Source organism: Ochotona princeps, chromosome Y (genome assembly GCF_030435755.1).
Source record: "Ochotona princeps isolate mOchPri1 chromosome Y, mOchPri1.hap1, whole genome shotgun sequence".
Taxonomy (NCBI): Eukaryota; Metazoa; Chordata; class Mammalia; order Lagomorpha; family Ochotonidae; genus Ochotona; species Ochotona princeps.
In genome coordinates this window covers 16999595-17071683 of record NC_080866.1, presented here as the reverse complement: position 1 = coordinate 17071683, position 72089 = coordinate 16999595, and the positions used below count along the sequence as shown (strand labels likewise).

At 40.7% G+C, this 72089-nt stretch overlaps 1 protein-coding gene across 1 annotated transcript; it reads left to right on the top strand.

Moving 5' to 3' along the window:
• The first annotated feature begins 31214 nt into the window (after positions 1–31214).
• Positions 31215–34098, top strand: LOC131478736 (proline and serine-rich protein 1-like). The gene is made up of 2 exons (XM_058659309.1): positions 31215–31271; positions 31835–34098. The coding sequence occupies exons 1-2, from the start codon at positions 31215–31217 to the stop codon at positions 33707–33709; spliced, it is 1932 nt and encodes a 643-aa protein (XP_058515292.1). The 3' UTR covers positions 33710–34098.
• Positions 34099–72089: the final 37991 nt, after the last annotated feature.

Sequence of the window (72089 nt, the reverse complement as noted above, 5' to 3'; positions counted from 1 at the left end):
GTCAGATGCCTGATTCTTTTTTAGAAGTAGGCAAATTGCATATAATGCCACAGAAAAGACTTTCATGCTCTCATTTTTCACACAACAATTCAAACGCCTCATGAGCAGGCTTCTGACATATATGTGGCATGCAAAGCTTTTCTGTTTAAAGATGGAATGTTTTCCATCAGCTTGGATGAATTTTCCATTCTTTCTCTGATGTTTATTCTTTCTAGATTATATATACATACACATATAATTTTTGAATATTAAATATGCATCATATTTGAAATTACAAAGACAGACACCTTGATAGATATAGTGAGGTTTGAGAGGGTACATGATATGATTCCTATCTTTTTGAAGTTATTTAGGTTTGATTTGTGTCCTATCATGTGGTTGATCCTGGAGAAGGTGCCATGTACTGCTGAAAAAAACGTATAATCTGTGGCCTTGGGAAAAAGGTTCTATAAATGTCTACCAAGTTCAGTTGTTCTATCGTTTGTAAGAGCTCTGTTGTTTCTTTGTTGAGTTTTCGTTTTGTTAATCTGTCTCTCAGACCACCATGGAATGAAATTGGAAATCAGCAATTCAAAATGCCCCAGGAAATACAGAAACTCTTGGAGGCTGAACAATATGCAATTAAACAAACAATGGATCAGAGAAGAAATTAAAGATGAGATAAAAAATTTATGGAAACAAATGAAAACTCTGACACAACATTCCAAAACTTATGGGACATGGCCAAAGCAGTGCTGCGGGGTAAATTCATTACAATTGGATGTCCGCTTTCTCCGCTGCTGTTCAACATAGTCCTAGAGGTACTCGCTGAGGCCAAAAGACAAGAAAAAGAAATCAAAGGAATCCAAATGGGAATCGAAGAAGTCAAGCTTTCACTATATGCAGATGACATGATTCGCTACATAGAAGACCCAAGAGACTCAATACAGAGATTGCTAGAACTCACACGAGAATTTGGAAGAGTGGCAGGATACAAAATTAATGAACAAAGATCAACAGCCATACAGTATGTAAATAGCCCAAAGATGGAAAAAGACCTAACTAGCAAGATACCATTCAAAATAACTGAGAAAAGTATGAAGTATCTGGGAATGAACCTAACCAAAAATGTAGGAGACCTATTAGAAGAAAACTACAAACTGCTTAAAATAGAAATTGAAGAAGACCTTGAAAGATAGAATAACATCCCATGCTCCTGAATAGGTAAAATCAATATCATTAAAATGTCTATACTGTGAAAAGCAATATATACATTCAACGCAATCCCAATCAAATTACCCACAGCGTTCTTCACAAATCTGGAAACAATGATTCAAAGGTTCATCTGGAAACACAAAAAACCTCAAATAGCCAGAACCATTCCCAAGAACAGAAAATTAGCAGGGGGAATCACAGTCCCGGACCTCTGGACATACTAAAGGGCAGTGGTTATCAAAACAGCCTGGTACTGGCAAAAAAAAAAAAAAAAAAAAAAAAAAATAGAAAAGAAGATCAATGGAGCAGAATAGAAACACCAGATGGGAACCGACACAGATACAGCCAAATAATCTTTGACAAAAAGACAAGCAATAATCCTAGCAAATGGGAAGGTCTATTCAATAAATGCTCTTGGGTCAACTGGTTGATAGCCTGTAGAAACAAAAAGATTGACCCACATCTCTCACCATACACCAAGATCAGATCTAAATGGATAAAAGTTCTAAACCTACATCCAGAAACCTTCAAAATTTTGGAAGAAAATGTCAAAAATACTCTACAAGATCTAGGGGTAGGTCCTGACTTCCTAAAAAGGACTCAAATACCAATAGCAATCAAAACCAGAATAAACAAATGGGACTTCATCAAACTAAGAAGCTTCTGAACAGCAAAGGAAACAATCAACAAAGTAAAAAAGCAACCCAGAGAATGGGAGAAGATCTTCACGCACGACATAAGTGACAGAGGGCTAATCTCCAGAATATACAAAGAGCTACAAAACAACCAAAATGTCAAAACAAACAAGCTACTCAAGAAATGGGCATGGGAAATGGGCAAACACTTCACAAAAGAGCAAACCCAAATAGCAAATAAACATATGAAAAAATGCTCAAGCTCCCTGGCAATAAGGGAAATCCAAATTAAAATATCAATGAGGTACCACCTAACGCCATTAAGAGTGGCCCACGTTAATAAAAGTACCAACAACACTTGTTGGCGAGGTTGTGGGGAAAAGGGAACCCTACTCCACTGCTGGTGGGGATGCAGGCTGGTAAAGCCTCTATGGAAATCAGTATGGAGAACATTCAAACATCTCAAATTCAACATACCTTATGATCCAGCAATAGCACTCCTAGAAAAATACTGAAAACACCTGTATTAAGAGAAGCCAACATGCACCCCTATGCTCATAGCAGCACAATCAATAATTGCAAAAACATGGAAGCAACCAAAATGCCCATCAACAGAAGACTGGATAAAAAAGCTATGGTTCATCTACTCCATGGAATACTACTCAACTATTAAAAAAGCAAAATGCAGTTCTTTGTGGCTAAATGGGCCAAACTGGAAGCCAGAATGCTAAGGGAAATGACCCAATCCCAAAAGGTTAAATATCACATGTTTGCGTTAATTTAAGGTAATATGATGTTATGTAAAACATGTTATTTTATGTATATTATGTTGTATGTTGTGTATAAACTAAAACTGAATTGACAATGAGGTGATCACAGAAGATGGTTAAGAAATCGCAATTGTTTTTAACATATTGATTACTCAATACTATAATTATTAGTTACACAGCCAAGTTAATTGTTGCTGAGGGTATGTTGGAGCCTTTAATTGATTGGGTTGATAATCTGATGGTTCTGCCCTCGGACCAGTCAGGGTCTCCCCAGGAAGCTGAGGAAGTACATTGGACCATAAGATGTTGGACTCTATGTTTAGTTTATGCTTGCAAAGAGGGAATCTCAACTGTACTTCATCAGTGGATATGCAACAATGTGGAATATTCCACAAGGGGGGAGGGCAAGGAGAGTGGTGGGGTGATTCCCAGTTCTAATGAAACTGTATCACGTAATACAATGTAATCAATGAATAAAAAAATAAGAATGAATAAAAATAAATAAATAAATAAAATAAAATAAAATAAAGATATAGTGAGGTTTGCCATTTACTGGCTGAATCTGTGATTATCATTAATGCTTGCTCTGTCCCTGCCTAAAACCAATCACATAGAGTTTCTAAAACACCTTTTATCTGGAAATAGAAGCACCAATATTTATAGCACACACTCAATGTTTTCCCATCTGCATTAGTGGTAGTGATGAGTTGTACCAGAGTGGAGCAGGGAGAAATCGAGGCATACATCACATACAAAGAGCTCCACTACTGGTGTTAGCATAACCTACTGTACAATAGCAACGGCCTCTTCAAAAAAATCATTGAAAATCATTCAGTGATGCACAAACAGCCTCATCTTTGAAACAGTGCCTCTGAATAAAACAAACATTTATTATGAAATACTTTTGTAACTTGTTGAATTTTTTTGGTTAATTTTCCCTGTATTTTGCTTTTAACACTGTAAGCACTCTTCTAGATATAATAATTATATCATGGATCTTTAATTAAATCTTTTAAAAAATGATTTGGGGACTTATTCCTCTATTGCTATTGGAAAGAAAGATCACATTTATAGAGAAGGAAAAAGCAGTCAATCATTCTCTTGTTGACTGCACAAATGCCACACCAGCTGATGAGCCATTTTGAGGTTTGAAGCCTCCACTGCTCATCTATGTGATCAAATCTTTGGGCAAACCTTGTCTCTGTTCGAGGACAGCTAAAGGAAGCTCTATAGAAAATGGTGGAGCTGGGACATTAAGCAGTGCCCATATTAATCCCAGCAAAAACAGAAACAGCATTTAGCCATTGAGTTATCATGCTAGCTTCTGACTTTCCTGACGTCTTTCAATTTTATTTTGATATGGCATTCAAAGAGAAATACAATAAAAACAAATCTTTGGGCTTGGCAGCGTGGCCTAGTGGCTAAGGTCCTCGCCTTGATCCCATATGGCCGCTGGTTCTAATCCCGGCAGCTCCACTTCCTCTCTATCTCTCCTCCTCTCAGTATATCTGACTTTGTAATAAAAATAAAATAAATCTTAAAAAAAAAAAAAATCTTTGTGAGAAATTTGGTGTCCAAGAGAGTAGAATTATAAATAGCCGTCACACAATAAATTATGGAAATGGCTGTTTGGTTGTCAGCATAGCAAAAAAAAAAAAAAAAATGCAGTCAGTCCCACTCCTTCGAAAATATTGATATACAAGGTTTTATTGTCAGATATCTCTTACCATCAAGAAGACAATGCACAGGCAATGCCTAGTACATGCATGTCATTCTGCTTTTAAAATAAATAAACAAACAAATAAATAAATAAATAAATAAATAAATAAAAGAAATCCTACCATTCCCACTATAGTGCTCAAGATACAGACCATTATGATGAGTGAAGTAGTCCAATCTTGAAGGACAGATATTGTCTCTGATATAAGTCAACATTTGTACAAAATAAGATAATTAAGAATCATATAGATATATACATTCTCATAAATGAAGTTCATAATGAGGCTTGCCATACTGGGAACAGAATTTCATTTCAGCATGAATAACTAGAGCAGAAAAAAAAAAAGCAGGATTTACAATTCAACTTTCAAACATACATGACATTTAAATACTAAATTATCTTCTAATATGTACTCATATAATGCTTTGATATGCTTGAATAACAGAATATGGAACTTATGACTGTTGCTGTAAGAGTTTAACATTATGAAAAAAATTAAGAAAATCAAATATAAAATATGTGGATGAAGGTAGTGTCTATGGAAACACATCCAAAAAATGATAATTCAAAAGTATTACTTTGAACATTCTACCCAATAGAGAATGGTCTTTGTGTGCTAAAATATACTAAGAAACAAAACAAAACAAACATTACCTCTCAAAATTTCAGAATTTGTAAGAAAATAACCACAGTTTTAAGATAAATCTGTGTTGAACTATAATATGGTTACAGTGCATAAGCCAGGCATTTGAGTTTTTGTGATTGTATTCACGAAGTCATGAATAAACTAACCCCTTGTAAGTGTCAAAAAGCATGACTACTAACCTGTATCTTAAATAGTCATTCAGTTTAAGGAAAAGAATTCCTGATAAAATGCTAACAACATGGCTTATAGCCCTTGTATATATTCATACTATCAGGAACATTTTTCACATTGAACTAATTATGTAGCAGACCATTAAGTCTATAACTTTATAGTCTCACAAAAAGAAAAAGAAATAATTGAATAGGAAATGAGAGGAAAACCTCTTTACATATGTGAGCAGCATGAACTGTGTTTTCCATATATTATTTTAAATGCTAAAATTATAAATCTATATAAAAAGCAACACATAAACTGTTTTTTTTATAATCTCAAATGCTGAAAATATGCCTGTTGCTATCCATGTGTGTACTCTGTTTTTTCCTATTATGTAATGTGAATTAGAATGTATATTCTAAATATAGATTTAGTAAAATGTGGAGGCAAGAGATTTCTTCTAACTCCTCTGTCAGAAACCCTGCTTGTCAGGAAGAATACACCATATATGGGAGCTTTGCATTTTTTTCTTTTTAATTATTTTTTCACAGAAAGGCAGATTTAGAGAAGGAAACACAGAGATAAAGATCCCCTGTGTGCTTGTCTTTTCCACAACTGGTTGCAATGGCCAGATCCAAGCGAATTTAATTTGAAACCAGGTTCCAGGTACTACTTCTGGGTCTCTCTCATGTGAATGCAAATTCCCAAGGCTTTGGACCAACCTTTACCCCAATCCCAGGCATCATGTAGTAAGCATGAAGGGAAGTGATGTAGTTAGGATTGAACTGGTGCCAACATGGCAACCCAGCAGTTGCATGGTAAGGTTTTAGTGAATATGCCACTGCCACAAGCACAGTAACTTTGTATTGTCATGCCTAACAAACTATCTGTCAAGGAGTGTTTAAATCAGTCACATGAAGGAATCAAAATAGCTTGTTTGGAGACCATTATAAATTTAATGTTATTCATGTTACCTGGATCACTTCACATTTATTAAAAAAATGTATCAAATACAATGAAAGATTAGACTCTGGGAGTATCTGCCTTCTCCAGGAGTGAATGAAATGTAACGATTGAAACATTTTTGCCTCTCGTGGAGTGAATCAATGGACATAAGATCTTCCTTTCAGTTTCTCCTACACGCTGTATATATTACCAGATAAAAGTGATTTTCACAAATGTTTCACAATTCTGTGGTGGCATGGATTTTCAGAAATGAAGTGTGCGTTAGGTTTTTGTATATTCCTCCACCATGTTTAAGATGACTAGGTAGTTGGGGATAGCAGTGTTTGTCATTAATGTAGAAGGAATAGGAACAGATTTCAACAAGAATGACAAAATATTTCTTAATGAGAAACAGAGTAACTGCATGCTCTGAAGAAAACAGAAAACATTGTTCAGCAATCATTCTTGTGTTACAGGGTGGAACATGTATTTAATGTCTAATGAGGCCTTGTGCAGTAGCCAAGCAGATATAATTCTCGTATTGCTTCTAGCGTCAAGTTGCTGCTGTCTTTCCAGTTTCTGGAGGTGTATATTTAATTCCTTTATGTGGTGTCTTTCTCAGGCCTAGTCTTAAGCAGCAATTGTAATGACGTTGATGCCTAGCACGTCTTTGTCTGTATCCCACAAGTTTTGGATGTTGTAATTGAGTTCTCAGTGGTTTCCATAAATCTCATGCTTAATTTCTTCCCTGACCCATTGTCTTTACATGTTCCTGAAGCATTTTGATTTATTTACTTCCAGTTTCATTCCTTGGTTTTCTCTGAAGGCATATAGTTTTGAAGTTAGTGAGACTTACTTTGTGCTTTACCATGTAGTTGATTTGGGAGAAGGTGCAATGTACCACAAACACAAATGTATATTCTGTGACCATGGGATGGGAGGTTCTGCCAATATTTGCTACGTTCATTTTTTCTATTGTCTGTTTGAGTCTGTTGTTTCTCTGTTGAGTTTCTGTTTTGTTGATCTGTCTATTACTGCTAATGGGGTGTTGAGTTCTCCTAGGTTGATTGTATTTGCATCTATGTCTCCACTTGAGTGTCAAAAATTGCTTCACATAGCAGGGTTTACTTTTATTTGACATGTGGAAGTTTACATGGTAATGTGTTCCTCGTGGATGGCTCCTTTTATCATTATGAAGTCAATGTTTCTGTGTTTTTTATATAAAATCAGACATACAGAGAGGAGGAGAGACAGAGAGGAAAACTTTCTGATTATTTACTCACAATGTGAGTGCAAAGGCAAAGACCTGGACAAAACTGAATCTAGGAGCCATGAACTTCCATCTTGTCTCCCATTGTTTTGCAGTGTCCCAATGAATTTGGACATGCTTGACTGATTTCTCAGGGTTCAAAAAGGGAGCTGGATGCGAAGTGGAGCTGTCAGGATAAAAACCAGAATTGGGATCCAGAATATACAACGTGAAGACGTTAGCTGCTAGACCACCAAAATCCATCCACTGTCCCTTTTGATATTTGTCATATTGAGGTCTACATCATCTAAGATCAGTACAGCTACACCAGCTCTTTTTTTTTTTTTTCTAGTCCATTGACATGAAATGTTGTTTCAGTTTCTGAGCATCTTTTTAGTTAGATGTGTTCTTGAAGATAATGGTCAATTGGGTTCTGTTTGTTGATACATTCTGTTAATCTATGACTATTGATTCATGTATTTGTGTTTAGAGTTAATATTGAGATGTTGTGATATTGGCCTGCCGTGTGTGCGTGTGTATGTGTGTGTGTGTGCTATCTATATTTATTTGTCTTTCCTGGTGCACTTTAATGAGGAAATCTTCCCATTTGACATCTTTTATTATGATTAGTATCCCATCTTTCTAGGTTAGGAACATTTCAAAAATGATTTTCAAGAATTAGTTTCATGCCGGCATATTCTTCTAGTTCCTTTTTGGTAAGGAAGCATTTAATTTCTTTGTTGAATACAAATGAGACGCTTAATGTGTACATTATTCTATCTTGATATATTTTTCTTTCAGGGTTAGAAAGATTTTACTCCATTCACTCCTTACTTGGAGGGTTTCTTCTGAAAGTCAGCAGTGATTCTGATTTGTTTCCCTCTAACTGTAATTTTGTCTTTGTACTTGTCTCAGAATTCTTTCCTTGTATTCCTTGGAGGGGAGCTTGAAAATAGTATGTTTGGATGAAGTTCTCTTTAAGTTAATTTCAGTTAAATACACCACAAAAGGCACACAGGATTCCACAACCCCAATCAGAAGCAGAGACTACCCCAGAAAAGAGATGAAAATCTCTCAGAATAGAAAGAGTTAAATTAACTGAAGTGTTCACTCCCAGCCAGGTCCTGCTGCCTAGAACCCATGCCTTGGCCAACCCGCAACACTCAGAAGTAGTAGGAGCCTTTCCAGGCATTAAAGTCAAGCTTAAAATATAAACACGGTTACAAGACAAGGACACATAACACACACCCACTTTAGGCCCACAAATACACAAAATGTCACAGCCAGCCAACTTTCACTCAGACCGGTCCACCTTATGCACTTCTTCACACACCTATCACTCCATATCCGGATCTTAACTAGAAGTGCCCTGAGCAGCATCTACATGGACTGCTAATGATCAACGAACTCGATAACTTCAAGTAGGATATAACCCTGCTCCTTCTCTGAAGACTGTTTCTTACCTTTCTTACTCAGCATGGCCAAGTCCTGCTGTGGTCACTGGAGCCTCACTCGCTGTCTTGAAGCCTCGTCACTCTAGCCTTGTTCACTCCCCAGAAGCTTCGCTGGAGCTTTCCTCATTCCTCTCAAGGGCGTCCAAGTCCTGCTGCAGTTGCTGGAGCTTACTTGCTCCCCCTCTGGGATGATCAAGTTCCACTGCAGTGCCTGTGGTCTCACTTGTCACCCTGAAGCTTCTAGCTCCCACTCGGGTCTAACCTAAACCCTTAAGGAATGCTTAACTCTGGTACCAGTCGACTGGTCACTGTAAAATGGGGTCAAAAATGTTAGAGTCCAGGCTAAAGTCTCCAAATGGAGCCCCTTCTCACTGGGGGCCTCCAAATGTTTGAGTCCAGGTTAAAGCCCCCAGATGTCAAGGTGTGAGCTAGCAAACCCCAGAGAATGACAAAGAGTCTCACTGGTAATGCAAACAGCAAGCAGAGTTTATTGCACCAGCATGCTGGGGTCAGACTACAGTTGGGGCACACAGGCCAGCCAAGCGGGGCAATCAGACCTTGAACTAGCCCAAGACAAGCTTATATAGGTCCTTTACAGCTGGGAAATACATCAAAAGTAACTATCTTAGACATGTTAATGTTTATGGCCTTCAGGCACAGACAGCTTGTTCTGTTTCCATACCTGTTATCTGTATGGTTCATTCCATTTTCACACCCTTATCTTGCTCCTGTTCCTGGGACCAGAGAAGAATGTGCCTTTGCCCCCCTGCACCTGAGTTCACATAGTTGCAGGACAGTGAAGAACAGATTTATCGCTAAAGCAGAATCCTCCCGAAGTCCAGGCACCTCCTGGCCTAGCAAAGCAGCTGTTTTCTCCACACAAAAGAACCTCACATTGCCCAAAAATAACATTTTTCCCATATTCTAACACTATTACAAGCAACTATATGTGAACAAATCAGAAAACCTAGAGGAGATGGATAGATTTTTGCACCAATACAATCCACCAAAATTGAATCAAGAAGCAATTAACAATCTAAACAGCCCAATAACATGCATTTAGATTGAGTCAGTAATTGAGCGCTCCCAACCAAGAAAAGTTTTGGACCATTTGGCTTCACTGCTGAATTCTACCAATCGTTTCAACAGAAACTTATGCTAATCCTGCTCAAGCTTTTTCAAACAATTGAAAGAGAGGGAATTTTTTCAAGCTCTTTCTATGAGGCTAATATCACCTTAATATCAAATCCAGAAAGAGAAACAACAGAAAAAGTGAACTACAGATCGATATCACTGAGGAACATAGATGCAAAATCCTCGATAAACTGTTAGTCAACAGGATCTAACAGCACATCAGGCAAATCATTCACTTGCACCAGGTGGGATTTATCACAGGCATGCAGGGACATTTCAACATCTGCAAAACAATAAATGTGACACATCACAACAGGAAATTGAAAAGTAAAAATCCTCTCAATAAATGCAGAGAAGGCACTTAATAAAATCCAACACCACTTCAACCAAAAATCCTATACAAGATAAGTATAGAAGGAACATTCTACAATGCAATTAAAGCAAATTATGAAAAACCTAATGCCAGCATCATACTAAATGAAGAAAGATTGAAAGCCTGCATTAAGAGTTATGTAGGGCAGAGTTGATGCTTACTAAATGCACAAAATGGATTGATGAGATTAGCCAGTTAAATCTTTTCACCAGTAAGGCATTCAACAGCCCATGAGATATTTATTAAAAATGTCAAGTAAATCCTCTTATTTTTGTATCATAGTTTCAAATAGCAGTAAAATAAACATGTTAAGATCCTTAATCTACTGCTATGTTTCACTGTAAAATTTACCTTTGTTAAAATTTGCTTCTGTTCAAATTTGTTGAGACCGCACGTAAAAGTATCCTAATATTACTTTGGCTGGTATTTTCTAATTACTGCATAATATTTTGGGAATGCAAATTTTATTTGAATGTCAGCTACAGTTAAGCATGTGCCATTTGTTTTTCTTACTCAGGTTTTGTAATTTGATGCAATGTTTTTATCACAATTTAATAAATGTTTGCTTTATTTAATAAAAAAAAGAAAGATTGGAAGCCTTCCCGCTAAAAAAATGGAACTAGATAGGGATGTCCACTCTCACTACTATTCTTCGATATAGTTTAGGTAGTTCTGACCAGATAATTAGGCAAGAAAAAACAGTTAAAGGAATCCATATTGGAAATGAAGCATTGAAATTATCCTATTTGCACATTACATGACTCACTACATAGGAAAACCAAAAGACTCAGTCAAGAGACTATTGGAACTTCTAAGGGACCTTGGCAGAGCAGCAGGATACAAAATTAATGAACACAAATTGAAGGCACTAGTGTATACAAATAATTCCATAGCAATGAAAAAAATTGTAAGTACAGTCCCTTTTAAATTAGAGGAGAGGAATCTTAAATACCTAGGCATAAAACTAACAAAATATGTGAAAGAGCTGTATGATCAAAACTATAAGTCATTTAAAAAGAAAATAGAAGTAGGCCTTGATAAATACAGAACCTTACAATGTTCCTGGATAGGCAGGATCAGCATCATTTAAACAACCATGTTATCAAAAGCAACATACAGATTCGCCGCATTCCCAAACAAAATTCCAGCAAAATTCTTCTCAGAAATAGAAAAAAATGATACAAAAGTTCATCAGGAATCACAAAAGACCACGAATAGCTAAAGCTATCCTGAAAAATGGAAATCAAGCTGGGGGAATCACAATTCCATAGTCAAGACACACTACAGAGCAGTGGCTATCAAACAGTTTTACTGGTGAAGAAACAGAGAAGTTCAGTGGAACAGAATAGAAACATTAAAAGTGAATTCACACAAGTACAGTCAACTAATCTTTGACAAGAAAACTGAAAACAACCCAGGTAAATAGCCAGGTTTATTCAATAAATGCTGCTGGGACTCAAATCTACACCCAGAAACCATCAAATTACTAAGGAAAACATAAAAAGCTGTCAGGCCCAGCTGAGCCAGTAACGTAGACAAGGAGAAGGTCCTTGGATGAGGCACCAACAAGGAGACCAGTGATGGTGGAAGTCTCTCTCAAGCCTCCCTTTATTACTCCTTATATACTCTTTCCCCCAAGCCCGTTAACAGAACAATAGGATGCCAATGAGTCTGATTAGACCCAGTACTTTTAGCCGCAAGCCCATTTGCTGTAGAGCTCAGCTTAATGAGTGCTAATCAACTCCTTAGCCCTCAACAGGTCCCCCTTTTTTGTTTTATAGCAGACTTGAATGCACCTGTCTTAGGTTTTGGACTCTCAGGTTATCAGTCTTATCCATCATTGGGAATCTCCATAGCATGAAGGTGCCCCTGTCTTAGGTTAGTCAGTACCCGGTCCATCTTACCCATCACTGGCTGCCATTCAGTGCGCTGTCTACTGCGGCTGCACAAACCATACTTGGGGAGGCTGGTAACCCTGTACCATGGCTAGGAGTGTTTCTGGCTCAGTAGCAATGAGCAGACACAGTTACTGGGCTTGGGAAAACACAGAACTACACAGGTGAAACATACATAAAGACACAATGGGAGACAAGAGGCCCTGATTATAGGAGTAACTTTAGCTCAGTAGCAATGAGCAGACAGCAGTTCCCAGGCTTGGGAAAATATTTTGCACTGGCATAGGTGTTACGCACAAAAAGGCATATGATGGGGAACAAGAGACCTAGACTAAATCTAACAGCATCTGCTGTTCCTTTGCCAACAAATCAACCCGCAGTTACAGTGTAAACATGCCAATCAACTCATGTTCATCAGTAAAGTCCTGTTGCTCCATAACTCTGGCAGCCTATTCCACGACCTTGTTCCCTGTCACCATGGTAGTTGATGGTGGTGGCTGCTGACATACTGGCTATGATGGTCACCATTATGGCAAAGTGTCTTTTAAGCTAATCAGGCCAACAGAGGCCTCTCCGTCAGTCCGAAAAGGCACAGACAGGATTCAGGGCAGCTGCAGGATAACAGCAGAATCACAATTACCATTCCAGTATCCTGTCAGGGTGCACTGGAACTTGGTGTCATTCACTTTAGAGGCATTTTCTGTACGTAAGAGAGAAACAAGTAGATAACACAAGTGGACACACACTTCAAATTCAAAGAGCTAAGGTTCATCAACGTTAGTGAGTCTTCAAGTCCAGAGGAGTGATGGAACTAACAAATTCCATAGGAATAATTGCATTACTAAAGAAGGAATCACGGGGCACATGTCAGTCCATATCCATACCCCATAAAGCTGCCACGTAGAGAAGGTAGGTATTTTTCCTGAGGTAGGTAATAACAGGGGAATGATAAGAAAAGTATGGGCAGAAATTGAGCTCGTTATAAAAGGAGCGCCAAACCCCCAATAACTAGGGTCGCACAACAGACAACCTGATAGCCTGGTTTAAGGAGAAACTGTCAGGAAATATCAGGAGGCAGGTGCTCATAAGAGAAAGAAAAGAAAAAGAGAGGGGTGCATAACAAATATTAATATACTTATATAATATATAAAAGTTTAATATACTTTCTTGTCCAATTCTTGTCCAGTACCCCAGCTTTCACAAGACTCAGCAGCAGGAGCTTGCTGGACAAGTCTCTCTGGAATCCACCTCAGACCATTTTCATTTTCTGGGAAAATACAAACTGATCGTTGCCCCCAAATGAGATTGGGATCTGGGCCATGCCACTGACCAGTCAAGGGATCCTTCCACATCACACAACCTTTCTGATTCTGAGACGGATTCCAATGATGATCTGCCGCAGACTGTCTTTAAACATCCAATGTTAAGAAATTTAAAACAAATAATACAAGGATCAAATGCCCACGGGGAGTGGTATACTTCCCCTTTTTTGGTTTAATAAGATAATCCTTAATAGTACGGTTGGCATGTTCCACAATACCTTGTCCTTGAGGATTATAAGGAATACCTGTAATTAGTTGTATATGGGGGGAGGCAGCAAAATCACAAAACTTACTGCTGGTATACCAAGAGTCATTATCAGTTTTGATGACTTTAGGAGTTACCAAGTTGGAAAAACTCACAAAGCAATGGAATAGAGTATGTCTGACTTGTTCTTCTCTCTGAGGGTAGCTAAAATAAATCCAGAATAAGTATCTCTAGTAGCGTGCACATACTTTAGTGTCCAAAATTTTGGGATCTGTTTCATGTCCATTTGCCAGACATGATAGGCAACAGTCTTCAGGGAATTTCACCATAATAGGGAACCGGCAAAAATTGAGGGCACATTAAACTTCATTTCACGATGGTCCTTGCTTGTTCTTTTGTCAGACTAAAGTGCAAACGAAGGGTGTTAGAATTCAAGTGAAACCTAACATGTGCCTTTTTAGCTTTTTTAAGGGCCAAGGCCACCAATTTAGTGGCTGAATCTGCAGCCACATTTCCTGATGTCAAGTGCCCAGACATACCTGTATTGGCTTGAATATGAGTCACAAAGAATTTATCTTTGTGGGCCCAAATACAGACTTGATTGTTTGCAAATAGAGATGCTGCTGCAGAGTGGGAAGAAATTTGGCCCACAGTCTCTAGCACGGGGAGGGAATGGGCAACATATCCACTATCAGAATACAAATTAAAGGACTGCATGGAAAATGTTTGAAAGACGGCAAGAACTGCCACCAATTCAACAACCTGTGCAGAGACAAAAGATGTGGGGATGGTGGTAACCTGGCCATAAGCTATAAAAGCTTCTTGACCATTAAATGATTCATCAATGCAAACAGTTAAAGCTTCTGGCAATGGTTGAAGAGAGTTACAAGTGGAATAATAACAGGTTGCAAAATAAAATCTGTACAATGGGGTCCTTGGGATAGTGGTTGTCAAAATTAACATTCAAAGTGCTCTAAAGTATTTCCCAGGTCTTTTCCATATTCTGCAACCACAAAAACTGCTTTTCAGTGTATGGAATGATAATGATATCTGTTACCTTCCCAAAATGTCTTATGTTGCTCTTCATGGCCTTCTGTATCAAATCTGCTATGGCCAAATAGTAAGGCACAATTGTCTTAGCAGGAGAGACATGCAAATGTTCCCACAAGATAGTCCCCTGCTGAAAAAATACCCCTGTAGGTGTATATGAGGATGCTATAACAATAAGTAAAAGTGGGACAATGTAATCAATCCTAGTCAGATGGGATTGTTCAAAGGCAGTCTCAACCTTGCATAGGACCTGACATATTTCCACAGTCAGGACACTAAGTGATGCTGGAGAGAAGTCACCTTTTAAGATATCAAACAAAGGTTTCAAATCTGCATTAGTAACTTTCAAACTGGGTCTCATCCAATTACTATCTCTTAACAATTTTTGAAAATCATTAAGAGTTTGCAACTTTTCTGTGGCTATGGAAATTTTGGGGGTTTAATACAATTCTGAAAAAGTTGAAATCCCAAATAATTAAATGGAGAAACAAATTATATTTTTTTCTGAGGCTATAGCGAATTCTGCTTTTTCTAACTCTTGCTGTAACTTACAGAAATAGGATTGTAACACTGGGCAGATAGAGCTGCCAGTAAAAACTCATGTAATGAAAAATCATCACAGAAGAAAAGCTGGTTCACACCGGTTATAAGGCAGCAGCCACATAAATCTGACAGATAGTAGGACTATTAGCCATTCCGTGGGGTAAAAACTTCCATTAGTACCTTTCAAATGCTTCTTGCAAATTAACAGTGGGCACACTGAAAGCCAAATGAGGGGAATGCTCTGGATGAAGGTGAAAGAAAAAAAAAATTGTTTAAATCGATCACAACAATGTTAAAATCTTTTGGAATGATGAAAGACAGTGGTAATCCTGGCTGCTGTGATCCCATTAACTCCATGGTAGCATTCATGCTGTGAAATCCTGTAAAAGTCTCCACTTCCCTGATATCATTTTAAGCACAAAAATAGGTGTATTCCATGGTGACATGGAAGGGATAATAGGTCCAACAGTTGACTGTTCTTGAACTATTTCCTTAACAGTGGATAATTTTTCTGTAGAAAGCGGCCATTGGTCAATCCAAATGGGTTTAGAGCTTTTCCATGTAATCTTCTGTGGAGAAACCTCAGCCGCCATCACAATGGCCCCTAGAGAAAATGCCCTAGACCCTTCCTATCCTTCTTATGTTTCACGGAGATTGGTTGAGTAATTCCTCGCAGCTTTCTCCCTATACCTTTTCCAAGAATGTAGCCGAACCTCTCCATCTGCTGCATGGCTAATTTGTTAGCTGATACTGTCCTAATCTGTTGCAAAATATCTCTCCCTCATAGATTAACTGGCAAGTCTGTTAGTATAAATGGAGTAACATGGCCACTATTTCCTTCCTTATTCCTCCAGGCTAGTGGTCTGGAGCTAACTAGGGCGCTTTGATTCATCCCCAATCCTTGCAGCTTGGCCATGATGGGTGTAGCAGGCCAACCTGGGGGGTCAATATTCCTGTGAAATAAGATTGTTGTCAATGCCTGTGTCTAGGAGCCCAATAAATTTCTTTCCTTCTATACTCAACTAAAGTAGGGTAGCCTGCCATATGAGCGACCCAATAAGCAAAGGCTTCACCAGTGGAACCAAACCCTGCCTTCTTCTGTCCAGCGCTGCAAGCATTATCTGACTTCACTGTGGGGAGCAGCACTAACTGTGCTATTCGTGCCCCCTGGGGCAAACTGCGATTCCAGCATGAGTGCTGGCTAAAACTTTAATTTCCCCTGTATAGTCTGCAATAATCACTCCTAGAGTAATGTGATCTCCTTTCAAGGCCATGCTGCTACATCCCAGCAGAAGCCGTACAGTGTCAGGGGGTAGTGGCCCATAAATTCCTGTAAGAATGGCCTTTACCCCCATTTGGGATGTCAATACAATGTTGGAGGTGGTGTGGAGGTCCCATCCTCCGCAGCCTGGGCTCCCTCGGACATGAATAGCTTTTGTCCCTGAGGGACAAATTGAATCACAGCCCTATACATTGGTGTGTGTTGTGCCCTGGGCTGGCCCCTGCTCCTGTTTACCAGCACAGACAGCTGCCTGGAGATCTCTATCTTGGACCTGCATTAATTTGTCCAATGTTTTCCACGTTAGCATTGTAGGCAAACTCCTGGGGCCTGCTTGTTCATTTAAACAGGAGCCTGTGAACAACCCTGGGACAGGCAGTTTTGACAGATATGCCCTAGCCGGCTACATTTGAAACATCCCTGTTTTGGGTCGGACCATGAGCCTATGGTTGTTCCACCACGCAACACATCTGCAATGACTGCAGCCATTATCTGTCCTTCCCTGTCGTCCTTACAAAGTTTAAGATATGTGTTAAGGAGCTTATGCTTCCAAGGTCTAATGGCTTCCTTGCAACATTTGTTGGCATTTTATATGTTATTTGCTTCATAAAAGGCATGGATTGATCTGCATCACTGAATACCCTACCTGTAGTTACTAGCAAGTGCCGGACACCAGCTCCGGCTGAGTTCAGAACTCGTGAAGGGTCCGTGATGAGGTGCAAAGAAAGAAAGAGACCAACCACTAGGATTCCTTGATCATTGTGGACAATGCAAGAAAGCTGTCTGCTTTATTTATACAGAACCAGTCAAACTCTGGCTCAGAGTTTTTACGTCATGGTCAAGTGGGTGTTTCTAAGGATAATTTTGCCATTGTTTCACCAAAGCAAAAGACTCTCAATCAGTAACACATTCCTCTTGAATCAGCTAAGGTAGAAAATGTAACACAGGAGGCAGGACCCAAAGATCAAAGAAAGAGGGAAACAGGCTCCCCTACACCTGGAGACTAGCACCCTTCATTAGCATAGGATCATTGAGGACAGCAATAACAGGTATCAGCAACACTAACTTCCAAGCTCGTAATGACACTACACATTAACTCCACAGAGGCAAACAAATGCCTAAATAAATTACAGACATCTCAGTGGGATTGTCTGGTGTCCATGCAAAGGGAGGCGGAGCTGCATTCAGGTGATCGTAGAGATATCCGCCGGACCCTGCTGCAGTGGGAAGTTCCGTGAGGCCCTGCCTAAAGTGGAACAACGCTCTTCACACAATCGTGTCCCCACATCCACTGCACGGACCCCAACATCTCCCCCTTTCTTATTATTAAGTTGGAAGGTGCAGAGTTCTCTGCAAGTAGCCTGAATCATGGAGCTCAAACATCCAAAGATGACTGGGCCAGAAAACAATAGAAAAAGGAGAATAATTAGTGCAATTCCTAAATTTTAGAAAATGAGTTAAAGGTCTTGGCTCGGGTGGGGCAGACCAGGCTGAGTCAGTTCACGTCATCCACTGGCAAGCCCAAGTGCTGAAACTGTGTGGGGGCCTGGCCGTGTTTGGTTGCGATAAAAAAAAAAAAAAAAAAAAAAAAAAAAACAGTACAAAACACAAAATGCCAAGGTGAAATGGCCTGTGCTAGCAGGGAATGCAACACCCGACCAGCACTCCTCCCACTGGTTTAGGTGAGGGACAAGAGTGTGATGGGCAGAGCCGGGGAGAGATGCGATACTCATTGGTTCCAATAGAGGTCGGGGCTCAGAAGAGAACCAACCCAGGGGTTAAAACCATCAGCTGATCGGAGTGATGGATGGTGGCGGGCACTGTGCTTACTAGTAGTACATGTAGGAGCCTGGACTGGGAATGCCTCAAAGTTTTTTTTAGGGGAATTCCCCTGAACAAAATGGAGGAATCAAAGCATTAATCAAAAAAAGATGGAAAATGGAGTAGATGAATCAACCACCTCAGCTTTATGCTTGCAGCGGAAAACTGGACAAGGGGAAACCCTAAGACGGACTATGTCAATCAGTGGACTCTGCACCAGCCTCATCATACCTGGACTGTTGCTGATGATATATTGGAGCTTCTAATTGATCGAGGTGACGCTCTGCTGGCTCTGCCTACAAACCTGAGAGGGCCTCCCTAAGAGGCGGTTGAACTTGAACTGGACAAGTGGGATGCTGGACTCTGTATGGTGTAAACTTTTAATTAGGGAATCTCAACGGAACTTGAGCTGTGGTTATGCATCAAGGTGAAGGAATTCATGATGGGGGAAGGGTTTGGGGTGAAGGGGGGGGAATCCCAGTACCTATGAAATTGTGTCATGTAATGCAATGTAATTAATGAATAAATAAATATTTAAAAAAAAAAAAAGGTCTTGTCAGAAATAAAGGATGAAAGAGATTGTAAGAATTGCTTAGTGACGCCTCCTGCAGTGAGCCTGAAGGTGAGAGTGAGAGATGGCAGGAATCAGGGCATGTAATTCCTGAATGCTAAGGCTAGTAGATGTGTCATTCCATACAACTTGTAGATGAGATTTAACACATCACTCCAAGAGACATGCGAGTAATTATAAGGAAGAGGAGTGACACAGATCAATTTATAAATACTATGGCAAGCGGTACCAAATCTGGTTTTTAAGTGTTAAATTTCATTGCCAATATACATCACTGTCTCTTCTAATGCATTAATTTTGGTCTCTAAATCTGTCAATACTTTCCTATGAACTTATTGTACCAGCTGTAAGAGGTACAATAAAGATAACAAATGCAGTGAGGCCCAAAGATATCCCACAAAGCATGGACAAAGTTTCTGAAAACAATTCCAAAGCTTAAGAAGCATCATCATACCATGGTTCAGTCAAATTTACAGGTAACATTACATATGAGGGCCTTCTCAAGATAGCAAAAGTAATAGGCATGAGGGAACAATTAAGACAATTAGTGACAACACACTTTGTACAAGTTACAGTATATACAGAGCCATCTCAGGGAAGCTGGAGGGAGCTTAAGGCTCCATCTTGTAAGGGAGAAATGTTACTTATCAGCAGTCCTTTTTCAGGTAGCTTGAGTTTTGTGCATAGATGTCTTCAGTGGTAGAGGGTAGTCAGCGGATGTACACATGATGTGTCCTCATGGCAGGTGTTGATCTTCAGACTCAGCCTTTAAAATATTTCTGGGTGGAAATGTCTGTTGACCTCAGCAAGCATAGCACTGAGGCTAGAGAAACTCTGTGGTTTTTGCCAGAGGGAAGAAAGAAGGAGAGATAGCACCAGGGTTCCTCCTGGTACCTAGCTCACTACTCTTCCTCTGGGCCTCTGGGAAACTGGGCTGTAGAGGCAGTCTTTGGAAAGTTAGGTTTATAAGCTAGCCATGCCTATATAAATTCTGGAGATCCAACTATTTTCTGAGAGGCCTTTTGGAGTATATAGAGAGGAAGTAGAAGAGAAATGAAGGAAAAGTTAAAAATAATTATATAGATCACTCTCAGTAAGGGTATCAGGTAAAAACTATTAAATAACAGCTTTAGAAAATATTTGCCGAAAGGTCCAATGTTTGCTATAAATTTAAAATAAAGGTACATGCTTAAATAATTGAAAAGGGCAAGGAAAATATAACATGAGAAACCTGCTTATAAGTGAGCTTGAGCAAAAGCATATGGGCGAATTAAAATATTTTCTTTTTCTATTATTTAATTCATTAATTACATTGTATTATGTGACACAGTTACATAGATACTTGGGTTATCCCACCCCTCCCCAAACCCTCCCACCATGGTGGATTCCTCCACCTTGTTGCATAACCACAGCTCAAGTTCAGTTGAGATTCCCCCATTGCAAGCATATACCAAACATAGAGTCCAGCATCTTATTGTCCAGTCAAGTTCAACGGCTTCTTAGGTATACCCTCTCTGGTCTGAAGACAGAGCTAGCAGAGTATTATCCCAGTCAATTGAAAGCTCCAACATACCATCAGCAAAAATTTACATCATTATGGAATTAATTGACATAGTAATGAGTAACCAATATGTTGAAAGTAAATGCGTGTTCCCAGCCACCTTCTGTGACCACCTCACCTATACTTCAATTTAGTTTATACACAACATATAACATTTGAAACATAACATGTTATACATAACATCATATCATCTTAAATTAAGGCAAACATGTGGTATTTAACCTTTTGGGATTGGCTCATTTCCCTTAGCATTTTGATTTCCAGTTTGGCCCATTTGACCACAAAGAACTGCATTTTGTTTTTTTTTTTAATAGCTGAGTAGTATTCCATGGAGTAGATGAACCATAGCTTTCTTATCCAATCCTCTGTTGATGGGCATTTTGGTTGCTTCCATGTTTTTGCAATTACTGATTGTGCTGCTATGAGCATAGGAGTGCATGTTGGTTTCTCATAAAACAATAGTTCTGGATATATTCCTAGGAGTGCTATTGCTGGATCATACGGTATGTTGAATTTGAGTTGTTTGAATGTTCTCCATACTGATTTCCATAGAGGCTGTACCAGCCTGCAGCCCCACCAGCTGTGGAGTAGGGATCCCTTTTCCCTGCAACCTCGCCAACAAGTGTTGTTGGTGCTTTTATTCATGTGGGCCAGTCTTACTGGCATTAGGTGGTACCTCATTGATGTTTTAATTTGGATTTCCCTTATTGCCAGGGAACTTGATCATTTTTTCATATGTTTATTTGTCATTTGGGTTTGTTCCTTTGTGAAGTGTTTGCCCATTTCCCGTGCCCATTTCTTGAGTGGCTTGTTTGTTTTGGCATTTTGGTTGTTTTGTAGCTCTTTGTATATTCTGGAGATAAGCCCTCTATCACCTATGTAGTGTGCAAAGATCTTCTCCCATTCTGTGGGTTGCCTTTTTACTTTGTTGATTGTTTCTCTAGCTGTACAGAAGCTTATTAGTTTGATGAGGTCTCAATTGTTTATTTTGGTGTCGATTTCTACTGCATTTGAAGTCTTTTTTAGGAAGTCAGGGCCTACCCCTAAGTGTTCCAGTGTGTTTCCAACATTTTCTTCCAAAAGTTTGAAGGTTTCTGGATGTAGGTTTAGATCTGTTATCCATTTAGATCTGATCTTAGTGTATGGTGAGAGATGTGGATCTATTTTTTGTTTCTGCAGGCTATTAACCAGTTGTCCCAACAGCATTTATTGAACAGACCTTCCCATTTGCCTGGATTGTCGTTTGTCTTTTTGTCAAAGATTATTTGGCTGTATCTGTGTGGGTTTCCTTCTGGTGTTTCTATTCTGCTCCATTGATCTTACTCTCTATCTTTGTGCCAGTACCACGCTGTTTTGATAACCACTGCCCTTTAGTATGTCCAGAGGTCCGGAACTGTGATTCCCCCTGCTAACTTCCTGTTCTTCAGGATGGTTCTAGCTATCCGTGGTTTTTTGTGCTTCCAGATGAACTTTTGGATCATTGTTTCCAGTTCCATGAAGAATGTTTTTGGCAATTTGATTGGGATTGCGTTGAATGTATATATTGCTTTTGGCAGTATACACATTTTAATGATATTGATTTTACCTATCCAGGAGCATGGGGTGTTACTCCATCTTTTGAGGTCTTGTTCAATTTCTTTTTTAAGTAGTTTGTAGTTTTCTTCGAATAAGTCTCCTACATTTTTGGTTAGATTTATTCCCAGATATTTCATACTTTTCTCTGTTATTTTGAATGGTATCTTGCTGGTTAAGTCTTTTTCCATCTTAGGGCTGTTCGCATACACTATGGCTGTTGATTTTTGTTCATTAATTTTGTACCCTGCCACTCTACCAAACTCTCGTATAAGTTCTAGCAGTCTCTGTATTGAGTCTCTTGGCTCTTCTACATAAAGAATCATATCACCTGCATATAGTGAGATTTTGACTTCTTCGTTTCCCATTTGGATTCCTCTGATTTCTCTTTCTTGTCTTATGGCCTCAGCGAGTACCTCTAGGACTATGTTGAATAGTAGTGGAGAAAGTGGACATCCCTGTCTTGTTCCAGATCTCAGTGGGAAGGGTTCCAGCTTTTCTCCATTCAGTATGATGCTGGCGTTGGGTTTTTCATATATGGCTTTAATTATGTTGTGGATTTTTCCATCTATGCCTACCTTGGTTAGGGGTTTATCATGAAGTTGTGCTGAATTTTGTCGAAAGCTTTTTCTGCGTCTATTGATACTATCATGTGATTCTTGTTTTTCAGTTTTTGGATGTAGTGTATCACATTTATGGATTTGCGAATGTTGAACCATCCCTGCATTCCAGGCATGAATCCTACTTGATCTGGATGAACAATCTGTCTGATGTGTTTTTGAATTATGTTGGCTAGGATTTTGTTGAGAATCTTAGCATCAATGTTCATCAAAGAGATAGGTCTGTAGTTTTCCTTCTCTGTTAGTTCTCTGTCTGGTTTTGGGATTAAGGTAATGTTGGCTTCATAGAATGAGTTCGGAAGGGTTGCCTCTTTTTCTATTGTTTTGAAGAGTTTGTAGAGGATAGGGGTTAGTTCTGTTCGGAATGTTTTGTAGAATTCTGGAGTGAAGCCGTCTGGGCCTGGGCTTTTCTTTGTTGGGAGGTCTTTAATCACTGATTCAATCTCTACTTCAGTTATGGGTTTGTTCAGGTCGTTTGTTGCCTCTGGGCTAAGTTTTGGCAGGTGGTAGAATTGACAAAGAAAAAACAAGAGAAGGCAAGAATTAACAGCATCAAAGATGAAAAAGGCAACATAACAACAGACACCGCATCCATTAAGGCCATAATTAGAAATTACTACAAAGCACTGTACTCCAACAAATCAGAAGATCACCAAGAATTGGAAAAGTTCTTAGACTTAAAATATTTTCAATGATAGTCTGAGACTTAAATTATGTGCCAAAAACAATATTAGCTTAGGATAGCACAATAAAGTAGTTTCAGTAATGCTCGAAGATCTTTAGGCATATTAAAATTATAAATTAGTTAGAATTACCCTGTTGTTTGTAGTAAAATAAGTTTGCATGGTTATTCAGATGGTTTACAAATATAGCAAGAATACAAAATGGATCATGGTAAAGATTTTACGAAGATGGTTTTGGGAACATATATCAGACAAGTATATCTGTTCTTTAAGTAATTTTTGTTAAAAAAACTTTAAGAGTTAATTATAACTATAGCATTTCCAAACTAGCAAATGCAGTAATGTATAATAACAATTAAAAATTGCTTTGCAATAACTGTAGTTGGGAAAAAATGGCATAAAACTAAGATCTATCATGTGCCCATTTCTCATCTGATCTCAAGGAGCATTGAAGACAAACAATAAAACAAACATACACACACATACACATTCTCCCTCTTTTTTTCAACTATAGAGGATTATAAGAGTAACATTTCAAACAATTTTAACAAAAAGACATACAGCAAGACAGACATAGGTGGCCACCACACTCATTCAATTTTAAATAGCTAATGAGCTATGACTTCTCATATGTACCCTGACTGAAGAAGTTGTATTGCATCCAATCCTCAAGTCCCAGATGAGTACTCAAAACAAGTACATTTGGATGATGAAGTACTTGTATATATGCAGACGTCAGTGAAAATCCTGCAAGCCAGGAAGTCAGGACTGGCAGTTGGGGTCATGTTAATCATTACAGTGGTCTCCCCAGACTACCGAGTCAGGCTCTAGAACTCAGGATGGCTACTACTCTCTAACTGAGGCCTCCAAAATGTTACAAAGTGCACAACAGATCATGTCAGATTAATTTAGGATTTATTAAGGCACCTTTATAAACCAACCTTGGTGATAGCATTACCCATTAGAAAATTACGAAGTGAAAAGTCAAGAATGGTAATTCAGTCTGAACTGAAACCCGGAGAGAAAAATTGGTCATTAGTGAAGACCCTGATTTTAGTTATCTTAGCAATATTAGTTAACCCAAGAGATATGCAGTCAACAGCCTAGACATAATTACAAAACTGTAAACATTAACCTTTCTGGCTTTTTTGTTGTTAAGCATTACCTGTCCTGGAACTTTTTGAAATACAGAAATTTGAATTACACTTCTGTTAAAAAAATTGATATGACAATATTTTGCCCCATATGGCATCTGAGAGTGTCTTTAATACAATCCAAATGCCTACTCAGTTGCATCTATTAAATAAAACTTTTGAATTTTTAAAATGCATATCAAAGATGTCAAGATTTATAACATCGGGTTGAAATTGAATCTCTTTATATAACATAATATAGAAGAGATGTAATTATTGGCATTAAGTGATTACTTCAATACCTATAAAATAAGTACATAACTTTATCAATCTTAGGCAATGTGAACATACTGAAAGGCAGAAACAAGAAGATCACTTCAATGTGAATCTTATCATATTCTGAGACACTTCAACAAAGTCAGGTCTGGAGTTGGTTGGAGCTAACTAGGAAAATTTAATCATTAATTAGATAACAAGAATTAAGACAGGTTATAATAACATGTGCTTATAAAACTTTGTTGTTATAACAGAGGATCAGATTTTAATTCCATAAATCAATGATGAATATTTTAGAAAATGTTGGAAACAGTATTTTTTTGTTTTTTTATTAAATTTATTCATTAATTACATTGTGCTGTAATTTCATAGGAACTGGGATTTTTCCCCACTTCCCCAAACCCTCCCCCCATGGTGAGTTCCACCACCCTGTTGCAAACCATAGTTCAAGGTTAGTTCAGATTCCCTCTTACAACGCATATGCCAAGCATACAGTCCAACATCTTATAGTCTAGTCAAGTCCAACTACTTATTGGGGAGACCCTCTCTGGTCTTAGGGCAGAGCCAGCAGAGTATCATCCCGATCAAATAAAAACACTAACATATTATCAGCAACAATTAACATCATTATGGAATTAATTCATATAGTATTGAGCAGCCAACATGTTAAAAATAAACGTGATTACTTAACCAAATTCTGTGACCACCCCATTCACATTTCCATTTTAGTTTATATACTACATATAACATAACATCCACAACAAAAGATGTTATGCATAACCTCGTATCTTCTTAAATTAAGGCGAACATGTGGTATCTAACCTTTTGGGATTGGCTCATTTCCCTTAGCATTATGGTTTCCAGTTTGGCCCATTTGGCCACAAAGAACTAAATTTTGTTTTTTTTAATAGCTGAGTAGTATTCCATGGAGTAGATGAACCATAGCTTTCTTATCCAATCCTCTGCTGTTGATGGGCACTTTGGTTGTTTGCATGTTTTTGCAATTACTAACTGTGTGGCTAAAAACATAGGAGTGCATGTTGCTTCTCTTAATGCAGATGTTTTGGATATATTCCTTGGAGTGCTATAGCTGGATCATATGGTATATCGATTTTGAGTAGTTTGAATGTTCTCCATACTGATTTCCATAGAGGCTGTACCAGCCTGCAGCCCCACCAGCAGTGGAGTAGGGTTCACTTTCCCCTGCAATCTCGCCAACAAGTGTTGATAGTGTTTTTCATGTGGGCCACTCTTACTGGCATTAGGTGGTACCTCATTGATATTTTAATTTGGATTTCCCTTATTGCCAGGGAATTTGAGCATTTTTTCATGTTTGTTTGCCATTTGGGATTGTTCCTTTGTGAAATGTCTGCCCATTTCCCATGCTCATTTCTTGAGTGGCTTGTTTGTTTTGACATTTTGGTTGTTTTGTAGCTCTTTGTATATTCTGGAGATTAGCGCAAAGATCTTCTCTCATTTTGTGGGCTGCTTTTTTACTTTGTTGATTGTTTCCTTTGCTGTTCAGAAGCTTCTTAGTTTGATGAGGTCCCATTTGTTTATTCTGGTCTTGATTTCTAGTGCTTTCGGAGTCATTTTTAGGAAGTCGTAACCTACCCCTAGATCTTGTAGAGTATTTCCAACATTTTCTTCCAAAAGTTTTAAGGTTTCTGGATGTAAGTTTAGATCTTTTATCCATTTAGATCTGATCTTGGTGTATGGTGAGAGATGTGGGTCTATCTTTTTGTTTCTACAGGCTATCAACCAGTTGTCCCGACAGCATTTATTGAACAGACCTTCCCATTTGCCTGGATGATTGTTTGTCTTTTTGTCAAAGATTATTTGGCTGTATCTGTGTGGGTTCCCATCTGATGTTTCTATTCTGCCCCACTGATCTTCCTCTCTATCTTTGTGCCAGTACCACGCTGTTTTGATAACCACTGCCCTTTAGTACGTCCAGAGGTCTGGATCTGTGATTCCCCCTGCTAACTTCCTGTTCTTGAGAATGGTTCTGGCTGTTTGAGGTTTTTTTTGTGTTTGCAGATGAACCTTTGAATCACTGTTTCCAGATTTGTGAAGAATGTTTTTGGCAATTTGATTGGGATTGCGTTGAATGTATATATTGCTTTTGGCAGTATAGACTTTTTTTTTAAGATTTTTATTATTATTGGAAAGCCTGATATACAGAGAGAAGGAGAGACAGAGAGGAAGATATTCCACTCAATGTTTCACTCCCTAAGTGAGCTACAATGGGCCGGTGCGAGTCAATCTGATGCCGGGAACCAGGAACCTCTTCCAGCTCTCCCACGCGGGCGCAGTGTCCCAATGCATTGGGCCAATCTCAAATGCTTTCCCAGGCCACAAACAGGGAGCTAGATAAAAAGTGAAGTTCCCAGCATTAGAACCGGCGCCCATATGGGACCCAGCGGCTTTCGAGGTGAGGACTCGAGCTGCTAGGCCATGCAGCCGGGCCGGCAGCATAGATATTTTAATGATATTGATTTTACCTATCCAGGAGCATGGGATGTTACTCCATCTTTTGAGGTCTTGTTCAATTTCTTTTTTAAGTGGTTTGTAGTTTTCCTCAAATAGGTCTCCTACATTTTTGGTTAGGTTAATTCCCAGATAACTCATACTTTTCTCTGTTTTGTTTTAAATGGTATCTTGCTGGTTAGATCTTTTTCCTACTTGGGGTTGTTTGCATACACTATGGCTGTTGATTTTTGTTCACTCTTCCAAACTCTCGTATAAGTTCTAGTAGTCTGTGTTGAGCCTCTTGTTTCTTCTATATAAAAATCATATCATCTGCATATAGTGAAAGCTTGACTTCTTCGATTCCCATTTGGATTCCTTTGATTTTTTTTCTTGTCTTATGGCTTTTGCAAGTACCTCTAGGGCTATGTTGAATAGCAGCGGAGAAAGTGGACATCCCTGACTTGTTCCAGATCTCAGTGGGAAGGGTTTTAGTTTTTCTCCATTCAGTATGATGCTGGCATTGGGTTTTTCATATATGGCTTTGATTATGTTGTGGATTTTTCCATCTATGCCTACCTTGGTTAGGGGTTTTAGCATGAAGTGGTGTTGGATTTTGTCGAAAGCTTTTTGTGCATCTATTGATACTATCGTGCGATTCTTGTTTTTCAGTTTTTGGATGTGGTGTATCTCATTTATGGATTTTCTTATGTTGAACCACCCTGCATTCCAGAAATGAATCCTACTTGATCCGGATAAATGATCTGTTGGATTATTTTTTGAATTCTATTGGCTAGGATTTTGTTGAACATCTTAGCATCAATGTTCATCAGAGAGATAAGTCTGTAGTTTTTTTCTTTCTCTGTTGGTTCTCTGTCCGGTTTGGGGGACTAAGGTAATGTTGCCTTCATAGAATGTTTTTGCAAGGATTGCTTCCTTTTCTATTGTTTTGAAGAGTTTGTAGAGGATTGGGATTAGCTCTGTTCGGAATGTTTTGTAGAATTCTATAGTGAAGTTATCTGGGCCTGGGCTTTTCTTTGTTGGGAAATCTTTAATCATTGATTCAATCTCTGCTTCAGTTATGGGTTTGCTCAGGTTGTTTGTTGCCTCTGGGCTAAATTTTGGCAGTTGGTGTGAGTCTAAGAACTTTACCATTTCTTGGTGGTCTTCTGATTTGTTGGAGTATAGTGCTTTGTAGTAATTTCTAATCATGTTCTTAATGGTTGCAGTGTCTGTTGTTATGTTGCCTTTTTCTTCTTTGATGCTGTCAATTCTTGCTTTTTCTTGTTTTTTCTTTGTCAGTCAGGCCAGCGGGTTGTCTATTTTGTTTATCTTTTTAAAAAAACAGCTTTTTGATTCACCGATTTTGTGTATGGTTTTTTGTATTTCTATCTGGTTGATTTCCTCCCTTGTTTTGATGATTTCTTGTTTCCTGTTGTGTGTGGGGCTTATCTGCTTCTGCATTTCCAATTCCTGGAGGTGTGTGGTGAGTTCCTATATTTGACACCTCTCTTGGGCCTTGGCATGAGCTCCAATTGTGATGAATTTACCCCGCAACACTGCATTGGCTGTGTCCCACAAGTTTTGGAATGTTGTGTCAGAGTTTTCATTGGTTTCCATGAATTTTTTTTATCTCATCTTTAATTTCTTCCATCACTCATTGTTTGTTTAATAGCATATTGTTCAACCTCCAAGATTTTCTGTATTTCCTTGGGCCTTTTGAATTGCTGATTTCCAATTTCATTCTGTGGTGGTCTGAGAGGGTACATGGTATGATTCCTATCTTTCTGAAGTTGTTTATATTTTCTTTGTGTCCTATCAAGTGGTCGATCCTGGAGAAGGTTCCATGCACTGCTGAAAAAAATGTATAATCTGTGGTCTTAGGATAAAAAGTTCTACAAATGTCTACCAAGTCTAGTTGTTCTAATGTTTGTATTAGCTCTGCTGTTTCTTTGTTAAGTTTTTGTTTTATTGATCTGTCTATTGGTGTTAATAGAGTGTTCAGATCTCCCGCTATTATTGTGTGTATATCTATGTCTCCTTGTAAGTCTATAAGTAATTGCTTCACCTAGTTAGGTGCATTTGAATTTGGTACATATATGTTCACGATTGTAATTACTTTCTGATGGATCAAGCCCTTCACCAATACATAATGTCCTTCTCTGTCCTTTTTGATGTCTGTCAGCTTGAAGTCTAGCTCATCTGAGATTAGGACAGCTATGCCAGCCTTTTCTTCTAGTCCATTGGCATGAAATGTCTTCTTCCATCCCTTCACTTTAAATTTCTTAGAAGCTTTTCTGGTTAGATGTTTTTCTTGTAGGCAACAGATAGTTGGGTGCTGTTGGTGATCCATTCTGTTAATTTATGCCTTTTGAATGGTGAGTTTAGGCCATTTGTGTTAGGAGACAATATTGAGAGGGTGTGATTTTGGGCTTCCATGAGTGTGTGTAAGTGTGCAAGTGTGTATTTGTGACTATTAGAATCTCTTCCTGGTTGACTTTCCTCGTATGTATTTTAGTGGGGAGGTCTTCCCATTTGCCATCTTTGATTTTGGTTTTCATTTTTCCTTTCTGGGTTTAGCACCTTCCTGAGGAGCATTTTCCAGAGCTGGTTTCGTGTTGATGTATTCTTCGAGTTTCTCTTTACTGTTGAAGTATTTGATTTCATTCTCAAATACAAATGAGAGCTTTGCTGGGTACATTATTCTTGGTTGGCAGTTGTTTTGTTTCAGGATTTGATAGGTTTTACCCCATTCTCTCCTTGCTTGGAGCGTTTCTTCTGATAGGTTGGCTGTGATTCTGATTTCCCTTCCTCTGAAGGTAATCTTATCCTTTTTTCTTACTTGTCTTAGAATAGTTTCCTTGTATTCACTTGAAGGTAGTTGAGGACCACATATCTGGGTGAGGATCTATTTGGGTCGAATCTATTGGGGGTTCTTCTTCTTTCCTGGATTTGTGCTGGATTTATATTTCCAGTGTTCTGGAAGCTCTCCTGTATTATCACATTGAGCACCTGTTGCAAGCCTATCTCCATTCCACTCCTTCAGGAAGGCCTATTATTCTAATATTTGATTTTTTGAGGTTGTCTTTCGTTTCCTGTATGGACCTATTGGCTTTCCCTAGATTTGTCTCCAACTGTTTGATGAGCTGCTGCCTTTCATTCTGATTGTCTTCCAATTCTGATATTCTGTCCTCTGCTGTGTTCATTCTATTGGTTAGGCTTTCAATTTTGTGCTCTAGATCAAGGATTCCCTTTTTGACTTGATTTATTTCTGCAGTGACATGGTTTTCGAATACCTTGGACTCTTCCCAGCACTTCTCACTGTCTCTGATGAAGGTGGAAACAATATTTTAAAGACTATATATCTAAATTAAAAACTAGCAGATAAAATCACATGGGTGCAACCCATACCTGGAAAAAATTCAATAGTGGATTAGATGTTACTTTGATACTAATTTATGTTTGGTGTAAATGTTACACTTTTAAAAGAATGCCATAAACAATACTTTAAGAATTATGTACATAAAATTCAAAAATTTAATAAAAATGTTAATAGGGTTGAAAAGGAGATGGTAATTATGAAAAAAAATATTGTTTATAAAGTACAAGAGGCTAGGTATTTTTCTGTGGGCCCAGTTTAGTTTATCTCCTACCACTCTGCTTCTTTTGGCTAAAAAAGTTTGGAGGTGGTATGCTTGACATTGGAAAAAAAGTAAAATGGCCTGGAGAAACTGCACCTTTTGACTGAGTATCCTAACAAAGAAGTGCAGGAAGGGGTCGGGAGTGAGCATACCTGCTGGAGAGAAGAGAATTTTACCTTGAAGTTTCTGGGAAGAGGAGGAACTTCTGTAGAGGATGTTTGCTGCTGCAAAATGCAGGGGGTGGAAATGTAATTTGGATAAGATCTGGAATCCAAATTAGCAAGTCCAAGAACTCGGAAAATGAAAGCATTCCATCCTCCAGACTTTAAGAGGAAATTTGGTCCATTTCATTGGCCAGTAAGATATTTTCAAAATCTATGATTAGAGAAATTATTGTTAGATGACCCATCTGTAAAGATTAAAGAAATTGGTTAAGAAAACAAGAAAAGATTAAAAACAAAGGGGTTAAGGAAAAAATCTCTTGAAATATAGCCAGATGGCTTAACAAAATGTAAAGGGATTTTTAACTAAATGGTATGAAAATGTGCCCACAAGGGTCAAGAGTGCTATTTGCCAGGTCTCATCCTGGGATATTAAATAACTAAGCTGTTAAAAGCTATAAGGAATAATTACTTTATTTACATCTTCGCAAAAAGGCACCTATTCCTATGACATCTCGTTATAATTAAGGTAGAGACCAAAGCACAATAAGGAGTAATAACCTTTTTATGCATGGAAAATACATGTAGCCACTCTAAAGGCCCTTGTTGTCACAAGCACCCAGTTGGGGTATGAACAGTAGGTAGTATAAATAATTGCCAAGAAGATACCAACGTTTAATTAGCATTTCCACAATCAATATCAGGTTTGAAGTCTGTTACTCTTCTAGAGGCACAGCTTGGATAAGATATTGCTGACAGGAACAGGTCTCCGCAGCTCTTCCTGCTCCTCAGCCATCAACACCAAGCCCTGCAGTGAGCCGAACCCCCTCACTGCCTCCTGCACCTGTTACTGCCAGCCACAGCACAGCATCTGCTCCTGTTCCTTCTGTTTTTTCCAGCCTAGTGCCACTGCCAGGGTCTTCTGCCACCCCCACCCCAGCCCCACAAGTCACATCTGCACCTCGGGCTACTCTTACTTCCAGTGAAACTTTTACTTCCACGTCTGCTCCCTTCACTAGCCTCTCCTTTTCAGCCAACTCCACTGCCACTTCTACCAGCAATCCCAACTCTTCATTGTCATCAGTGTTTGCAGGTCTCCCTTTGCCTTTAACACCAACATCCCAAGGTGTATCCAACCCAACTCCCACCATTGCTGGCGGTTCCGCTCCCAGTGGTACTGGTCCGCTTGGTGTAAACAGTCCTCTCCTGTCTGCTTTAAAAGGCTTTTTGACATCAAATGACTCCAGCTTAATGAACCCCTCTGCTTTATCCTCTACCGTGACAAGTGGGCTGGTTTCAATGTCTTCTCGTACTAATGCCAGCTCTGGTGCTGCTGCCTCAGCCCCTAACAAGTGCTATGCCCCCTCCGCCATGCCTGCTCCCCAGAGGTCTTCCATTCAAGGGTTGGCCATGTTCCCAAGCCTGTCGTCTCCTGCAGCTAGCTCCACTTCCGCTGCCCCTACTTTGCCTGTCCATTCTCTATTGGCTACTCCTGCATCTTCAGCATCTGTCCCAGTGAACTGCGGTTCCTCTGCCACCCTTTTACATGGTCCCCACTTAGGTCCCTCAGAACTACACCTTCCATCCACACCTGCTGTCACCACAATCCCAGTTATGATCAAAACTGAGCCCACGAGTCCTACTCCCTCGGCCTTCAAAGGCCCGTCTCATCCCATGAACCCCACTCATGGCACTTTAGGTTTGTCAGGGACCTTGGGCCGTGCGTACCCTTCGACATCAGTGCCCATCAGTCTGTCCTCTTGCCTTAACCTCACATTATCAGGGCTCTCCACTTTGAGTGCTCCTTTAAATGGTTCCAACCCCCTCTCCTCCATTTCTCTCCCACCACACGGTTCCTCTGCTCCTATTGCTCCAGTGTTTACTGCTCTTCTACCATTCACTTCTTTAACCAATAATTTTCCTTTAACTGGTAACCCATCTCTTACCCCATCAGCGTCTCTTCCTGGGTCACTAATAGGTGCCTCATCAGCCCCTGCCTCCTCCGCCTCTGCCCCTCATCCCTGCTCTACAGCAGCTGTGCTCTCGGGGCTTTCTGTTGCAGCACCAGCATCGGCAGCTGCTTTCCCCCTCAACTTGTCCACTGCTGTCCCCTCACTCTTTTCAGTCACCCAAGGGCCTCTGTCATCTTCAAACCCCTCCTACCATGGTTTTTCTGTCTCTAGTGCCCCAAGTGTCACCCCAGCCCTCCCTTCGTTCCCTGGGCTGCAGGCACCCTCCACGGTTGCAGCTGTCACCCCATTACCTGTTGCTTCCACTGCGCCATCCCCATCCCCTGTCCTCCCAGGATTCGCTTCCGTGTTCAGTTCCAATTTCAACTCTGCGCTCATTGCACAAGCTGGTTTATCGTCTGGACTTCAAGCTGCAGGCAGTTCTGTTTTCCCAGGCCTTCTGTCCCTCCCAGGAATCACTGGGTTATCCCAGAATCCTTCACAGTCATCCTTGCAAGAGTTACAGCACAATGCTGCAGCACAGTCAGCATTGCTACAGCAGGTGCACTCTGCCGCGGCCCTAGAGACCTATCCCACTCAGCCCGAGGGCTTCCCGAATTACCCGTCCACACCCGGAACACCGTTTTCTTTACAAACAGGCCTGTCCCAAAGTGGGTGGCAGTGAATATGTTTTTATTTTTTTTTCCTACTTCGATTCAGCATCACAATTGCCCCACAACTGCAGTGAAGAATCTGAGAAATGTGAAATTGGCCATAAGTTAGAAAATGACAAGGATGCCAGTCCTGGCGAAATTAGGACAAGAGTTTTCAAATCCCAAATGCATTTTTAAAAATGGCTTTAAGTAAGAACATCTCCATATGTAAATACGCTGACAATGATTCAACTGTAAACAGAGTAATACTTCAGAAGCATTTGGGGACTATACACCTCCCTTTAGGAAATTTTTGATTGTATACGTGATCTACATAGAAAGACCATTAATGAGAAGAATGAACTCTAAGCTGAATTCAGCCTTAAATCTGCTTGTATAGCAGCTGCTGACAGAAGTAATAGCCGTGCCTCAAGTTTTGAGGTTGCACATGGCCCTCGGGGAGGTCCCACTCTTGGTACGCCTGAGTGACTCCTGTTAGCATCAGTGGGAACTAAGCACTCCTGTAGCTTACAAAAGGAACTGGAGACCCACCAATGTTTTTTAATTTCTAGTGTTAAGAATCATATATACTGCTGAATATAACACAATATATTTCAGGTAAGTGAAAAAGGTGCTTAATGTGGATGTTAGAATGACTTTCAGCTGTTTTTGACCCAAAATATAGAGAATATTTCTTACAGACGTATGAGGAAGGCTTATGATAATTTGCCTTCAACTCATTCCCATTAGCAGTTTCAGCAGTATCCAAATGACTGAGGGACACTGGGCTAACTCCTGGGTCGCCTCTCTTACTCATCTCATTCTGGAAGCTCTTGGTGAATGTTTACAGTCATGGGATGTTGTATTTCTATTTGTACTTAAAATCAAATGCTTATCTGAAATAATTATGCGACAACAAATGGAGAAGACTCGCTTTGTTAGTAAATACATATGCAGTGTGTACTGTATTTAAGGATCTGTGGTAGTACAATATGATTGAATGTCATTAACTTAACAGTAATAACTGCCACATTAGGGGAGGAGGGAGAGACAGGAAGAATAAATTTCAATTCAGTGATTAAAGTGTAAACTATAGGATCTACTGTAGTACATTTCAGCATCTAGAAGTTCTACTTTTGCAAAGATGGTTTCTAGAAGATGTTGCAAATATATTTTCCTTCAATACGGAGAACAAATTTTTTAAGTATATTAATAAATATTCCTGAATGGTTAGTTTTTAACAGTTTTTAAAAATAAACTTTATGGATATGACAAATATTTTATAAGTGTTTAATGAAATGCTTTTCACATGGGCCAGAGTTAATATATTAAATATTTTTTGTCAAAATTTACAAAGCTTCATTTAAACCTGTTGTTCAGTCATTTAATATCTTATGCAAAATTCATGTTTAGCACTTGAAATGCACTGGTGTATGCCTTTGATTATCGTCAGGCATGGAATGTTCCCAATGATTAATCTGATAGCAGTATGTAGAAGTTGTTATTTTTTTTCCTCAAGTCTGTGCTCACAAAACTTTTTCAGATTGTATTGTGGTGTTTATGTATGTACATATTATTAATACAGAAAATTGTTGATGGATGAGAAAAAAAAAAAGATATTGCTGTCTTTTAAACCTCTGTTCAGGGCCTGAGACTGGCCCCGCCAGGAGTTTCCTGACCACAGGCACTGGCCATCATCATCAATTTTAGATTTACATTTACTTATTTTTGCCCAATGTACACCACTGTGACATTTAGGACTTATCTTAGAGCATTGATCCTTATCAGTATTAGTGCCACATTTTTGAGCTAGAAGAGATGCTTCTCGGCATTGTTTTGGAAGGTGGCTGGGTTTCCCACAACTATAGCATTCATTTGCTTCTGGATAGCAGTGGTTTGAAACCCTGTAAGGTGAGCAGGATGTTTGAAGCTCCCTATGCTACCAGAAGCTTTTAGATAACCCATACCTTGTTCACCAGATTTATGGGTATTTCGTTTCCTACCATCTTTCCACATATGTCCCAATTTGCCACCATTATGATATTTAAGTCTATTTTGCATTAACCCATTGCTTAATGCAGCATCTCAACATTTTGATTTTGAACCTTTCAGAGACAATATCTATACATGACCCAATTACTTGGGGGGCCCAGGACAGGGCCCTCCCGTTTTCCTGCTTCTGATCCTGTACAGGCTGATTACTCAATGTAAATTGACTGCGAGCCAATAGAACTGTCCAATTCTTGCGGAATTTAGACTGACAAACCTTCTGCCAATGAAATCCCTTCTCACAGCATGGACAGACAGTGCGAGGAATATTTCAATTGGGTTTAGCAGTGTCCGTATAAGTTTTTCCTGTTTGAAATTTTGGTATGAGTTTCTGACAGGACAGCTGTGACTGAAATGCCCTATTCCACCACAAGAATAGCAATCATTTCTTTCTTTCTTTCTTTTTTTTTTTTTTTTTGATTACCTCTTATGTTCTTTAAAATCTGAGTAGCAGTTTGACCCTGAAGAGCTGCAGCAATAGTTAACCCTTGCATATAAGATGGAATTACTTGGGAACAAGCTCGAACATAGTCTGACAAATTTCCTGTCCTTCTCACTGGCTGAATTAAGGTTTGGCAAGTTGGAGTAGCATTTTCAAAAGCTAGCTGTTTAACTATGAGATCTGTAGCTGTATTGTTAATTACTGTCCAGCTCACCATTTCTGTGAGTCTAGCTACAAATACTTCAAAAGGCTCCTCAGCCTTCTGTTTAACATTTATAAAACTTGAAGACTTTTGACCTGGAGACTGTAGGCGTTTCCATGCTCCTAATGCCAAAGAGGAGATAAGCTGCAATGTCTCCTTAGGCAGAGTAAGTTGTTTTGAAATGCCAAGGTGAGTGCCCTGTCCTAAAAGCATGTCTAAGGTAAAAGAAGGTTTGCCACGCCTCACAGATACCTGAGACTTGACTTCCACTTTAGCTAATTCCTCATATTCCATTTTCCACAAAAGAAATTTCCTCCTATGAGACAAGCCTTGGCAGTCTGAAATCAATCATAAGGAGTCATCCACTTTGCTGCTAGTCCCTCCACCATTGCCATAGTGTACGGAGAGTTTGATCCATAGTCAGAGACAGCATGTTTTAGTTCCTTAATAAGTTTATAAGGCAACGGTTCCCTTTCAGGTTCAGCCCATTCGTAAATAACAGAACAGAAAAAATCACCTTCCTTATGTGCCTGCTGCATTGCACCTCTAAAGCCAATCTTTGCTAGATCTGGTCTAGCTGGAAGCAGCTCACACTGTTTAACTGAATACCTTGGAGGTTTATCATTCACAGCAGGAGACCTATTATCATGTAATTCAGTCATTTGCCCCTTGTCACAATCTCTAACTCCTGATTTAAATATTTTTGGTTAAAAAAAATCTTCCTCATCTGTTAAACCTTCCTGATCAGTTTTACAATATTTTACATTATCTTCAGGACAGATGTTTTCCATTGAGCCATAACTGATGCCTGAGACTCCCTTCTCAGGATCAAGAAGGGGACTATGTTCTCTTGGCAGGGCTGAAGGCGCGGGATAAAGTTCAGGTCCCACATCTAGTGCATGCCATAAAACATTCCAGATGGCATATGCAGAGGATGGTATGCCCACTCTTCCATTACTCCGATACCACATTTTCATATCATTCACAAGCCTGATTTGATGTGTGTAAGTCTAAAGCGCCCTGCTCAATAAACCATGGGCTAACATTTTGTAAAAATTGTAAAAATTCTAACAAATGTTCTTGCTAACTTTAATGCACTTCCTCTGTAAGGAATGTTTCATAATATCAGCATATAGACTTCTTTTACTAGAATCACTCTGGCCCATTTTTACAGAACAGAGAGTACACAACTTCTCAATCTAAACTCTGACTTCACCCCTCCTAATCTGACCTTCTTTCAGGGGGTCTGCAGCACCCTGGGTGAAGTCCTATCCACACTGCAAAGAGACAGAAAAGACCTACATTCATTGAGCCCCACGTTGGGTGCCACTTGCCAGACACAAGCTCCGGCTGAGTTCGGAACTTGCGAAGGGTCCGTGGATGAGGCGCAACGAAAGAAAGAGACCGACCACTAGGATTCCTTGATCATTGTGGACAATGCAAGAAAGCTGTCCGCTTTATTTATACAGAACCAGTCAAACTCTGGCTCAGAGTTTTTACGCCATTGTCAAGTGGGTGTTTCTAAGGATAATTCTGCCATTTGTTTCACCAAAGCAAATGACTCTCAATCAGTAACACATTCCTCTTGAATCAGTCCTCAGAAGAGGACTACAAAGCTTCTTCACGCACTTTCTCCAGACATTGTCTGGTTTGGGCTTTCTTCTGCAGTTTCACCCTGGTTTTCAGCTCTCTCCTCCCTCTAATGGACAATATTTTATGCTGGGGTTGCACCACTGCTTCAAGGGATGGCAAATCACTTTTTGCCGAGTGCCAGAGAAAGATGATGACTACAATGAAAGCAAACCATGCAATATATCGCAGTCAGTTTCTAATGAAATTCTGTGATGCCCTAAGCTTAATGTTGATGCATTGTGAATGGAGCAGATCTCGGATTCCTTTAACTACCTGCATTTTAGCGAGTTCTTGCTCCATGATAACTTTTACTTATGCACCTGCCAAATTTTTTTAAACCTGCTTCTAGATTTCTTGGGTCCCTCAGATTGTCCCTAATGTCCCTGAATGGAGAGAAGGTCTGGGAATGGAATTAATTATGCCGTCTAGAGGTTTCAAATTCTAAACTTGCATCCAGATTTCCGGGGTCCCTCAGATTGTCGCTCTTGTCCCAGAATGGAGAGAAGGTCTGGGGATGAAATAAGTTATGCCCCTGCAAAATTCCTAAATTCTAAACTTACCTTCATAGATGCAGGGGTCCCTCCGATGTCCTTTGTCTTGTGCTCCATGTTAGGCACCGTTTGTCATGCCCAGCAGAGCCAATAAGGTGGACACGGTGAAGATCTGGGGATGAGGCACCAACAGGAGACCCTTAATGGTGGAAGTCTCACTCAAGCCTCCCTTTATTACTCCTTATATACTCTTTCCCCTAAGCCCTTTAACAGAACAATAGGATGCCAATGAGTCTCATTAGGCCAGGTGATTTAACCGCAAGCCCATTTGATGTAGAACTCAGCTTAATGAGTGCTAATCACCTTCTTAGCCCACAACAAAAAGCATTCTCCAAGGTATAGAAACAGGAAAAGACTTCTTAGAAAAAACGCCAAAAACTACGACAATCAAATATAAAGTGAATAAATGGAACTACATCAGACTCAAAAGCTTCTGTACGGCAAAGGAAACAATTAACAAAGTGAAGAAGCAACTAACAGAATGGGAGAAAACTTTTTGCACATTACACAAGAAATAGGGAACTATATCCAGTATCTACAAAGAGCTTCAGAAACCCAGGTACAGAAAAAAAGGAAACCTGTAACAAAATGGGCAAAATAAATACATAGAAATGAAAAGACATTTCTCAAAAGAACAGGTTCAAAACTCTCAGGCTTTCTAACCATCAGAGAAATACAAATGAAAACCACTTTGAGGTGCCAACTAACTCCAGCGAGACTGGCCTACATTCAGAAGTCACATGATAACAGTTGCAGGCATGGATGTGGGGAGAAAGACACCCTCCCACTGCTGGTGGGAGTGTAGGCTAGTATAACCATTGAGGAAATCAATATGGAGAGTGCTTGAAAAACTGCAAATAAATCTGCCATATGACCCAGCTATCCCACTCTAGGAACACACCCAAATGAAGTGAAATCTGCATGTGCAAAGCGGACCTGTAATCCTATATTTACAGCAACACAATCTACAATAGCAAAAACATGGAAGAAATCCAGACGTGCATCCAAGGAAGAGTCATTAAAGAAATTGTTGTACATCTATTCAATGGAATATTATTCAATTATTAAGAAGAATGAAATTATTCTATTTACAACCAGGTAGTCCCAACTAGAGACCATTATGCTCAATGAAATGAGTTAATCACAGAAGAACAAATATCATATGTTCTCTCTCATATAAGGAAGCCAATGTGGAAAATCTAACTACAATAATCCAATCCATACTGTGTTTTTGATTGTTTGCTTTTTAGGCTGTATCCCATGTGTTTTAATTTTTTTTCACTTTGGCTCCTTCCAAATAATCTTTTTTCTCAAGTTGAATCCATCAGGTGCTCATGAATTAAATGATGGCATTATTTTTTCAAGAGACTTCTGTGCTTCGTTTTTGTCACTCATGTGCTGGTTACTCGATGGTGCATTATTTTTTTCAAGGTGCTATAATTTATTGTTGATGTTGTTGATGATGTGGCAGTTCTAACTCATACTGGTTGTTGACCTCATTCCATGCGTTCTCACTTACGATAATGTAGACTGATGGAGTACTGAGGTTTATCATATACAGATGCGGGGGTACAATGGAACATGCATGCATGCATCCAGGCAAAAGATGGAATCTCAGTGAAACTGTTGGGCATGTGTAGACAATGGGATGATGGAAATCAGTATGGAGAACACTCAAACACCTGAAAATGTGCATACCATATTGTTAAGCAAGAGCACTCCAGGGAATATATTAAAAACAGCTGTTACACCTGAAACCAACATGCACCCCATGTTCATAGCAGAGCAATCAGTAATTGCAAAAACATGGAAGCAACCAAAATGCCCATCAACAGAAGACTGGATAAGAAAGCTATGGTGCATTTACTCCATGGAATACTACTCAGCTATTAAAAAAAATAAACAAACAATAACAAAAATGAAATGCAGTTCTTGGTGGCCAAATGGGCCCAGCTGGAAACAGTTATGTTAAGGGAAATGAGCCAATCCCAAAAGATCAGTTAACACATGTTTGCCTTAATTTAAGATGAAATGGTGTCAATTGGAAAAGCAGAACCTGTAAACTGCAATATTATTTCAACCCTAACAGCCTGTATCTCATGCAATAAGATACTATGAAGTAAACAATCAACATACAATCAGTGTTAGTCAAATTGCTTATGATCTACACCAAAGAATTGTAAAGCCTAATATACTTTTTAAGACTGTGCTACTCAGAAATGCAGCGGGAGAGCAGAGAAATCGGCCATTTCCTTAGAATGTGTGAGGAAGACCTGAAGTATAACCTATCAGGAACATAACAGGTAACTCATAGACAACAGACTCGAATCAGCATTAGATAGTAGTAAAACTAAAAAGACATACAGGAAGAATCAAGAGTAATCATGTCAACCTCTTAACAGGAGGTCATATGCACAGAGCGGGGCGAGGGGAACCCAAGAGTGGAGAATGTGGACAGGAGGAGGCTTGTATCTCAACCCTGGAGACACCTGGATCCTCACCAAGGACTATCAGTAAGGGCACAAGGACTACATCCCAACTACCAAGGACACCACGGGGAAATGGAGTGCCTACGGGGGCCAAAAACTCTGAGATCATCCACCCCCATTTGGATCTACCACATGGGATGGAAGAAGCCCAAATCCTTCCTCACAGAATCCAAGGTTATTGGAACACCAGTCAGTAGACCTAAGTGGACTGCATGAAACAAAAGAACAGTAAACTTCCTTTGAAACTAGGGACAGGAGCTTTCTCTGGTCCTTACTTAATTCCAACTTTGGATCCCCACCCTCTCTTGCAATGATGATCAGAGTCACCCCAGAACCCTCCCCAAACAACAAGAACAACAAAACTAACAACAAAATTAGAATTATAGACAGAGAACAAGGAAAGCTTAAAACCTGGAAGAAATGGTCAGTGTGGAGTCATACATACCTTACTAGACAGGACACAGAGATTGGTTATTCCTCACTAAGGTATTAAAGATTTCTCTGCACATCCCTCCTACAACTGTTCTGCACTTCCTCTGTTGACATATGCCTTTTTAGAGGTATAAGCCAGTTTAGGCTATCCTAAAATTTTCCAAGTTCAGCAAAATTATGCTTCAACAGTAAAAACTGCCAAATACTAAAATGAAAATAGACACAAGACAGCTGATTAGTACCCTATAGCCATTTTAAGGTGTAGAACAGCCAGGTCTCTATATAAGCTAAAATTAAAATGTGAATGAAGTAGTCACAAGATGTGGTTAAGAACTTGCATTTTTTTCACATATTGGTTACTCAATACCATATCAGCTAACTCCATAATGTTGCAATTGTTGCTGATGTTATGTTCAGGCTTTTAATTGATTGTGATTATATTCAGTCAGCTCTGCCTTCAGGCTAGAAATGGTCTCCCCAAGAAACCATTGAATTTATCTGGACAATAAGATGCTGGACTCTATGCTCAGTATATGCTTGAAATGAAAGCATTGTGACTGGATTTGAACTATAGTACTGCAAGAAGGTGGAAGAATCCACTATGGGCAGAGGGCATGGGAAATGTTTGGGGGAATCCTAAAGCCTATGAAACGGTATCACATTATGCATTGTAAGTAACAGAAATAAATAAATAAATAAATAAATAAATAAATAAATAAATAAATAAAAGAGATTATACTGAATGAAACAAAGAAAAAATAAATCCTATAGCTTTATTTGTTGTGGGCTAAGAAGGTGATTAGCACTCATTAAGCTGAGTTCTACATCAAATGGGCTTGCGGTTAAATCACCTGGCCTAATGAGACTCACTGGCATCCTATTGTTCTGTTAAAGGGATTAGGGGAAAGAGTATATAAGGAGTAATAAAGGGAGGCTTGAGTGAGACTTCCACCATTAAGGGTCTCCTGTTGGTGCCTCATCCCCAGATCTTCACCGTGTCCACCTTATTGGCTCTGCTGGGCATGACAAACGGTGCCTAACATGGAGCACAAGACAAAGGACATCGGAGGGACCCCTGCATCTATGAAGGTAAGTTTAGAATTTAGGAATTTTGCAGGGGCATAACTTATTTCATCCCCAGACCATCTGTCTGTGCTAGTGCATGAGGGACAATCTGAGGGACCTCTGGAACTATGGACGGGCATAATTAATTTCATCCCCAGACCTTCTCTCCATTCTGGGACAAGAGTGACAATCTGAGGGACCCCGGAAATCTGGATGCAAGTTTAGAATTTGAAACCTCTAGACGGCATAATTAATTCCATTCCCAGACCTTCTCCCCATTCAGGGACATTAGGGACAATCTGAGGGACCCAAGAAATCTAGAAGCAGGTTTAAAAAAATTTGGCAGGTGCATAAGTAAAAGTTATCATGGAGCAAGAACTCGCTAAAATGCAGGTAGTTAAAGGAATCGAGATCTGCTCCATTCACAATGCATCGACATTAAGCTTAGGGCATCACAGAATTTCATTAGAAACTGACTGCGATGTATTGCATGGTTTCCTTCATTGCAGCCACCTTTTTTCTATGGCGCTTGATAAATATTACTTTGTCATACTGTCAAGCGATTGTTCAACTCTTCCTTCAAAAATTATGTGTAAAAAGGGGGAAGGAAGCCCAAAGCAGAGTAAGTAGACAGAAGGAACTCCAAACCAGGGTGAGAAAGAAGGAGCTCCGAACCAGAATAAGAAGACAGAAGAACCCCAATCCAGGATAAAAGGGCGAAGAAAATGCAGACCAGACAATCTCTGGAGCAATTGCACGAAGTAGATTCAGAATTCTCTTCTGAAGACAAAGGGGAAGAGGATGGAAGTCAGTCTTCTGAGGATCCCCCACCCATTGGAAGCTTGGCTGAATGTTTTGCTCTGATAGCAGTTCTTAGAATGCTGATTTTGTTAGGCCTTCTGTTGCTGGCAGGTGGCTGCTTTTGATTCATCCAGGCCTCCATTAACTGACCCTAAGTTTTCTGTTTCCTGATTATGCACCTTTTAAATATCTGTATAATATCATCAGGAAGAAAAAGTCAGGCAAAATAATGATTGTACAGAATTTGTCCTTCAGACTTGGAAATTGTACTTTCTAAAGTCTTTTTTATGATATATGTTTGGCAAGCTAACTTCATCTGCATATCCATGGCCCGTGGCAACTTTTGGGAATTTAGAATTCAACAAGTAATACAAGATGAATCTCTCATAATTCTTAAGTTTTCATTTGTGATGTTTTCAAAAATGTGAAATTTTAGCACAAATAATTTGTTATAGAAGTAAATTCTAATACACCATGAAATCATTTCAAGGTATAAGTTAAATTGATGTGGCATTCATTATACACAAAGAATTTTTGTAGTTTAAAATAATTCTTGTGTTTTCGGCTGGTTATCAAATTTCTCACTGCTTTAAATTGGCAAAGGATTTGTTATTTGTTTTAAAGGTATTTGAGTGATGATTTCATGTCAATAACGGAATCTGATCTAAAATGTGTTATACCAGCAACAGTAAAAACCTTCTTCTAGATATTTTAGCCATCCTTAAAGGGGCATCCAAGAATTCAAAATTTCCAATTCTAGGGTTTCCCTTGTTAATCTTATGAGGCCTCAAGAATGCCAACGGATTAATCTCCCCTTTTCTGGAGACAGTTAATCAGGTTGATTGGACTAAGATTGTTGCTAAATGTAGTAAAATTCTGTCATGTCAAAATGTTGTACACACCCATGGAGTTTTGAAGGTTTAAATTTTAGTTTGCACACTTTTAATGATTTAGCGCTACAATTGTATCTGCTTGTTCACTATGTATTCTTAGGATGGCTATATTACTGGGAAGATTAAAATTCGCATTTGCAATGAGGGAGGAATTTCATACTGGTGACTTTTCTCTCTCAAGGTGTTGCTCAAGACTATTCACTTGATGGCTTTTCAGCTAGTGGTTTCTGAAGAACACTACTATTACTGAACTTGATTTTGAATAATTTTTTAGATTTCCAAAAGTGTGTGTCTGTGTGTGTGTGTATGCGCACACACACGTGTCTTAATATTTGTCTTCTGTATAAGTTGATTAAAATTGTTACAATGTGTTAATGTCTGTTGATCAGAAAATGTTCTAGCTTTTGTGAATTAAGTTTAAACTTCCTGTAGGAAACATTTTTTTTAAAGATTTATTGTATTTTTATTACAAAGTCAGATATACTGAGAGGAGGAGAGACAGAGAGGAAGTGGAGCTGCTGGGATTAGAACCAGCGGCCATATGTGATCAAGCTGAGGACCTTAGCCACTAGGCCACGCTGCCGAGCCCAATGTAGGAAATATTTTAAAAATCAGGTAAATTTATGCATCTGTCTCATTAGCTATCTGGATCCTCAACTGCAAATTCAGGACAGATAATTTACATATCAACAGCAAAAGCAGGTTGCCTTGAGATCTGAATATTGCAGAAACTCCCAGAGCTTTCTGATAGGATTGTAAAAATATCCAAGTGATTTTAAACCTTTGCTACAAACTTATTTACTTTGAATAAGATTACTAATTAACATAGATTGCTTAAATTTATGTAATTTAAAATACTAATAGATTGTTTTCAAAATATATTACATCATTGATACATTTATTATTAACCTGTACTCCTGTCTAATTTATAACAGAAAGTAGGTCTTTGGAATAAATGTTTTGTAAAGTTATTATTATACAGTTTTCACTTTATACTGACCCTATAAGAGTAAGCAACCTGATACTTTAGACCTAAGCCCCCCCTGGTTAATATCCTCAAAGTCAAGGTGTTGTGCAATGTGCCAATCATAAAAAGGATTACCTTATTAAAACAAAAAAGGGGGAATATACCACTCCCCAAGATCACTTAAACCTTGTATTATTTATTTTAAATTTCTTAACATTGGATGTTGAAGGACAGACTGCTGCAGATTGTCATTGGAATCTATCTCAGAAGCAGAAGCGTTATGTGATGTGGAAGGATCCCTTGACTGGTCAGTGGCATGGCCCGGATACCAACCTCATTTGGGGGCGAGGATCAGTCTGTATTTTCCCAGAAAATGAAAATGATCCAAGGTTAATTCCTGACAGGCTTGCCTGGCAAGCTCCTGCTGCTGAGTCTTGTGAAAGCTCAGGTACTGGCCAAGATGATGGCATTTGAATCGGAAGATCGCCGGAACAAAAACCACCTCTGAAGTGGTTGACACCAAATTCCAGTGCACCCTGACAGCATGCTGGAATGGCAATTGTGATTCTGCTGTTATCCTGCAGTTGCCCTGAATCTTGCCTATGCATTTGGGACTGTCAGAGAGGCCTTTGTTGACCTGAAAAGCTTAAAAAAGACTTTTGCAATTTGGCGACCATCAAGGCCAGTATGTCAGCAGCCACCACCATCAGCTACCTTGGTGAAAATGAGCAAGCTTGCAGAACTGACTGCCTGAGCTATGGAACAACTGAACTTTATCTATGAATACGTGTAGCTGGGCATGCTTGCAGTGCAACTGTGGGTTGATTTGTTGGCAAAGAAGCAGCAGATGCCTTTTTGTGTGCAACACCTATGCCAGTGCAAAATATTTTCCCAAGCCTGGGAACTGCTGTCTGCTCATTGCTACTGAGCTAAAGTTACTCCTATGTTCAGGACCTCTTGTCTCCCATTGTGCCTTTATGTATGTTTCACCTGTGTAGTTCTATGTTTTCCGAAGCCCAGTAACTGTGTCTGCTCATTGCTACTGAGCCAGAAACACTCCTAGCCATGGTACAGGGTTACCAGCCTCCCCAAGTATGGTTTGTGCAGCCGCAGTAGACAGCGCACTGAATGGCAGCCAGTGATGGGTAAGATGGACCGGGTACTGACCAACCTAAGACAGGGGCTCCTTCATGCTATGGAGATTCCCGATGATGGATAAGACTGATATCCTGAGAGTCCAAAACCTAAGACAGGTGCATTCAAGTCTGCTATAAAACAAAAAAGGGGGACCTGTTGAGGGCTAAGGAGTTGATTAGCGCTCATTAAGCTGAGCTCTACAGCAAATGGGCTTGCGGCTAAAAGTACTGGGTCTAATCAGACTCATTGGCATCCTATTGTTCTGTTAACGGGCTTGGGGGAAAGAGTATATAAGGAGTAATAAAGGGAGGCTTGAGAGAGACTTCCACCATCACTGGTCTCCTTGTTGGTGCCTCATCCATAGGCCTTCGCTGTGTGCACATTACCAGCTTAGCTGGCTGGAACATTAATTTTACCTGATTCAGATATGCTCCTTCCCAGTTTGTATTCTATTTAATTTCAACAAACCTGTATTCTTTTGCACAATGCATTCATCTCATTATAACTTACTGACAATGCAAACACTGAATGAGACAAGGTAAAGAATAAAATATATGCTTATGTCTGCAATTGTGAGAGTATGTGGAATGTGTGTGTATGAATTTTAAAAGCAGAGGTAAGTCTGCTCTTTCCACAAAAATAATACATTTCTTGAAAGAGTGGAGAAATCTCTTGTGTTATATTCTTTCCCCATAGCAGAGAGCTGATGGTCCTCCAGGAGAAAAGTTATGACGTTCATCCAAGAGAAAATTTACACTGTCAAGGATAAAACAACACCTCTGGATCCTCAAATTGATTTTACTGCTCTGAAGTAGTCAACTCTACAACTGCATGGTATGTTTACAAGATGTTTTCATGTATTATGTATCCTGGACACTGCACAGGAACACAGAAACTGATTCACCTTCTTTAGGTAAAATAATTGTCAAATCAAGCATGGAGGATATTGAATTTTTGCACTTGTTCTGTAATCACACTGATACATTCACCTGATGGGCAGAAAGAATCATAGGAGCTTTCAGAGAGAACACACATACTCTTGGGTGCAAGCCTGAGAGTGACACTGAGTTGCATGGCAATGAGTAGTTGATGCTAGAGGCCAAAGAGGAGAAAGTTGTAAGAAATACTTGGCCCAGGCACAGGCTTGGGGCAGTTGAATTCACAGGCAGATTGCTGCTGAAAATCTGGGTTATACGTTGACTAAAGGGCTGGTGATTATGCAGGTGAGGAAGAGCTGGTTGGCTACAGAAAACCATGGGTTCAAAAGTCTGCCAAGGCTGATAGTGCACAGGTAGATGTGGACAAGCTGAGAATTCAGAGGCAGTTGTCACAATGAGGAGGAAATAATGGGCCAGCAGGCCAGCAGGAACAGCACTATGAGTTTGAAATCAAGCTGAATCCAAATGTAATCACATTTATCTAGAGGCTGAATTAGTGTAAGAAAGAAGAAATGCATAGAAATGTGGCAGGCAAAATGCAGATAGCCAGAAATGAGGAGAAAAGCGAGTGGGAAGCTGATAGAGCAATCCTAACTAGCTTGGTCATCAGAGACAGAACCCTTAAGTTGTGTCATGACCAGGAACAACGGAATGTGTCTGCACGGTCTGGGAGATTGAGGTCCTAGCAGGCCACAGAACTGCCTACAGTGGGAGACAGAGCAGCCCACAGTAGGAGACAGAGCTGTCCTTAGAGAACAATCTGCTTGAAACTTTCCTGGCCCTGGGCGCCAGGTGACATTCCTCTTCCAGAGCTCACAGCTAAAACTTTTCTCCAGAAGGACCAAACATCTGCTCTCCTCAAAGTTGCCCTGTCTGCTCTCTCCCTTCCTGAAGGATTCTAACACATCTTTACTCTCAGATCAGGGACACCAGACATTGTCTGCTACACATCTGAGGAGCATCTCAGAGCAGAGCAGCTCCTCCCATAGAGCCCCTACAAATCTGGAACCCTAACAGGAAACGGTAGCTTATCAAGACTTCCTGGCACCAGTTGGCCAGCTGGTTCCTCCTGCTAACTTGTCCACCAAGGAAAACACCTCTCCTGCTAGGGACAGCTCAACAGGCCCAGTCTCCAGCCAGTGCATGCTGGTTAGACTGTCTGAGATCATTTCCTCCTCAGCCTTGTAGATGGCCATGATGATACCTCAGTGCCTTCCCTCTTCATGTGCTTATACATCCATGCACCACCATGACTCTCTGCTTCCAGTTCAGTGACTCACCAGCACATCTAATCCTCACTGTACACACCAGGGAAGAGCATCTCCCGTTGTGAGACTCAATCGGTGCCATCATTGTCTCAAGGCAGAGTCAGCATCAGCAAGAACTCAACCATCTAGGCCCAGGCATGAAGAAGGCAGCTCCGTAAAGGCACAGGGACGGGCTGGGACAGTGCAGTGTGCACAGGTGCCATAGACTATGGTGCAGTTTGGGCATTCCTCTTACAGATCTAGTAAATGCTGAAGGAGCTCCAGCCACTAGGAAGTCCACATGGAGGACCCAAAAAGAGATCCTGCCATCAGGAATTCCACATGGAGAATGCAGGCAGAATCAGCTCCTGGCCACAGCAAATCTGAGTGAGCCTTGCATAGTTCCACCTGTCTTCTTCCTATCAAACTGTATTTTTGCATGAACTTTGCCCTTGTCAAATAAGTTGCACACTTGTTATAAATAATGCCTACATAAAAGTGTCCATTCTGCTGCACTTATACACCTTTCTCAGCACAATCTATTCATTATACTTAGTACCTTGAGGCCAAAATGCACACCTCCAGCAGCCCCTGCCCAGATCATCTGTGAAGACCTGGGGCTCAATCCTCTTGTGTACTATCCCAGGAAGGATGCCAGCTTCATGGGAATTGTGCCAGAGGTGGAATAAGTTGCCCAGGTACTGGAGCACAGATCCCTTCATGATGGAGGGTGGAAATCTGGGTGAAATAGGCTATCAAGCCTCCTGCAGGCATGAGATGCCCCTCACCTGAACCCACTGGAGGATCCCTGCACTGATATGCCACTGGCCTATAGTCTCAAGTCATGACTCCAGAAATCCTACTCCTTAAGCACTGGCGGTGCCACATTCTTGTGGCCAGGCTTTCAGCCCTAGCCCTCTTCCCCCTCTTTCAGACACCAAGGGTTGTACTCTTGTGCCAGTGCGGTTGACTCTTCCCACCAATGCCCCACCACACCAAGGAATGTCGCTGAAGCTTTGCAGACACAGTGAGATATGTGCTGAGTGTGGTGTGGTGTGGTGGATGGGCATTAGGGCTTGGCTGGGATTCGGGTACACCTGTGAAGGGCACAGAAAGTAGGAACATAAGCATTTACACCACAGTGGCAGCCTGTCAGGAGCACATTAGGCCTCAAGGCAACTGTGCCGGACATGACAGCAGAGGCAAGGGGTTGCAAGGAAGCTGTGGTAACATCAGCATCCTGTGTAACCTGCCTGGCTACCATGGCAACATGAACACGGCTGGAGTTTGTGGGAGCTACATGGAACCTGTTGTGCCTTTTTTGTCATTATCCAGGCCTGTGCAGTAGGTGGAGTAAGATGAAGAAGAAGAGGAGGAAGAAGAGAAGAAAAAGGAAGAGGAGGAAGAAGATGAATGAAATTCTCAGTGTTCCACACAAAGGATGAGACTTTCCTCATCGCCAGCCTTTTGTGTGCCCTGTCCCCGAGGGAGGTACCTCTCCACACCCCACAAACCCCACCCTCTGGAAAATAGGGCAGGGCCTGCTGTCCCCACAGCCACTGGGAATGCACTGTTTGACTATGAAATGACACAGAGCTTGAACGATGTGCTGTCCACAGGAGATTTATTTGGCACAGGTGGTGTCTACAGTGGTTGTGAGGTGCACGTAAATACAAAAAGAGGCTAGGAGTTGTTTCTGCAACAGCAGAAGCAGCCATAGGTGGTCTAAGGACTTTCTGTGGCAGGCCCTCTCTGTGGCAGGCCCTCTCTGTGGCAGGCCGAGTGGGTTTCATGCAGTGCTCCTGTGCCGGTCATGGTTGGAGCACTAACAATTTCCACAATGGTAGGGTAGAATGGCTCCCCTCAAGCCTAGGGGTGAGGACAGGCTGTGCCACACACAGAGAATGTGTGTGGGGCATGTGCCTGGGGCTCAATATCTCTGTCTTCCTGAAATCCTAAGCAGAAATACCAAGGCACCAAGCCAGGGAGCTTGCTGCTTTCATTGCGAGGGGAAGATTGCCTCATTGGGGGATGTGTCCAGCTTGTGTGGTGGGTGGACACAGGGCATATGTGGGTCCAAAGCCATCTCTAAGCAGCTGTGACTACTCCCTATGAAGCATGGAACGTGGCAAATATGCCAAGCCTCCTGCACTGACCAGCATTTCTGGATATGCCCTTACTAAATTTCCTACAGATTGCCTTGTCAGAATGTGTTATGCCTTGTCATTGTGTCTCACAGGTAAAAGGAAACCAGGCTCAGACCTGGATTTGCTGGAGTTGCCTCCATGGGAAGGTCTTGGCTAGCATATCAGCATTGCAAGTCATGGGGCTGGCCCAAGGGGCCCTGTCCTCACCACAGGGGAATTATATGCACACTCCGACTTTGCAGGAACACACCAAGCCCAGCAGAAAGGCCTGCACCATGACCAACCAGGACAGGTCTGGGGCAGTGAGGAAGTGGTACAGGCAAAGCAGAACATGCAGCCCAGGTTGTAGCAGGCACTAGGCCCAAAAGAGGGCCTGGTCTTCCTGCTGCCGCTGTCTGGGAATGGGATGGGTCCCATGGGAATCTGTGGTCCCACAGGAGACCAGCCTGTGGTGTGCATGTCCTCAGTGTCCCTACCCAATGTCCAACAAGGCCAGCATGATTTGAGAGATACAGGGGTCCCTATGTCAGGCCTAGGGTTGGAAGACCAGTGGCCTGAATGCTGCCAAAGCATGCTCTTCTTGCAGGCACTCACAAATGGCCTGTGGTTCTCTCGGGAAAGACCAGTCAGAAATAATGGTAGGCAAAATCCTGCCACTGGCCTGACTTTAGGAAGGGCAATCTGCTCCTGCTGTCCAGCCTGGGTAGTGTCTGTGGCCAGTGCTGCCACCCCTGGACCCTGCCCTAGTATGCTCCAGGCAGCAACAACAGCAGTAACAACAGCTAGTAGCTGAGGCAGGTTCTGTGGGTCAACTGCCAGGCAGGCTTTAGCAGAGTACAAGTTTCTTTCATCAGGATGCCCTTGGCCAAGCAGGGGTGTGCACAGGCCATGGCCCAGGATTATGTGTAGGCAGCTGCCACACAACAGGCCAGGGCTCCTTTGATTGGTGGCATGTACCGTGTGCACAGGATATCCTCACTGTCTCGACCTTGGACTCTCCAAGAGAAGATGTTTTGCTGCCCTCCCTTGCCACACAGCCTCCTCTGCACACCTCTTCCTCTGCACACCTCCTCTGCACATCCCCTAGGCCCCCAGACCCCAGTACCTGCCTTCTGTAGGCCCTTCTCTATCATCCATGCCATTTAACCAACCAACTTCCCAGTGCAGGCTTCATTCTTGGGTGAGCCAAAACTGCCATCCATGTCCATGCCATCTGTCCCCCATATAACAAGCTCTCACATTCTCATCTCCTGCTCTCGCCCACCACCAGGCAGTCTTAGGTCCAACATCCCTAGCCTACAGTTGATCTCTGTAGGTGCAGGCCCTTAGCAGTGGTACTGGTCCCATCTACAGCCTGGCAGCTGACTAGGTTGTGGAGTTGGCCATCTCTGGTGTCAAGTGCACAAGAGGAAGAAGATTCAGACAGACACACACACACACACACACACACACACACACACACACAGAGCGTGAGAGAGTTGCCCAGGTATGGCTGGCCCCTGTGGCCTGGAAATGCACTTGGGAGTGGTGAGCTATTGAGAGCAGGAACACACAGGTGCACTGGGCGTCCTGGCCAGGTCCCTGCCCAGTAACTGCAGCCCCAGCTGCATTGAGACATGAAGGCCAGGTTAGCAACAGAGCTGGATCCTGGTGGTGGTGAGTACAGAGCACCTAGTGTGCTGGGGAATGGAAAGGGGTGCTGGATGCCCTGTGTGTGTGCACATGCACCTACTCCTGCATCCCAGACCAGGTCCCAAATCCCAGCAGAGGCCAGGCAAGCACGTCTGGTCCCGGGCCTGAAAGATCTGGGCTGCAAGTCAGTGTGATTCCCAGGCCTGGCACGCAGGCACGGGCCTACGTGTCTCGCCACTCCAATGCAGCAGCTACAGTGGCTGGAATGGCAGCAGAGATCCCTGACTACAGGGAGTCAGCAGGCTTTTGGCCAGCAGCAGGTCAAAGTGGTGACCAGGCTCAGGCCATACATGCTGTGCAAAAAGGCCATCCTAAGGGCCATTTCAGCTTGCTGGCATAAAGCCATATCCTTCCTGTGGCCATCTCAGGTTGGTCATGTGGCTGGGCACAGCAGGTGGGTGGTTGGTGTTGGTTGGGGATAAGGGACTCTATAACCCTGGCCCTGCTGGCAAAGGAGGGAAGGGGTAGTGGGTACTGTGTGACAAAGAGAGAGAGACACACAGAAAGAGACAGAGACAAAATGATACAGAGTTTCTGCGTATGTGTGTGTGTGAGATGGGGGTTTTGGGAAGTGTGGGAAGTGGCAGGAGGGCAGCAGTGTCATCCAGAGTCTTAGTTCTGGCCAAGACCCTGACTGGATGAGTCACTTCCACTGTGGCAGGGAGCCAGAAGCCAGGCACTAACCACCCAAAGCAACCCAGCCAGCAGTACAAATAGCATGGATGTTGGGCTGTGCATGATATGGGGCTGAGCAGCCTGCACCACAGGTGTCTAGGCTAGCCTGAATTCTGCTCAGCTAGGGCAGCACCCTGTGAGAGTTAATAAGTCCTGGAGTGTTGAGACAGACTACAGGACCCTGCCCACAAACTGTGTGCAGGCCTGAGGTTAGTCAGACCTGGAGAAGCTGTTTTCTGCCAGACGGAACATTGCAGTGTTCTGCTTGAGCTCCTGTGGTGTGGCACATGCTGTCGCCTTGCTGAAAGTTGAGGTGTTACTGCAAAAAGCAGCTCCTGGCAAGCAGAACTTCAGGTTGTGGCAAAGAGCAAAGCATCTGGTGTTGGGAAGGGAAAATTCAATCCTTGTAATCCTGAGCATGACTGCTGGTGCTGTACCTCATGGGAGGGGAAGCCCAGGGCTAGAGGCTTGGTGAACTGAGGTCCAGCCTATTGGGGCAGCATACAGGGCTGTGGAAGGGAGACCAGCAGTGTGATACATGCAGAAAAATCCACATTCATTAGTTCCACACGTGTCTTCTTGGCCCCAAGTGGATTACACATCACTCCGAGCTGAGGATTTTCATCAGTGATGGAATAAAGATGTGCTTAGGGTCTGGTGGCATGGCCTAGCCACTGAAGTCCTAGTCTTGCAAGCCCCGGGATCCCAAATGTACACCAGTTCTAATCCCAGCAACTCCACTTATCATCCAGCTCCCTGCTTGTGGCATGGGAGGGCAGTAGAGGACATCCCAATGTCTTGGGACTCTGCACCAACGTGGGAGACCCGGAACAGGTTCCTGGTTCCTGGCTTTGGATTGGCATAGCACCGGACGTTGCGCTCATTTGGGGAGTGAAACATCGGACCTAAGATCTTCCTCTCTGTCTTTGTAATGAAAATAAATAAATCTTAAAAAAAAGATGTGCTTAGCCACATGACCTGTTTAGATTTGGAATACCAGGGGTGTGTATATGTGCGCTATTGGTGCTATTTGGGTGGTGGTGAGAGAGGGTCATGGTGCTGGATATTTGCAAGGAGGAAGCAAGAGAGTGGGATGGGGTATATAGGGTCTGGGGCACCCTGTGAGCACAGTGGGCTCACAATACTCCCTTTCAAGTCAAGGAGCTCAGCTGTGCCCAGCAGTACAGCAGAATACAATTTTGCTTCTGGCAGAACCCCTACTTCTGGCAGGATAAAATTTTGCTTCTGCAATGATGAGATCCGCAAAATTACTAATGGTGTAGAGAAGTCAAGCACAGTGGAGATGACTCAGTGGGTGATCTGCTCATCATTCTTCCTTGTTGAAATTCCATTCCCACAGGATACAGGACTGCACATAACAGTGCCATCCAGTGGTTTATGATTGTCATTGTGACTCTGACTGTGATTCATCCAGTTACATCTCGGGCTCCTTTCCAGCCAGTTTCTAGGATTGGCTGACTGACTACACCTTCCCAGGCACCAGCAGGATTGTTCAGGTGAGGCCAATCCTCATGGGCATCAGCTTACCCAGCTCAAAAGCCTTTGGTGGTCTCAGACAGCTGGCCACCAGAGATTGGCCTGGGCCATGGGTCTAGTACAAGTGAGGTGAATTAGTGATGTGTGAGCATACATCACCAAGATACCTGTGGCGAGGCTCAGGTGACATTAGCACCTCCTGGCTGGCCTGCCCTCCTCCCCTACCCTCTGCCCAGACCATGTGCGAGGACCTGTGGCTCAATCCCCTTGTATGCTGTTACAGGGAGGATGTCAACTTCATGGGAGCCATTCCAGTGGTGGGGTGAGTAGCACAGGGGTTGAAGCATGAGCGTCCCTTTGGACAGGAGGCTGTGAAGTTGGTGAAATAGGCTAGCAGTCCACCAGGCATGAGACATCCCTTCATCCGAGCCTCAAAGAGGACGCCTGTAGCTGTACCCTAGGATCCAGAGGCTCATGGCTCTATTGCCCTGAAATCCCTAGGCAACCATAGAGGCCTGAAGCCAGAGAGCTTGTTGCTTTTATCATGAGAGGAAGTCTGTTTTGCTGGAAGCATATGTCCAGCCCTTGTAGTGGTCGGTACACAGGACATGTGTGGGTGCAGGGCCCTCTATTTGGAGCTGGGGCAGCTCCCTGTGAAGCATGGAACATGGCAAATATGCCATTATTCCAGGCAGGCCATCATTCCTGAATGTGCCCTTAACATTTTGCCCACAGAGTGCCTTGTGGGAATGTGTTTCTGACATTTCACTTTGCCTCCCAGGTAACTTGTACTTGAGACATTCTCCTTATTAGCCATGTCTTCTCACCCAGTTCCAGGTGACTAGCGCTTGAGACTTTCTTCCTATAGTGAGAATAGGAGAGACACAGAGGAAGATCTTCTGTCCAATGATTCACACACCAAGCAACAACAACAGCTGGATCTGTGCCAATTAGAAGGTAGAAGCCACACGTTCTTCCAGGTGTCTTATGCTGGTGCACAGTCTTAAGGTTGTGACTCATTCTCAACTGTTTACCCAGGATACAAGCAGGGAACTGAAATGACTTCTAATTAAGGCTCCAGCAAAAAAAACAAAACAAAACAAAAAAAACACCCTGATCTCAGTGTGTTTAATGTAAGGACTTTAGCTGGTAGGACATGACACTAGCCCTTTATTTTTTCAATCTTTTTAAAAATTATTTATTATTTTAATTCATTAATTACATTGTATTATGTGACACAGTTACATAGGTACTTGGGTTCTCCCCACCTCTCCCCAAACCCTCCCACCATGGTGGATTCCTCCACCTTATTGCATAACCACAGTTCAAGTTCAGTTGAGATTCCCCCATTGCAAGCGTATACCAAACATAGAGTCCAGCATCTTATTGTCCAGTCAAGTTCAACGGCTTCTTAGGTATACCCTCTCTGGTCTGAAGACAGAGCCAGCAGAGTATCATCCCAGTCAATTAAAAGCTCCAACATACCATCAGCAAAAACTTACATCATTATGGAATTAATTGACACAGTAATGAGTAACCAATATATTAAAAGTAAATGCGAGTTCTTAACCACCTTCTGTGACCACCTCATTAACATTTCAATTTTAGTTTATACACAACATATAATATACATAACATAACATGTTATACATAACATCATATCATCTTAAATTAAGGCAAACGTGGTATTTAACCTTTTGGGATTGGCTCATTTCCCTTAGCATTATGGTTTCTAGTTTGGCCCATTTGGCCACAAAGAACTGCATTTTGTTTTTTTTAATAGCTGAGTAGTAGTCCATGACGTAGATGAACCATAGCTTTCTTATCCAATCCTTTGCTAATGGGCATTTTGGCTGTTTCCATGTTTTTGCAATTACTGATTGTGCTGCTATGAACATAGGCATTCCCTGGCAATAAGCGAAATAGTTCCCTGGCAATAAGGGAAATTCAAATTAAAACATCAATGAGGTACCACCTAATGCCAGTAAGGGTGGCCCACATGAAAAACACTATCAACACTTGCTGGCGAGGTTGCGGGGAAAAAGGAACCCTACTCCACTGCTGGTGGGGCTGCAGATTGGTACAGCCTCTATGGCAATCAGTATGGAGAACATTCAAACAACTCAAATTTAACATACCGTATGATCCAGCAATAGCACTACTAGGAATATATCCAGAACACTTGTTTTATTTTTTCAATCTTTTTAAAAACACATCTCAATTAATCAATATATTTGCAAGTATAACTTTCTTACAAAGTCATAGCATCTTTTTTAGTTTCTCCCCCTCAGTGCTTAATGTTTATAGGAATGTTACCTCTAATTCATCACCTTGGCTTGAGAACATATCAATATTAAATTCCAGAATTATATTCCATTGATGAAATGATTCTTGTGATACATCATCAAAATCACTTCTAAGCAACCCAACGTTATCCATTTCTTATGTAAGGTTGCTTAATAAGTATGAATGAACTCCTTTTGGTCTCCTACAAATTACATTTGAAGTCTTGCAACATGGTCTTTAGTGTTTCATGTGTCACTACTCATGGAAAAATGTAGATAGGAAGAATAACTATTTTTATCTTAAGAGATTATTTGAAGCAAACAAGCATAGCGAAAGTTCTAAATGTATAGTAATATTCAGCCATAATGGCATAGAATATCTAAATAGACAAAAAACTGAGCTGGTTACAGATGAAGACAATGGCCATGCTGATAATCAAGAAGGTAGAGTAGCATAAGAATACCTTTAAATGGACGGAGAAGCACTTAATCAAAATGAAGCACAGAGGACACATTCCAGGAAATAGAAGATGACAGAGCAACAGCGGAAGGGTACCTGGATACTGCCAGATACAGGAAAGCAGAGAACACAATGATGTGGTGTAACAGTGACTGATATTCCAGCAGAATCCAGCTAAGAGTGATCTGAAATTGACCAGCAGCTGGAAATCCACTAACAACCTGGTGGGAAGGAACATTCACTGCGAGCTTGGGAGGTGACCCCAGACCAAAAACTCTCAGCCCCACTAGTCTGTTTGATTTGACCAGGAGCAGAGACAGAGCAGCAGATCCCAGATGGGCAGTGCAAGAACAAGGTGGATTTCACATCCCAGTCAGCCCTCTAGAGCTGAATTAGACGCCATTTTGCCTAAGGAAGCAAAGGCAAGAGAAAGGACTGAGCAAACACTGAGCTGAGAGTGAACTCATTTCTGACTCTATGAACTGCATCAATATGGGATTCTAGAGGTTGCACCCAAGACAGGCCTGGATACCCCTCTAACTTGACAGCCAGCAGATAAAGAGCTGTAGTAGTCATACATCAGGTGCCATTTTGTACATTGTGGCAAAAGTACTAGGATTGCATTGAACTGTACATGTGCTGAACTTGAGAGAACTCATTGAGCTCCATGGATTTCATGCGTCCCACAGGAAAATAACACTGACTATGGCATCCTATGCATCAAAATAGGTCTGTGTGGCACCCAGACCTGACGTCCAACAGGTTCCAGCTAGATCAGTGCCACCATCAATCTAGCTATATAGGACACATGATATCTCCCTAACCTTGAGACGTGCTCCAACCAAAAGTGGGACAAGGGTTGTATAGACAAGAGTATAGCCTCCCCATGATATCACAGGAGGTGGAGATCGGTAATCCAGGAGTTGGGGATACAGAGTTCTTTGTGGAAATCTAACATAAGAAGCAGACCTGGAACTCACTGGAGGGAGTGGTACAAATGGCTGCAAATAAAGAGCCATGTGCCAACTGCAATAAGTAAAATTGAATTGTAGAACTGTGGATGACACAGCTTAGAAACCTGCTCCAAAGAGAAGATTGTTCTAACCAGAAGTACAATGACCAAATGCAAAAGATGACACAAATGCACAAGGAATATTACTGAAAACTCCCCTGCAAAGAAGCAAAAACCTATGCCAACCTCAGAGTTAACTAGGAAGACATTGAGAAAATGGGGAGCACAAAATTGAGAAAATTCATTTTAAAACTTCTGATCAACAATGAGAAGCACATACAAGAGTTCAAAGAATTTAAGGGATATTTTACACAAGCAACAACAGCAATAAAATAAATCTAGGCGGATATATACCCAGTAGAGCAAATTAAAAGCACAATGGACAGTCTCCAAATTAGAATGAACCAAGCAGCAGAAAGAATCTGAGAATTGGAAGATACTTTTCATCATTAGGGGAAGCAAACAAAAAGCTGGAAGCAGAGCAGGATCATGGGGAGAAAAAAATATTCAAGAATTGAAAGATACTACTAAGAGGCCAAATATAAGAGTTACGGTAGTCCCAGAAGGTGCAGTAAGAAAAATCGGGGTTACAAATATATTTAATGAAATAATAACGGACACTTTCTTTAATTAAGGAAAGAATTGGGAAACAACATCCAGGAGGGGCACAGAACTACCAACAGGCTTGATCAAAAGCTATCTTCACCAAGACACATCATCAGCAAGCTCTCTTCCATTAAACATATGGAAAAGATCTTTAAATGTGCAGGTGAAAAACTCAATTAACATATAAAGAAATGCCAATTAAACTCAAAGGAGATGTCTCACAGGAAACTCTCCAGGCCAGATCCTAAAAGAAAAAAAGTGTCAGCAAAGTTTTCTTTTGTCTTTGAAAATAAAATTCTTCCACAGTAATGAGACGTTAAGAGAATTTACCTCTTACAAACCTGCCTTACCAATGATACTTCAAGATGTTCTCTTGCATTCTCTTCCCATAAGGATTAACATAGCATATTGAGGGGATAGTAGGTTTTACAGTTTTTTGATGTAGATATTAAGTATTCTGACATTAATTGTTGGATTATAGATTATATTGCATTATCTTATTGCATTGGATACAGATTGTTAGAGATTGCACTAATATTACAATATACAGGTACTATCTTCCAGGTTGTCATCTTTTCATCTCAGATTAAAGCAAACATGAGTGCAAGGAAGTCTTTCGGGACCATAAAAAGAGTGAGGAAAAAGTACAATATAGCCTATCAAGATCAAATTTGGCAATTCATGGACAACAGACTCAAAGCGGCACTAAACAATAGTAAAACTACTATACCAGTGCATGAGGGGGGAATCGGGTGTGATCCTGACAACCTCTTAACAGGAGGTCATGTGCGTGGAGCAGGGGAGCACTCCAGAGTGGAGCATGTGGTAAGAAGGAAGCTTGGATCCCAACCATGAAGATCCCAGACCTTCACCACAAACTATTAATAGGAGCAACATGGACTATATCCCAACTGCCAAGAGGGCACAGGGAATTGGATGTCCTTGGAGACCGAATACTCTGAGGTCACCCACCCCCAGCCGGAGCTTCCACAGGGGATGGAAGAAGTCCAAACACTACCGCGCAGAAACCAACGTCATCAGAAAGACAACCAGAAGCCCTGAGCGGTCCGCAGAAACAGAAGAACAATAAATGTCCTTTGGAACCAGGGAAGAGAGCTTTCTCTGGTCCGAGCATGGCCCCACCTCTGGACCCCCGCCCTCCCTCACAATGACCATCGGGATCACTTCAAAAACCCCTTACAGCAAACAAACAATCATACAAACTAAAAAAAAAAAAAAAAAAAAAAAAAAAAAAAACAACCTAAAATAAATAGACAAACAACAGAAAGTAGAGCTTGAAATTTGACAGGAAAGAGCTGGCGTAGATTGGCTCATGCCTCGCTGGGTGGGACACAAAGATTAGTCACTCCTCACCATGATGTTGAGGATTTTCCTGCACATGCCCCCCCCCAAAAAAAATGTTCTGCACCTTAAATGTTGACAAATATCTTGTTAGAGTTACAAGCCAGTCTGGATTATCCTAAAATCTGCCAAGATCAGCAAAATTATACTTCAACACAACAAATGGCTAAATACTAAAATGAAATGGACACGAGACAGCTGAATGGTACCTTATAGCCATTTTAAGGTATATAGCAGCCGGTCCTGTATATAAACTAAAATTGAAATATCAGTGAGTTAATCATAGGTTGTGGTTAACAACTTATTATTATTTTTTTAACATACTGGTTACTCAAAACCATGTCAATTCCATCATATTGCAAATTGCTGTTAATGTTATATTGGAACCCTTAATTGACTGTGATGATATTCTACCAGCTCTAACTTCGGACCAGAAATGATCTCCCCAAGATACTGCTCAACCCATCTGGACAATAAGTAGCTGAGCTCTATACTTGTTATAAGTTTGCAAGGAAAGAATCTTGATTGAATTTGAACTGTAATACTACATCAATGTGGAGGAATTCAACAGGCAGGGAGGGGAGGGGGAGGGATGGGGGGATTCTCAGAGCCTATGAAACTGTCACACAATGCAAAATAATTAATAAAAAAAAGAATGTATTCAAATAGTAAAGCTTCAACAAGATCCAAGAAAAAAAAAAAAAAAGATGTTCTCTTGACAGAAAAAGGGAATAGCACCAAACAAAACCAAAAGCAAATGGGAAGAACATGCTAGTAAAATGACAAAAGAAGACTAAACCAATGAACAACCCATTCCTAAAATCACAGGACCGAAGTGCCACCCATATATATTAATCCTGAATGTAAATGGTTTAAGCTCAAGCAAATATCATAGATTAATAGAATGGATTTAAAAGCAAATTCCATTTATTTGTGTCTAGAAGAGACATATATCACAAAAATCAGTGGAAACTATATTGCATGGGTTTCAGTGTTTTCTGTTAGTTTCTACTCTTCAGAACACTTTCTTCTGATTAAATTCTTCAATGACGCATAGATCATACAGAAGCATCATTTTCTTTACAGAGACTACTAGAACTTATATGAGAGTTCAGTGGAGTGGCAGGGTACAAAATTAATGAACAAAAATCAACAGCCATAGTGTATGCTAATAGCCCCAAGTTGGAAAAAGATCTAACCAGCAAGATACCATTCAAAATAACAGGGAAAAGCATGAAGTATCTGGGAATAAACCTAACCAAAAATGTAGGAGACCTATTTGAGGAAAACTACAAACTACTGAAAAAAGAAATTGAACAAGACCTCAAAAGATGGAGTAACACCCCATGCTCCTGGATAGGTAAAATCAACATCATTAAAATCTCTATATTGCCAAAAGAAATATATACATTCAACGCAATTCCAATCAAATTGCAAAAAACATTCTTCACGGAACTGGAAACAATGATGCAAAGGTTCATCTGGAAACACAAAAAACCACGAATAGCTAGAACCATCCTAAAGAACAGGAAGTTAGCAGGGGGAATCACAGTCCCGGACCTCTGGACATACTATAGGGCAGTGGTACTGGCACAAAGATAGAGAGGAAGATCAGTGGAGCAGAATAGAAGCACCAGAAGGGAACCCAAACAGGTACAGCCAAATAATCTTTGATATAACGACAAATGATAATCCAGGCAAATGGGAAGGTCTCTTCAATAAATGCTGTTGGGACAACAGGTTGATAGCCTGCAGAAACAAAAGATAGACCCACATCTCTCACCATACACTAAGATCAAATCTAAATGGATAAAAGATCTAAACCTGCATCCAGAAAACTTCAAACTTTTGGAAGAAAATGTTGGAAACACACTGCAACATTTAGGGGTAAGCCCTGACTTCCTAAAAAGACTCCAAAAGCAGTAGAAATTGAGACCAAAATAAACAAATGGGACATCATCAAACGAAGAAGCTTCTGCACAGCAAAGGAAACAATCAATAAAGTAAAAAAGCAACCCACAGAATGGGAGAAGATCTTCGCGCACGACATAGGTGATAGAGGACTAATCTCCAGAGTATATAAAAAATTACAAAACAGCCAAAACACCAAAATTAACAAGCTACTCAAGAAATGGGCACGGGAAATGGACAGACATTTCACGAAGGAACAATCCCAAATGGCAAATAAACATATGAAAAAATGCTCAAGCTCCCTGGCAATAAGGGAAACTCAAATTAAAACATCAATGAGATACCACCTAACGCCAGTAAGGGTGGCCCACATGAAAAACACTATCAACACTTGCTGGCGAGGTTGTGGGGAAAAAGGAACCCTACTCCACTGCTGGTGGGGCTGCAGGCTGGTACAGCCTCTATGGCAATCAGTATGGAGAATATTCAAACAACTCAAAATCGACATACCGTATGACCCAGCAATAGCACTCCTAGGAATATATCCAGAACACTTGTTTTATGAGAAACCGACATGCACTCCTATGTTCATAGTAGCACAATCAGTAATTGCAAAAACATGGAAACAGCCAAAATGCCCATCAGCAGAGGATTGGATAAGAAAGCTATGGTTCATCTACTCCATGGAATACTACTCAGCTATTAAAAAAAAACACAAAATGCAGTTCTTTGTGGCCAAATGGGCCAAACTGGAAACCATAATGCTAAGGGAAATGAGCCAATCCCAAAAGGTTAGATACCACATGTTTGCCTTAATTTAATATGATATGATGTTAAGCATATCATGTTATGTTATGGATATTATGTCATTTGTAGTATATAAACTAAAATTGAACTGTGAATGGGGGTCACAGAAAGTGGTTAAGAAATCGCATTTATTTTTAGCATGTTGACTGCTCAATATCATGTCAATTAATTCCATAACGATGTTAATTGTTGCAGATGGTATATTAGTGCTTTTATTTGACCGGGAGGATAATCTGCTGACTCTGCCCTCAGACCAGAGAGGATCTTCCCAATAAGTAGTTGGACTTGTCTGGACTATGGGATGTTGGACTCTATGATTGGCAAATTCTTGCAGGAAGGGCATTTCAACTAAACTTGAACTATGGTTATGCAGCGGGGTGGAGGAACCCACCATGCGAGGAGGGTGGGGGGTGAGAATCCCAGATTCTATGTAATTACAACACAATGTAATTAATGAATAAATTAAAAAAAAAGGAAAAAAAAAGAAAGTATTTGATTTTCATTTCTTCAGCCCCACGTTAGTAATTTAGTAGCATGACATTAGCTTCATGGTGTGAATTTCTTTTTTTCTGCCTGATGTTGACTTTGTTTTGTGGCTTTTCATTTAAGGGGATGTATATAGTAGCTGTGTAATGGAGACTGTCATATCTAGTAACATGCTATTTAACTTTATGGCATTGTAAATTTCTATTGTTCTATTGCTGTTTTTGTATTATGACTTTTCATTTGATGGGATGTACAGTAGCTGTTAAATGTAGATTAACATCTCCAGATGTGTGGATACAATGTAGCATGCATTTCTACTTGCAAAGATAGACTTACAACAAAATTGTTTACTATATTTTGACAATAAGATGCTGGACTCTCTGAAATTGTCCATGACTGCAATGATGGACCTATGACTGTGTATGAAGAACTATACTTTAGTAATGATACAGAGGAGCTAGATGTGTGGGGGGGTTGGGCTGGGATAAAGAAAATACCAGGAGCCTATAGAACTGTATCATAAAATGATGATGATGATGATAACAATAATAATAATAAATAAAATGCGTGCTAAGGCACTGAAATAAAAAAGACTTTGGCCACACAAAACTGCTCAGATCAGATGGCTTCAATGTGAGATTCTAGCATAAATTTGAACCAATTCTTCTCTAGCCATTCCTAACAATTTAAAGACAGATATCCTCTGAAATTTCTTCTGAGGATTTTGTGCTTAATAAAAATGCACATTGATTTGCATAATCATAAAGCACAATGATACCAGAGAGATGACTATTCTTGATGAATTGATTGCAAAAATCACCAGGAAAACAATACTCATCAAATCTCATGGCTCACTACAAATATCACTCATCTAGAACACATGAGAATTATGCTGGGTTGTTTGATATTTGAAGGGAAAAAAGTTCAATACATGTTATAGCACATCAAAGAATGAAAACAATGATAATCACAGTGCACATAAAAGCATTTGTTATGAAACAACCTGCAGACCAAACATGAAAGTATAGTGATTAAAGACCTTGGCTTAACACACTGGGATACCATATTGGTATCTGGATCAAAATTTTATTGCAGAAATCCAAACTAACTTTCAAGTTTTTCAGTGTCTTGCCACATTAATGGACACAGCAGTTATGTATCACTTCTTGGTTTGCATCTCTTTTGAAGTTATGCAGTCAGTGGGTGTAATATGTTATACTTGTCTTTAAATATGTATTATTTTGTTTTATGAATTCATGAGAGTTGTGAACAGCTTGAATACAATGGTCATATGTTAATTCCTTGAGCTTGTGAATGTTACCATGTATACAAGCCAAGGGGAGTTTTGCAAATCATGTGGCATAAAAGATTATGTGGTGGGGAAATGGAACTTAATTACATAGGCACTTATTAAGTATGAATGAAAAAACATACAAAAGGGAGAGAGGAAGGACAAACAAAGAGGGAGAAATGTGACGTCAGAAGCAATGCCTTGGAGGTAGGAATTGAAGCAGCTGAAAACAATGAGTACCTAAATCCACAGTGGCAGGAAAATTACACTCCAAGAAACCTTTCATAAGAAGACTTAGTTTCGGAAAACATATTTTGCTTTTGTGTAACCCTTCCAATGCAGTAAGACAATAATTCATTTGCTCACGACTCTTCTCTTTTCATCTTTGTTCTCTGTCTATCACAATTACTGACATCCCTTCCTCTCTTGCAAATGGCAGTAGCAGATGACCCAATGCCAAAGATTATCCCAGGACATTACTCTTGCTGTCTTTATTGCTAATGTGTAGTTTGTTCTTGCCAGATGTTTTGTCTTTTGCTTGCATTTCATGACTCCAAAAATGGAGAATTACTCAAAGCTGGTACTTTTGCCCCTAAACTCTTGTTGTTATAGCTAGTACATGGTGGAAAAAATGAAATTAGAATGTTCAAAAACCGCAAATTGCATTGATCTTCCCTCAGCTAGTTGCCAAATGTTCTTCTTTCTACTCAATGCAGAGTCAGGAATGTTATAACTGCTCACCAAGGTGCTGGGTACATTCTATCAGTGATTGATGATGTCACTCCATTCCAGTGGCCCACACAATAGTTGCAGGATCACAGATCTGCCAGAGCCAATTTAATGTGATTTATTTTATCTAATGTAAACCTAGTGCTGATTTTAATTTTCGTTTCTTTTTCTTGAAACCAAGATGAGAAGGTAGAGAAATTAAATTAATGTGAGGCAATGATGTGAGCAGTATGACTTGATTTATAGCCATTATTATTCTTGAATCACAGAAGATATTTAACATTAGTAACTGCATCACAATGTCACACATTTCTAAAAAGTGTGGAATGCTTGAATGTCTGTTAAGTTTTTAAGACAGTAAATGTTAATCTTTTTAAAATATAAGGTAGATGCTGCTATCAGTGTGATTTAAGAACATCTCAAGTGCCCATACATTATTTTCTAAACTTGTGCTTCTCAAATCAATGCCACGTATCATTGGGATTCATTTGTCTGTTACATCACTCCTTATCATCATTTTTCCCATGGTTTGAGAGAAAAAATAATCCCACATTATGTCTCCAATCATATTGCAGAAGAATAAGGCAGTTATATAAACAAATTGGCATGACAGCAAGGCTGTAGTTTGTCATTGCATAAGCATTAGTAAGAAAGCTATTCATTGGGCCTGGCGGCATGGTCTAGCGGCTAAAGTCCTCGCCTTGAAAGCCCCGGGATCCCATATGGGCACCGGTTCTAATCCCGGCAGCTCCACTTCCCATCCAGCTCCCTGCTTGTGGCCTGGGAAAGCAGTTGAGGATGGCCCAATGCATTGGGACCCTGCACCCACGTGGGAGACGCGGAAGAGGTTCCAGGTTCCCAGCATCGGATCGGCGCGCATCGGCCCGTTGCGGCTCACTTGGGGAGTGAATCACCGGACGGAAGATCTTCCTCTCTGTCTCTCCTCCTCTGTGTATATCTGGCTGTAATAAAATGAATAAATCTTTAAAAAAAAAAAAAAGAAAGCTATTCATTATGTGATTTATCATTTCAAGTCTTCACAATTTTTAGTTTCCAACTAATGGGAGGAAGAGAAAGTTATTAGAGATAAATGAATTTTTGATCTTTTCCCGCTATGGAACATGTATGAAACCACTGCACTTTATTGCTTCCAGTCTTGGACAGAGTTTCACGTTAGATTGCCTTATCCCACTTGGAAGCACCATTCACAACTAGTTGACAGCAATAGCAGTAAGGAAAAATGAGCCATGCTATGCCCTATAACCTGGAATAGCTAATCATGGCCTATGCTAGATACTGCTGGAGTCAGGAGTGGGAGCTAGTCTGAGAAGGCAATGTGGTAGCATATTATCACAATGGTAGCATAGTGGCATTATCATTATTGTGTAATGATGAAACAGTGAATAAACTGCAAATGGAAATGACACAAGCTAAGAATGTATTCAGAAGTTTAGAGACACCATCAAAAGACAAAATATAAAAGTTACGGTAGTTTCAGAAGGCACAGAAATGGAACCTGGGATTAAAGAAGTATTAGTGATTTTGACCATAAATCATCATACTCAAGCTCTCTTCAGTTGAAGTTCATAATTAAAGTCCCCTTTAAAACAACACAGAAGCATAATACATTCTTTTAAATAAGCCTAACCAAAATGTGGAAGTGCTTAGAAGAACATGACAAAACATCAACAAAATTAAAAGAAGAAAATAACAAAAGCTGGAGAGAAACCATGGTCCAGGTAAAGACATGGAAATAACGCAGATGCCAATAAAGGCAGAATCAAAAATCAATTGTGGTACATTTACTCTAAGCAGTACTTTTCAACCTTTAAGAAGAATAAAATTCTACCATGGGTAACAATATATTCTCAACTATAAATGATTATATTCAGTGAATGATTTGATTAAATGTGAATAAAGAGCATAGTAAGAAATTTGAGTAGAACATAAGAGATGTTAAGAAGAAATGCAAATATCAAAAAGTAAGGCAGTTTTCCTGAAGCATTACACTACAAAATCTAGACAGTGTATAATTCCTTAAGGCAGAATGCAAAAACATGTCATAATTTTCATGACAAATACAATTAAGATAGCAATTTTGGAATTAAAGTGTCTAGAAATGAATGCATTTCTTGCTGTTTTCTGTGAAATTTTTGAACCTTGAATTTGCCAAAATCCAAGCACAGTATACATGTTCCATGAAGTTTAAAATCTACATATAACTGAGAATGTCAGTGTATTGGTTCACAATAAGAAAATTTGATCAGTTATCAAAGAAATATGCAAGCTGAAACTGTGAGGTGGAATTATAACAGATATGTTGAATTCAAAGAAGAAAGACTGTATCAAATGCTGGCTAGACTATTGAATACAGGAAACACTCACATTGATGCTGATTTTATTAAGGTATTACATAATTGAGGTGTGATGTGATAATAGTTAAAAATGTGCATCATGTGAAGCAGTGACTCCTCTTCTAGGTTTGGGTCCAAAACATGATGTTCAAAGTACAGGAGAAATGCATAAAATAAAATAACAGCAAGGAAAGCAAAATGATTCAAAGCAAAAATTCAGAGTCTATCAAAAAATAGGAAAAACATTATTTCATGCTCAACCATACACCGTTAAACCAGAAAATTTATAAATATATGTTCTTAGATTCTGTTTGTTGAAAACAATGCCATATCGGAATTAAATGTGTAGACTTGGAAAAACAGGAAAAATAACAATATCACTCTTTGAAAAAGACATACAATTGGGGTGAATTGAGCAAGTAAAATTGAAATTGTATTTATACATATTTTATTTATTTGACTGTAAGGGAGACAAGCAGCAAGAAGAAAAATACAAAAGAAGAAGAAAATTACAGAGCTGGAAGAGTGATCAAATGAGAAGGGAGAGAAAGTGGATGAGGAAAAATTTGAAGAGAGAGAGGACCATGGGGGAGAGGTAGAGAGAAAGAGAGAGATGGAGAGAAAAGATGTTGGCAACACCCGCGTCGCCACGTACCCCGAGCTGAGCGGAGGGACTAGGGTTACACAAAAGACCATACGCAGAGAGCCAACACACAGTACACAGAATGCCGAATGCGAAAAAATGAATGATGATAGATTGATTTTTATTGAAACTCCACGCTTTCTTTTATACTCTGCCTAGCTCCTCCCAGTGTTTATCCAGTCCTCAAGTGGCCACCCTAAATCCCTCGAGTTCCTCCCAGGGTCTATCCAATCCTCTAGTGGCCACCCTAAATCCCTTGAGTTCCTCCCAGTGTTTATCCAATCCCTTGGCAGATAACTTGACAAATAGGAAGCAGGAACTTGCGGTTAAGCCAGTGGCTAGATGTATCAGGCCAAAATTGCTCATGCTGTTACCCTCTGAGAAACAAGCTAAGCTGTAGAGTTAATCCTTGGGAGACCGGGGCCTGCAAAAAGAAGACAAGGAGAGAGGGAGAGATGGAAATAGAAAGAGAATGGAGAAAAAGATGGGAAGTGAGAAAGAGGAGATAGAGCAAGGGGGGGAGGACAGACAGGAAGAGAGCGAGGGAGGTAGAGAAGGGAAAGCACTAGAGGAGATAGAGAGAAAGAGAGAGGGAACAAGAGAGGTGGAGAGAGAGACTAGAAGGAGAGAGTGGGGAGGGAGTGGCAAAGAAATAGAGGTAAAGAAATATCTACAGAGGGAGAGAGATGAAGTGAGAGGGAAGGAAAGAGGGAAAGTGAAAGAGAGAATGGAGACATGTAGAAAGGGGGGAAAAGAGAAAGAGCAGATAGGTAGAGAGAAGAAGAATGTCAGAGGAAGAGAGCGGGGGTGGGTTAGATAGAGGGAGGTAGAAATGAGAAAGGGAGAGGAGAGAGGTAGAGTTGGGAGCAAGAGAGAGGTGAAAATGTAGAGAGAGACAATGTGAAAAAGAGGAAAGAGCTAAAAGAGATGTAAATATATGGAGAGATGGAGAGTGGGAAACAGAGAGAGATAAATAGAGAGGTAGAGAAGAGAGAGAGTGGGAAAAAGAGGCAGAAACAGTGAGAGAGAAGTTAGAGAGATTGAAGAGAGAGAAGTAGAGATAGTTAAAGAGAGGAGAGAGAAATTGAGGGAGCGAGAAAGAGAGGAAGTGAGAGACAGAGGACGAGAGTCAGAATTAGAGAGAGGGAGAGTGTAATATATGTAGAGACTGGGAGAGAGAAAGAAGTGTTTTAGAGAGAGAGAGAATGGAGAGAGGAAAGTGGATAACAGGAGAGAGGGAATAAAAGTGAGAGGTAGAGAATGAGAGGACACAGAGTCAGAGGTGGAGAATTTGTGTGGAAAAGACAGAGAAAGGTAGAGGGAGGGAGAGAAAGAGAGACAGGAAGAAAGTGAATGAGAGGTAGAGAGACTTCGAAACAGAGGCAGAAAAATAGATGAAAAGAGAAGAGATAAATGAGAGATGGAAAGTGGGAGAGGGAGGGAGGGAAGGAGAGAGTGATAGAAATGTGTAGGGACAGAAAGAGAACAGAGTTACAGAATTGGAGAGATTGAGAGCAGAGAGAGAAAAGTTAGAATGTGAAAGAAAGTGAAAAAGAAAGAGGGAGCAAGACGGAGAAGGATGAGTGAGAAAGAGGAGAGAGGTACAGAGAGGTAAAACAGAGTTAGAAGGTGGGATAAAAGAGAGGGGAAAGTTTTGGAGACAGCAAGAAAGAGAGAGGCAGAGACAAATGTAATGTGATGGAGAAAGCTAGAGATTCAGGTAGCGAGAGGAGGTAGAATGAGGGAACAAAGAGAAAGGCAGAGAGAGGAAGTGAGAAGAGAGAGGGGGGGCAAAAGGGGGTAATGAGAGTGAGAGAGGAGAAATTTGTAGAGAGAGATAGTGTGGTAGAGACAGAGAGAGGGAGAGAAACAGTGAGACAGAGAGGAGAAAAATCAGAAGTAGACAGAATTAAGAGAAAATTACAGAGGGAGAGATATTCAGAGTGAGGAAGAGCTAGGAAGGAGGAGAGAAAGAACCACATTGCAGTAGAGATAGGTAAATAGAGGGAGTGAGAGAAGGAGAGACATGGAGAGAGTGAATGAGGAAAGTAGAAAGAGTGAGAGAGTGAGACAGAGAAAGGAAGACAGAGCATAGTAGAGAGAAGCAGAGAGAGGCGGAGATATAGAGGTACAGAGAGCAAGAGAGTTAGAGAAAGGGAGAGAAAAAGGTAAAGTAAGGGCAAGGAAAAGATAGGGAAAGAGTGAGAGGTAGAGATGGAAGAGACAGAAAAGTAAATAAACTGAGAAAGAGTTTGAGGGAGAGATAAAGAGAAGGATAGACAATATAATCATGGTAGAGATAAGTACAGAGTTAGAAAGAGAGAAAGACAGAGCAAGGAGTGAATTACAATGAGATAGAGGTTCGGAGAAACAGAGCAACATAGAGAAGTAGAGAGTATTAGAGTGTTGGTAAATGTAAGAAAAATAAAATGCTATGACAGTATATTAGAATGCTATAATGGAATGTTTTTGTTGGACAGTGTGTGATTCCTTTGTGCTAAAAAAAAAAAAAAAAAAAAAAAAAAAACGAGCACACATTGAAAGCAAAAGTGCTACTCCCAAAGCTTTGGGCCGTCCTCAACTGGTTTCCCAGGCCACAAGCAGGGAGCTGGATGGGAAGTGGAGCTGCCAGGACTAGAACTGGCGCCCATATGCAATCCCAGGGCGTTCAAGGCGAGCACTTCAGCCACTAGGCCACGCAGCCGGGCCCTAAGGTTGTTTCTTTTGATGCATTTCCCAGGCCAAAAGAGACTATATTATCTTCTGTCTTGAGCTCGTTCAGGGTTCGACCACCCCACTTGTTTGGCCTGTGTGCCCCAAGTATGTTCTGTTCCCAGCATGCTGGTACAATGAACTCTCTTTGCTGCTTGCATTACCAGTGAGACTCTTTGTTGTTCTCTGGGGATTGGCTAGCTCACACCCTGATATATGGGAGCTTTAGTTCAAACTCTAACGAGAGAGAGAGAGAGAGAGAGAGAGAGAGAGAGAGAGAGAGAGAGAGAGAGAGGGAGCTGGATACAGGGAAATAGGGATGTAGAGCTAGAGAAAGATAGATAAAGGGAGAGAGATATTCAGAGAATAGAGCATAAGGAGAGATGTAGAGTGAGGGAGAGTGAAAGAGGAGAGGATTGTAGAGAGAGTGCATGTGTGTGTGTGTTTGTGTGTGTGTGCGTTAGAGACAGAGAAAGATGTAGAGAAAAGGAGAAAGGTGAATATATAGGTAGAGATAGCAAGAGAAATTAAGAAGGGGAGAGAATGAGTAGCAGAAATGGAGACAGAGAGGATAGAGAGGTACAGAGAGACAGAGTCCCACATGGGAGAGCTGAAGAAATTTCCTGGGTCTTGGTTTCAGATAGATGCAGTACCACACCATTGTGGTCACCTAGGGAGTGAATCACTGGATGCAAGATCTTCCTCTCTGTCTCTCCTCCTCTCTGTATAAATGATTTTCAAAAAAAGCATCTTAAAAGAGAGAGAGGGAGCTGTAGAGAGAGGGAGAAAGGGGGAGATAGAGAGATGTAGACCGATAAGGGTAGGAAAAGTGAGAAAACATAAGTTAGAGAGGGAGAAAGGTAAGCAGAGGAAAGGGAGTGAAAGGGCATGGCAGAGA

What these genes read in the sequence shown, in the direction of transcription:
- LOC131478736 (XM_058659309.1), top strand. Translation starts at nt 31,215, where the DNA reads ATGAAAGCATTCCATCCTCCAGACTTTAAGAGGAAATTTGGTCCATTT. An exon ending in TTGGTCCATTTCATTGGCCA is followed by an intron (nt 31,272 to 31,834) that starts GTAAGATATTTT and finishes TATTGCTGACAG; the next exon opens with GAACAGGTCTCCGCAGCTCT.